This window comes from Phoenix dactylifera, chromosome 1, assembly GCF_009389715.1.
Source record: "Phoenix dactylifera cultivar Barhee BC4 chromosome 1, palm_55x_up_171113_PBpolish2nd_filt_p, whole genome shotgun sequence".
Lineage (NCBI taxonomy): Eukaryota > Viridiplantae > Streptophyta > Magnoliopsida > Arecales > Arecaceae > Phoenix > Phoenix dactylifera.
Window position 1 is genome coordinate 21,349,747 of NC_052392.1, and position 70,929 is coordinate 21,420,675.

The following is a 70,929-nucleotide window of genomic DNA, read 5'->3' on the forward strand; positions in this document are numbered from 1 at the left end:
TTCCAACTGGAAAAACCCTTGTACCAAAACCACTTCTAACATTTGTCCCTAGCATACATGTCCTCAATTATTTCAATAAATTGTTAAATGAATACTCTTCCTTCTTAAAGCTCACCAGATCACTTCTCTTGACACCCAATGATAAGTTCTCTAAATTAATGAAGACCATATGTAGACCTTTTTTCCTTTTTCTATTAACTGTTGCAAAAAAAAAAGATAGCCTCCATAGTTGGTCTTTCAAGCATAAATCCAAATTGGTTACATGACAACATCCTCAATAGATATAATATAACTTATTTACATGCTTTTGTTTATTTGAAGAGCATTTCCATTTATCTATTTTCTGAGAAATATTTCTATGTATAAATCAATAATATGCATATAATTTTGTGCATCTACAATGTATACAAACTACAAACCAAATTGTTATGTATTCAGGCTAGGCCTGTTTTATCAAAAGGGTTTTAGAAATGGAGTCGAGCTCGGTTCACTTTCTAACTGAAGGGTCTCAAGCAAAGTAGTTATTGAGCCACGTTGAGTCGACTTATGTTAGCCAGGAATGTTAATGCTTGGGTTGTTTACAACACAAGCCTCAATGTTAGGGTTCTGCTTGCTTTTTATCCAAATAAGACAAGATGAGCCCATCATCAAGTTAAACTTGACCTGTTCATAAACAGCTTGATTTGTTTCCGATCATTTTATGCATATGTTGAGGTCCATCCAGTGGCTTAAAATAGAGCCTCAGTTTATTTTTCATATTAACCAAGTCCAGTCTAAGTACATGAAACGGATTTGGAATGCTTAGCCGCTTTAACTGATCGAAGTGAGCCAAGGATGTTAAATTAAAATGTCATTACAAAAAGTAAGCAAACTTTCATAAGTCAACTAGTTTAAGCATACCTCTAGCAGATGGTGGCATGTGGTGCCAATACATGAATTTTCTAAGGTGCCAATAGAAGTAATTGTGCAATAGCATGATACACGTAATATGCTGAATATTATGGAATAAGAGACAGTCTTATAGAAATTACTTCACTCTTTATATACATATGCACACCAATATATGCAAAAAGATACATAATTACATAGTTACATGTCATTCATTTAAAGGTCTAGTTATATTTACATCTTGCACTCTCTTTGTTGATGTCATTTTGATGGTCATGCCCAAGTCAGTCACATTCCAGATATAGAACAGGAAAGTCTGGACATCATCTACTATATGAAAATGAGAAATTTTCATTTCAAATAACAAAGAAAAAGCTTTATACTTTATAGTTTATATGAATTTTCATACGTAAATTTTCTTGGTGCAATTAGCAGAGAATGCATGCTTCATACTTATTGGTGATAGCTATTGGAAATCCTTGGAGTTTTTGAGCAGCTTGACAAGATCTTATGCTGACATTTGAGTAAACTAACATGTTTTGGGAACAAACCTCGTGGATATGTTTTGGGTCATAATCAGGAAATATTAAGCTGCCTAAGTAAGGAATTTGGAAGAGAAAATACATTCAGTGAAACTGGTTTTACATGCCACCCATGGAAACAATTTACATATGAACTGCACTGATATCCTAATATCTTGCCTTGCAATTAAGTCAGTTGCAGCTGATGGAGAAACACCTTCTCCTACCCCAACCTGAATAATGCAAAACCAAGAACCTGCTCAGCATTGTTACAGAAATTTTACAATAATATACGAAGTTGTGTGCAACATTATCTATAGTAATTCTGACAGTACAAACAAAGTTCAGAATCAAGAATTAGTTGGCACCTTATGGGTCACCACTGTGCATGACAACAAGCAATTAAGATGATCAAAAGTTAAAAGGCTCGATGGTGATTAATTAGCATAAAATGACTTTTTCTAAATCATTATGTAGACCTTATTATTTTTCAGACACAGTTCCCAACAATCAAATAAACAAGAAAACACATAATTTTTAGATCCTAGTAATTTAAATAAAACAACATGGAATTAAGACTTGGGACTTGAGAAATGTGATTAGTTTCTTTAAAGAAAATATGTTCTTGGAGTAAAATATAAGCCCAAGAAAATATTTAGCAAAAGGAGAACACACTATATGGATGAACATGTAAAACTTATTGTATTATCAAAATCATTCATGTACAAGTTAGTAAAAAGTTCAAGAGTAAAATATCAGAAAGTTAACAGACATGAGACAAGCAATAACGTACCAAAATTCTTGACAAAACCAGCCCTGGCATAAATCCTGCTACAAATGGAACAAGAATTGTGGCTAAGGACCAAGCAAGAACACCAACTTTAAGAACTTTCCTATATTTAGAAGATGTTTCATCAGCATAGGTACATAACATATTAGTAAGTTACATAGAAAATAGTAGAACCAACGTGTGATACAAATCAAGATAAATAAAAAGACATGCCAACAAATTGTAAATGAGAAGAAAGCTGAACAGAGAAGTAGAAGACAAGAGGAGAAAGGTTCGAGATAAGCTATTAAAAATAGCTAGGATAAGACTCATTTATTATTTCCAATATTTATCTTAATTTGATTTTTAGAAAAGGAAGGAGAATACAATTGAATTTGTTTATAATAAAACTGGTAAAATAAGCAGCATTCACAAAAGAAGAGCATATCCACTTTCCCATTTGGGAAAGCTGCAACATACTAAAATTTTTTCTTTCTACTGGGAGTACCTGCTTGTGTACTGATTAGCATAGCAATAGACAGTGAAATTTTGACTTGATTAATGGTGATTGCCCATTATTATCATCTATGAATAGTGAGTATCTTGACCAGTGGCCAACCCTATATTTTACTTATCGTGGCTCAAATGGCTTTGTTGCCTGCAACCAACCTTCCACCAAATAACTTAGCAAGCGATCCCCCAGGCAATTGACTCAACGCATAGCCCCAAAAGAATGAAGATTGAACCAAGCCAGCTGTTGATGAATTCCACCCAAACTGATGTGACATCGGAATGATGGCAATGCTCAGGTTAACCTGGAAAAGAGAGAGAGAGAGAGAGAGAGAGAGAGAGGTTTTTAGTTAATTTGGGTATCCATCTACAAGGATCTTAATTTAATGAAGCACAAAGTGCATACAAGATAAACTGACCAATCTAAAATACAAGAAATGAAACAAAACGAGTACTGGCAATTTCAACTTCTAAAATCTCACATATGAACATTTACAATACGATATGCCTTTTCTCAACTCTTGCGTTACAAATTTTTTTTTTTTCAACAACATCCTAAATTCTAACATCGTATCTGATACATGCCACGTTAATCATATCAAATAAAATTCCATATGGACAAAATATGGCAGCCTTAACTCGCAATAACATCAAGAAACAGATTACAGATTCAAAATCACTACTCAAATGAGGAAACTTTTCGAATCTTTTTCGTCTGTCTCCATGTCAAGTATTCGACATCAAACTGGCACACGACAAACAAACAAAAAATCCTGGATGGGAGGCGATACCTTGTCCATGTTGCAGATGACAAAGGCAAGAGATGTCGTCCCGATGAGCTTATACCGCAGCGGCAAATCCCTCCAAGGCGGCCACTTCCACTCAAACCCTTCATAGCTCCCATCCAATACCACACCCCGTCCTCCTCCTTCCTCCTCGACATCAGTTCCAACTTGCGAGGCCTCATCCCGCTGGACGTCGATGAGAACCCCACCCCTCTTCTCCTCCTCCCCTTTCCTCCGGCCGCCGGAGGAGGAAACCCTGAAACCCGGACGTCGCCGACCGGAGGGGAGAAGGAAGCGGGGGCGACGGGAGAGGGCGCGCTGGGGGTTTAAATAGAGGAGGGGCGGGGGTCGGTGGAGGAGGGGGCAACGGTCGGATCGGAGAGCGAAGTTGGCCGCCATCCGAACAAGATCTTTTTCCGATCCGGTTCTTGATCGATTAGTGATAAATTAACTGCTCTCTCTGCCTTCGCTATTGCTTCTTTCCTCCTCCGGTTTCTTTTTCTCCTTTGTTCTTTTACTTCTCGTGTTTTGAAAGGAGCGGAAAGAGCCACGCGACAAACAGCCGCGGACTACGCGCGCCGTCGAGGTGAGAGTCCCCAGCAGCCACAAAAATCGTTGCAGGTCTCAAATCAGAGTAGGACTCCGAGAATCCTGGTGGACACGTGTCAAGCTGCCAAGTGGGAAGAAAGAACTGCTCCAATTCAAGGAAATGACTGGAAAATGCTCTAGTATGTTCGTTATTAGATGATAAGGATTACATCTTAGCTCATGCTCCGCTTGATTACAAGCTTCAACGAGCTCATTTGATCAACAAACAAAGATGAGCTAGTAAATGAGAGCTAAAATGGTTTTTGACTCGGATGTTTAATTCTTAGATAGAATTATAATTCTTAAAATAATATAAAAATATAATAAATAAATTAAATAAAGCATATAGAAAATCTGCTACTCTTTTACATCGTTAAAGCATTAAAAATACATCTCAACCTCGTAAATTCTGCTATTATAATGGCCCCCACCTCGGGGCTTTGATATCTATGCAATTTATCATCCGTGCTGGACCAAAAGAAAAGTGAATCCTTCTTTCATACGAAGGATGCAACTATGTTCCGCCGAAGGCACTTCCCATAAGAATAAGAGTATGATCTTTCTACATGAAGGAAGAACAATTTTACTTTATCGTTATATATCTATATTAGAATAGGAGAAGACAATAGCGATTGAGCGAAAAATAACAAAAAGGATAAAACTCGTGGCTCCGGTCGCCATTACTTTCGCCCTTATCTATCCATAGTTCCTCCACCGCTGCCGATAGTCTCGACTTTGCCAAGTGTCTAACATGCCCGGCAATTCTTGAGCACCACCCTCTTCCAGTATGGGCCCATAGCGCTGCTATACGCAAAAGGAACGTAAAGGAGGTAAAGCGTTTGATTCAGCAACACTTGATGATGTAGGCCAAATCCTTCCTCTCCCTCCAACCCAAGGTCTCTGCCTTCGCCCACAATGATAGCCACACATTGAAACTCCTCCAAGTGAATGACACCATCTCCATCATGTACCAAGGCACCATCTCCAACATCCTTAGCATGACCTAGCTCCTCAAGCTCTACCTTGCTCCCTAGTTACTGTATTCCTTACCTTGATCCACAACATGGTTATCAAACTTGGCCACCCTAACGTCAACCACTCAGGCTTCATCCTTGTCCCCTACCTCCAACCCTAGGTTTTCCCATCCCCCAACCTCGTTGACCTTGTCCTGTCCCTCTTCCACCTTTTTAGCCTCGACCCCTCCTCTACCAAAATCTTAATAATCCTACTACCCCTAACCCTAGTCTCTTCTCTTCCTATCACCCCTTCTCATCTCCAATAGAAGTTAATAATAATAAAAAAAAATAACCACTTGCTAATGGATTTTTTTAAATTTGAAAAGTCCAAATAAAATTCTTTCTCCTTAGACACTTTTTTATATAAATATTTTTCTTTTTTTCATAGAGTCTTCTTATTTTTCTTTTTCCTCTGATTTTTTCTGCATTTTTTTTTCAATTTTTCATGAATTTTGGGGGTTTGATGGTTCAAATAAAATTATTGCAACACCATTTTTAAAATATATATATATAATCCTCTTTTTTTTTCATGGAATCTTCTTGTTTTTCTTTTCTTTCTCTCTATTTTTTTCTACAAATTTCTTTCCATTTTTTCTTGAATTTTGGGGAGGCCACTAAATTGCTCTCTCTTCTGTGTTTAATAGGTATAGAGATTAGCTTAACTTGGATATCTATCACTTTTGGCTTGAGTAACCCTTAATACAACAAGATAAGGTAGAGTACAACACAAAGGTCGGCTGGTTTTTAGTTAGGAAAGAAATGCACGGTAACCTAGAAACCTCCGGCGTATCAAATGCCATAATATGCCTTAGACCTCTAGATATTTAATGATGCATTAGATAGTTATGTCATGATAAAAGAGGCCATTACCCAGATATGCTTTAACAAAATCGGCATGCACTATTTTAAGAAAATGCGGAACCCTGGCTAAAATCTTGTTCCACAGAAAATCTAGAAAAGCCCACACACACACAGCACAGAGCACGTGCTAAAATCTAGCTGTAGATAACTAGGATTTGTCTCGAGCTGCGAAGACCTATTCCGATAAAACCCAGAGTCGAGAGTACCGAAAGTAGGGAGACGTTCAGTCATCATGCCAGATGGACCGTTGCAATGATTAAAAAAAAGAAGGTTTAGTAAGACCCTGCGCGAACAGACCAAGCCTTTTTTTTTTTTTTTTTTTTTTTTTTTTTTTTTTTTTTTGTGTTTTTGTGCTAAAGGCGGGTACTTCATACAGTACGGATACGGATACGGATACGGATACGGATACGGATACGAATACACCCAAGAAAGTCAAAATACAAGACCTCACGGAGTGCCAGTGGCAGCTCCGCCTCTCCTGACCAGAGGGCATATCCCGAGTGGTGGGCCACATGGCCAGCCACCCAATCGGCTGCCCCATTGGCCTCCCTGAATACATGTTTGGCCAAGGTGGCCCCTCCCTGACTCATCATCACAATATCGCGAATCAAGGAATGGTCTGTGCTCTCACCCCCCAATCCCCTCTGAATCCATCGGACAACAGTGGCCGAGTCCCCCTCCAAAATAATCGAGCTGGCCCGCAGTACTCCCCTCGCATGTCGAAGGCCTGCCCAGGCAGCGTGCAGCTCTGCTCCAGGCACCGATGTATCAAGCAACTGACAGCCACCTGCGGCCACTACCCGGGAGTGCGGGCCTCGTATGACAAAGCCTGCACCGCCTCGCGTGCCGCCATCCAGAACCGACCCATCGAAGTTGACCTTGAGGAAGCTCAGGGGTGGGGGCTCCCAGGTGAAAAACACCAACTGGGAAGCTGCCGAAGCAGGGGGGAACCCCAGGTGTCCCGAGCTGTCAAAGGTCTATCTGTAAGAAAGGCGGGTCTGATCTCCAAGGCCTGTGCTCGAGCGAGCTCTGCCACAAACCTCGGTGACACCCTGCGCTCACCGAGAGTGCGGGCATTCCTTGCCAGCCAGATCTGAAGTGCTGTGCAAGTAGCTCTAATGCCCTCCTCGCGGGTCCGTAAACTGGCTAACCACTGCCGTGTCATCCTGAGAAACTGCAACCGGTCACTCCGGGCCCTCCGCGGGATCCCAGCCCACTGCCATGTCGTCCGCGCCCATGTACACTGGAACAGCACATGATCCGCCGACTCCTCAGCTCCACACGTCCCGCACTCAGCTGGGACCCCCCAACCTCGCCTGCTCAGCTCTGCTCTCGTAGGAAGTCGGTTCCAGAACACCTTCCATAGAAAGAGAGCAACCCTCGGATGAAGTCCGGACCTCCAAATCCAGGTGCAGTCCGGCCCCGGCTCATGCCCTGGCTGAATGGCGCGCGTGATGTCTCCCAACCTGACACTGGCCTGGCTCGAGGTACCCCACACTCTGACATCTGGCCCCCCGCATCCTGGTAACGGGAGGGATCGGATCCTCGCAGCTAGGTGTACCCCAAACAATAGCCTGAGTCTGGCCTCATCCCATACTGTCTCTCCTGGTACAAGGAGATCGCACACCCGTAACCCCTCAACTGCCTCTAAGTCAAACATAGTTGGCCAGCGGCTCAGGGCCAGGGAGTCCACCCATGAGTCGCTGGCCACATCAATACTCCGGCCATCGCCAATCAGGATCCTGGTGTGTGCCAATACTGACGGCAAGTGCCTCCCGATCTCACGCCACATGAAGGAGACTCGGCGGCCCCGCTGTGCCACCCCTGAAGCCCCTCAGCCATATCTGGCTGCCATCACCTGACTCCAAAAGCCGTGTGGCTCTAAGATGAACCGAGCCGCATGCCGAGCAATGAAAGCCTCGCGCCTCTCAATAAGGGACTGCACTCCCAGACCGCCCTCACTGGTGGGGCGGCAGACCTGCTCCCAGGCAACCAGGTGCACTCCATGACCTCCACCGTATGACCCCCACAGGAAATCCCTAAGAAGGCGCTCGATCCTTAACAGGATCGTCTTGGGAACCACTGTGTTGGCCATAAGATAAACCGGTAGAGATCCCAGCACTGCCCTGACCAGTGTCACTCTCCCCATCATGGATAATGAGGACGCCCTCCATCCCTCCAGCCTGCTCTGGACTCGCTGTACCAAGCCGGAGCACTCTGCCACCCGCAGTCTCCGGCCAGTGATAGGCACGCCTAGGTAGGTAAGCGTCCCTTCCTGCTCCGGTATCTGTAGGACCCCTCTGATCTCCTGTCTGACTCCGCTCTCTGTGCTGGGGCTGAAGGAGATAGTAGATTTGGAAAAATTCACTCTCTGGCCGGATGCCGCGCAGTAGGCCGCCACCACCCTGCGAAGGGCCCGAGCCTCTGTAGTCCGTGCCCTGGCCAAAAGAAGACAGTCGTCAGCAAAAAGTAAATGTGTGATAGGGCGAGCCCCCGTGGCTGGGATGTAGGCCTCCAGCTCACGGCTGGCGCACGCTCTCTGCAGAGACCGAGATAAAATGTCAGCACAGGTAATAAACAAGTAAGGGGATAAGGGACATCCCTGCCGTAGCCCAATAGAGGACTCAAAGTAAGGTGACGGCGTGCCGTTGACCAAGATAGAAAACTTTGGCCCCCGAACACACCCCATAACCCAGTCGATCCACTGCCCGGGGAAGCCGTAAGCCTCCAACGCGTGCTGAAGAAAGCTCCACCTGATCCTGTCGTAAGCCCGTTCCATGTCCAGCTTGACTGCCATCAGACTGTGTCGCTTCGATGCGCGTCGGAGATCCCACATCATTTCCTGGGCCAACATAACATTATGAGAAATATTTCTGCCAGCCACAAAGGCCCCCTGCTCCTGGCTAATGATACCAGGCAGGAGGGGCTTCATTCTGCCTACCATAATTCTTGCGACAACCTTATATAGGGTTGTGCACAAGCTAATGGGCCTAAAGTGACAAGGTTCAGCCGCATTTTGGCATTTAGGTATTAGCGTGATGAAGGTGGCCTTCCAGTCCTCAGGCATAGCTGCCTGGGCAAAGAAACACTGGATAGCCTCCACCACCGCCAGTCGGATAATGCCCCAATACTGCCGAAAGAAGAAAGGGGGGAAACCGTCAGGTCCCGGGGCCTTGTCTGCAGCCAAGGCCCATACTGCCTCCTGCACCTCCTATGCCGACACTGGCCGGGTCAGGAGTACGCTCTCAGAATCACCAATACCCACGTCCACCGTCAGAAGAGGGTCCCCATCACTGGCCTCCTCATCCTCCGTCCACCTAGTACGAAAAAAATCGAGTAAGACCTGTCGGATGGCAGGCTCACCCTCCACTCGATGACCAGACCCAGCTCGCAGAGAGTGGATCATGCTCCTCTGTCTCCGGACAACCGTCGACCGATGAAAAAACCTAGTGTTACGATCACCTTCGCTTACCCACTGCACCCGAGATTTCTGTCGCCAGAATATCTCATGCTGCCGTAGTAGCGAATGGTGAGCCGCAAAGAGTCCCCGGAGATCAGCCATATCGTCCTCCGAAAGCACGCCTCCCAAGTCTTCCTTCCTCTGTAGCTCGGCGATCGAAGTCTCAACCCCCTCCAGTCGCCGAAAGATATTGCCCACAACCTCACGATTCCATTGGCGAAGGCGCCGTTTAGTCAGCTCAAGTTTACGTGAGACCCGTTGCATGGCATCGCCGTGCACCGAGACTCGCCACGCGTCGCGGATGATATCCCAGGACTGGGGGTACGACAGCCAAACCTTCTCAAAACGGAAGGGGCTGCGGTGCGTAGAGCCGGATGAGATGGCTAGCAGCAATGGCAATGGTCCGAGGCAATCCGAGGCAAATGGCTGACCCGGCCTGTAGGGAATCGGAGGATCCAATCAGGGGACGCAAGGGCCCTATCTAATCGCTCCCAAACCCTAGCACTGCCCAGCTGATTATTGCACCAAGTAAACTGAGGTCCTGTGAACCCCAAGTCTACCAGGCCGCTCCGCGACACAAAATCCCGGAACTCTCTCCTGTCCACTCGATCCGTAAATGCCGCGCCCCCCCGCTTCTCATCCTCACTCTGGATACAGTTGAAATCACCAATTGCTACCGCCGGAATGCCCTGGGCGGTCAGATTGGTGATCTCCTGCCAGAGGACTCTCCTGGCTCGGTAGTCCGTGCTAGCATACACACCACACAGTACCCATGGAGGGGCGTCGTGTCGTGATATGATCATAATGACTTGTTGGGAGCAGTTGTGGAAGACATCGACTGTCGCCACACCCCGCCTCCATAAGACCAAAATGCCCCCCGACAGCCCCTGGGAGTCGACTGCATAGGTCTCCCAATCCCTCTCCATGCGACGTCTCAAGCGGCTGAGCCCATCGCCAGATAATCGGGTCTCACATAAGAAACAAATCTCCGGACTATGCACCTGTACTAATCGTTTGAAAGTAGACATGAAGGACGGCTTGGCCGCCCCTCTACAGTTCCAGGCAAGTATCATCATGGGTCACAGTCCACATAGTCGGCCTCAGACTCATCCTCCCCCAGAGTCGCAGGGCCATCCTCCGGCCCGGCGCCCCGGCAGTCTCGCCCCTCCTCCTCGCCACCAGCTGCGGATACAACCCCCATGACTGCAGCCCTGACGCGCTGCACGGCAATAGAGTGGTCCGTATCCCCTCCTGATGGTGGGGCCTCAGCCATGCTCCCCTCCGTGTGTGGGATGGGGTGGTCCCCCACCACACACCCACCTGGGGTGGCATCCTCCCGCACTCCCGCAGCCTGGGGGGTGGGCCAAAGCGGAAGACTCCATCCGGGCCACCCCCATGGTCCACGAAAGCGTCCCACGGTCGCGACTCGCTCGGCACACCCACCATGGGGTGGTCCAGGCCGTCAACCTGCGAGAACCCCAGACCCACCGCCAACTCCTGGCGTGGTGGGGTGAACTAGAAGGGCCCTACTGGTGCCACAGGTCCCTCAGCTATGGTCAGCTCGTCCTGGGCCAAGGAAGACAGGTCAGCCAGATCCCCCGCACCCAAGGCTAGCTGGGCAGAGTCCCGTGGGCCCCCACCAGCCAGATTCCGGGTCGCCTGGGCCTCCGTGCCAGCTCCAAGGCCCGAAGGTAGCAGGGCCTGCGTCCCCATAGCAGATTGGGCCCGCGGGCCCTGCTGTTCCAAGGCCTGTGCGGCCCATTCACCGGGAGCAGCCCCCTCAGCGGGCGCGCCCGCGACAACGGGCGTGGACCCGGTGCAGGGTGCGTCCGCGCCAACGGGCGCGGACCCGGCGCAGGGCGCGCCCACAGCCGGCGGCGCGTGCCCTACGCCTGGCGCGCCAACAGGGCGCGACGCGCCAATGGCGCGGTGCGCGCCGATCAAGAGGGCCGGCCCACGGCCGCGGCGCCCAGCCCGCTGGGCCCGTGCGCGCTGGGCCTGCCCCGTAGGTTGGGCGAGCAGGCCTGGGCCCCCATGTGGGCCAAGGCCCGCTAGGGGCCTGGGCCGCTTTTGATTTTGGGCCCGGGCCACGACCGCCCTATTGGGCCCAGGGTCAGCCCGCGGGGGGGCCGGGTCAGCCGAGGCGACCGGGTCGACCCGCTGGCTTGGCCCCAGTTCGGCCAAGTCGGGTCCCGGGTTGCCGGCCTTAGCAAACCAGACGGGCCCTGTAAGGGCGGCCGGAACGGGCCTGTCCCCCCCACTGGCCAGCGGCGACCGGCGGCGCGCGACTTTCGTTGGCTTCTGCCAACCATCGGTGTCCGCCGGTGACGCCGGCGAGGTCGGGTTGACCGCAGGGGGTGGCGACCGAGTCGATGACGGCCCAGGCCCCTTGTCGGGTCCGGTTGTCTCCCCCGATCGCGGCGGAGGGTTCTCCCGTGGAAACCTCCGCCGTGTCGCCACCATCCAAGGGCCGTACACTGGCCCTTGGTCCTCCTCCTCAGTGGCCGGAATCGTCCGGTCTGTCCCGCCCTCAGGGTCCTCCGCTCCCGAGGTCGGGCCACCCGCAGCTCGGCCAGTCACCAGAGAACGGCATGCGGCGGCGTCCGCATGATCGATGCATCCACACCGGGGGCAGATCGCCGGCAGGTTTTCGAAGACAAAGGGCTGCCAGCGCACCCTCGTCATTCCCTGGATCAGCACCCCTGGCAGCAGCGGCGCCGTAGTGTCGAGAGCCACCTTTACACGGGCAAAACCCATGGCTCCCTGTTGCTCTGTTACTTCGTCCACCGCAATCGGCCGGCCCGCCTTAGCCGCGATGTGGAGGATGGTCGAGGTCGACCAATACTCCGGCGGAAGGCGGGGCAGTCGAAGCCAAACTATCGCCGTCTTCACCATGTCGGCGTCCGGCTCAAAATCCGGGACCCATGGGCTCATGGCGAGGAGCTGCCCCGCCACCACCCACGGGCCCTCGCTCAGAGCTCGGTCCCGGTCCAAGCCTTCTTTTTGACAAGCAATCGCTTGAACCTAATAGATGGGCTATAGAGAACTTTCAGCCTAGCGAGCAAGCCAAACAAGCCAAATGTAGCCATAAATCACCAACTATAGAAAGTAGAAACCCTATAATACTTTTGACGGCTGGAGGACGATGGTGAAGAAAAAGCTGAACAGGCTCCTAAGCTTCCCTGAAGCCCTTCGAGTGACGGTAAAAATTTGAACAACGTGGCACACGACCACCAACGGTAGGAAATAGAAAGCAGCTACCGAACTGAAAACTTCTTGCAGCCCTAGTCTCTGTTGCCTTGTCTTGACCCCAAATATACCAAGGATTTGAACTACTCAATACGAATGTAATACCTAATAGAAGATTCATGCCCTTGGCACGGTAGCTATCTTCCTTTAAATACAAAAATAAATGGATTAATCACTTAGAAGCTTGGGCACGCAAGAAACATGACAAGCAAGCCGACCACAAGATTTTATGAGAACTGTCTATAACTCTTTCGGAGATCATCATTGTCGTCATCATCACAATTTATCTAGCACAAGGAAAATTTAACTGCTCATGTCCAGCAAAGTCGGGCACTTTGACATAACACCGCGAAAACTTGAAACTAAGGACCAAAGATAAAAATAAAAAAGGAAGTCGAAGTATAGAAGACCAGGGGGGTGAAGATAGATTAAAAAAAAGGATGAGATCAGGTGATGATGTAGCGGTGCAGAGGGGTGGGACGCATCTTCTAAGTAATGAAGCAACTCTTTTCTTTTCTCCTTTAGAAGATCTTGAAGAGAAGACCTCCATGGGCGGCGAAGAAAGGAGCAAATACAAGTGATTCCACAGCCATGAGCTTGATGAGGATGTTGAGCGATGGCCCTGATGTGTCTTTGAGAGGGTCCCCGATGGTGTCACCAATCACTGCAGCCTTGTGGGCATCTGATCCTTTGGGACCAAGGGTCCTAGCATGCTCCGAAGCTCCAGCCTACAACAAACAGAAACAAAAACACAGGGGGGAGATTTTTTAGGGACTTAGATCTCTCGGTTAATTCACCCCCAATGCTCCAAAGGCCAGGAAACAAGAACAAATATGGAATAATTTACCTCGATATATTTCTTTGCATTGTCCCATGCGCCACCGGTGTTGGATGCGGAGATAGCAATCTGTCACATATTAAAACCAATTCAGGACTGGACAATACCATATTAAAAGTATGAACGACTTCGAATGTAGAGAATCGCTGCTGACCTGAACACCGGAAACAAGAGAGCCTGCAAGGACTCCTGACAGAGTTTCCACACCAAAGAAGGTTCCAACGATCAGAGGGGTGAGCATGACAAGAGCACCAGGAGGAATCATTTCCTTGATGGAAGCATCTGTGGATATCTTGACACAGGTTGCGTAGTCTGGTTTAGCACTTCCCTCCATGAGCCCAGGAATGGTGTTGAACTGCCTGCGGACTTCCTCAACCATCTTGAGAGCTGCACTGCCAACACTCTTCATGGTCATGGCTGAGAACCAGTAAGGAAGCATTGCACCAACAAGCAACCCAATGAAGACTTTAGGGGTGAGAACATCAACGGTTGAAATCTCTGCTCGGCTCACAAAGGCACCAAAAAGTGCCAGAGACACCAAGGCAGCTGAACCAATAGCAAATCCCTAAAAAAAAAAAAAAGACAAGGGATGCATTGAAATGCACAACCAAGACGAGTTATGATGAAGAGAATTACTTTATATCACAAGAAGCAATTATAGTACCTTTCCAATGGCAGCAGTAGTGTTTCCCGCAGCATCTAGAGCATCAGTTCTCTCACGAATTCTGTGGCTCATTCCAGCCATCTCAGCAATACCTCCAGCATTGTCACTGATGGGCCCATATGCATCAATGGCAAGCCCAGTAGCAATGGTGCTGAGCATACCTAGGGCAGCGACAGCAATACCATACATGGAGGCAAAACTAAAACTAACAAATATGCTGACAGCAATCGCAAAAATTGGAATGATGACAGATTTGTATCCCAAAGCAAGCCCGAAGATAACATTAGTGGCAGCTCCAGTTCTACATGAATCAGCAACATCTTGCACAGGGCTGCACAGGGGGAAGTAGAATTAAAATAAAGATAACCAAACTAGAACATGAGGTAACAGAAAGTATTTGGCCATCATTATTTTATTTTTTTTTTGAAAAAGGGAAACTAATTAGCGGACCTGTATGCATTGCTTGTATAATATTCAGTAACAAACCCTATGACCAGGCCAGCCCACAAACCAATTGCCACACAGAAGAACAGCTCCCTGCCAAATTCCAACGCAACAAAATAAGGTACTGATGAAGAAACAACATAACCTTACTAGGCAAACAAGAAATAAAGTTACATGCAGCTTACCAGTTCTTTACTGTCTTCTGTGCACCGAAATTGAAGATTGTAAAGGTTGATGGGAGGGCTATCCAACTAACGATCCCAATTCCCAGAGTCATAAGAGCGGTGGAGATTATGAGCTGCCCCTTAAGTGCAGGCTCGATCTCCTTCACTGCCTTTATCTCAAAGAAGTCAGTTGCAAAGAGAGTAGTAACCAAACAAACAATGATACCCATGGCGCTAATGAGCAGGGGGAATAGAATGGCAGTCAGTTCATGGTTAATTCCGAAGGAAGAGATTGAGGCAACCACAAGGGCAGCACAGGAAGACTCAGCATATGAGCCAAACAGATCTGAGCCCATACCAGCAATATCCCCAACATTATCACCAACATTGTCAGCAATCACCTATAAATCATGTCAAAAATACATCAAAATCTACAGGAAGAATAGAAAATATCTGCAGTTAAACAAAAGCTAGAATATGTTGGTAATATAAACAAAAATTCTGGTAACTATAGATGTCGGTGATAACAAGGAATTAAAATGATATGGCATCAAAAAAAGAGAGAGAAAAGAATCTTATCATCCTAAAACAACGTAAGAGATCAGCTGCAGAATCTAAATCAGGAAAAGATAATTTAGGGCCAGGGATGAAAAATGAGTGCACCAAAACTAAGTGTTTTCCTGAACAACAGAGGTTCTTACAGCTGGGTTTCTAGGGTCATCCTCAGGGATGTTCCTCTCGACCTTTCCGACAAGGTCAGCACCAACATCAGCAGCTTTTGTATAAATGCCTCCACCAACTCTCCCAAAAAGGGCCATGGAAGAACCACCAAGGCCATAACCAGTAATTGCCTCAAAAAGGCCTTCCCAGTCTTCTCCATAATACAACTTGAAGAGGTTAATTGCAATGAAGAGTACCAGAAGCCCATTCGCAGCAAGCAAAAACCCCATGACTGCACCAGACCGGAATGCAGTAATGAATGCCTTTCCAACACCCTTCCTGGCCTCCAAAGTAGTCCTGGCATTTGCATATGTTGCAATCTTCATCCCAAGAAAACCAGAAACCAGAGAGGTGATTGCACCAAGCAAGAAAGACACTGTGCTAAAAATGGCATTAGCAAGGGCAGGCTTGCAAGTCTTATCCTTGCTATAGGTGCAGGGCTGACTCTTTGTGCTGAAGCCCTCCACAGAGCCAAGGAAGAGGAAGATCAGAATTGCAAAAGCCACCATGAAAACTCCAACATACTGATATTCAGTGAAAAGGAAAGATGTAGCTCCTGTTAACATGCATAAAAAGGCTGAATGTCAGATCCCACATATGACATGCCACACTATGAAAACTTTTTTTTTTACTTAACACCATCAACAAAATAAAAAAAAAATTAAAGAAAAGGAAAATAAAGTAAGCACCAAAACAATTTCATGAATCTAGACAGAGTTCACATCTCATTTCACAACAACCTATAATAAGGTTGCTAGGTAGGTAAACAAAATCAACACAAGTTATTTATATAGTCATTTTATAGTAGTATCAACAATAATATCCATAGAACAACCACTATTGATTAATACGAGTTATAGGCAGACATAGTTTCCATCTGCATAAACAAGAATTTGAACTAATTTGAGTTTTCACTCTATGCAATCAGAGCCAAAGCAAACAACGATTTGACTAGCTGGTGAACCATGATTAATAGATTAAAAATTGGGGTAAAAATAATAAAACCAGGCAGTTATAACCTTCAAAAACAAATTAGTTTCCCCCTCTGTTTCACAATACTGGCAGTAGAAGACCTACCTTACAAAGCAGCCAGTAAATCCAATAAAAAAATCTAATCAGCAATATATACAAAATTAGATAAATGCTAAAGGAAACATTCATAAAAAGAACCCTATAATGAAATATAAACCTGGTTTTGTTCCCTGCAGAACAGCTCAGGTCAGCACAAAGGGTGAAGAGGAGGACAGGGGTATGGGGTCTTTTCTGTTCACAGGATAATGGATCTAGATATAATTACTCCACAGATCTGCATTTTTTTTCACATGCCATGCACATGCTTCTATTCACAATTTCATTAAAAGAATGTTTTATCTTAACAGCTCACATATTCTTTCACAAATTATGAGCCGTTGATGGATACAGATAGAAAACAAAGATCAGTCTGCCTAACATGAATATCAAAGCAATTATGTGCTTGTGCAAGGTCATTGGACATAGATCACTTTTCTTCCACAGCCACCCAAGAAAGTTGAGTTTTTATCAGAAACACACTGCATTACCACATGTAACAATAAGACATTGGGTAAATATACAATTTTTGGGGATGATTAATTTCACAATGTACTTTCATTCATGTTACTAGCAAGATCTGATTGGCAGCACGTAAGATCCAGTAGTCGATACCGAAGAATCATTAGATAAGAAGGTCATGCAAGTGGAATATACAGATGAGAATCAATCTAGGATCTCATTTAACAAAGTTCTATGAGGCTCCTCTCATGACGTTCTAATAAAGGACACTTTTTTATTTTAGCAAAGAGCTACCCTAATAACCATATAAAAAAGAATAATTGAGCATTTTTATATGGATAACTAACACTAGATATGAGAACACAAATATTGGAACCACTGTTGAATTAACATCATAGCACGTCATTTCTATGAGAAACAAGAATAGTTGGGATAGGAATGCTGCAAGAGTTAAAAAAGAATTACATAGCGAAGTCAGGACAAATCTCGTATGAAAAACAGTTCTGAGGACCGCAATCAACAACTGCTTATCTCCTTAACAAAGTGTCCAACATAAACCAGAAATATAAGAGATCGAAAAAAATAAAACGAGAAAAGAGTATAACCGAAGAGCAACACTAGCATAATACCAACATAAATATCCTAGAAATATCAGCAAAAAATGGCTTGAAAAAGTATAAACGAAGATAAAAGAAAATTTTGATATAAGATCTGGCTAATGTCTGAAGCACAAATTTAAGCTATAGAACGCAGATGCAAAAGAATTGTTTATCTGAAAGTAGGAAGAAGAAAACTATAACATAGAGATGACGGAAAGCAAACTAAATGAAAAAAATCATCTCTTGCGGTCAAAAAAATAGTAAGAAAAGATCTGGAATAACTACACTCAGAAAAACAGAAATCCTATAGGGGGAAAGCGTTTTTTTCTGTCAAAAATAAGATAAAAACTTTTTAAAAAAAGTTATATCAGTTAAAAGCTTCGGAAAGGAAAAGAAGGCTCGTAAAATTAACGAGTAGATCGAATCAAGACCTGGAAAAAAGGAAGAAAAAAAAAAACCTTTTTCCTCCAACTATCGGGGAGATCTGAACGAAAGCAAGAAGCTTCACCGAACCTTGATTTTGAGCATAAAAAGCTCAGACCGTAAAACCACCAGATCTGAAAGAAAGAAAGAAAGAAAGAAACATCGAGACGCAACAGATCCAACCAAATAGTTCTCACCCTCCGAAATGGCGGTCTGGATGTCGGCGCACTTGACGACGACGTTGTGGTCGTTGAGGCCTTCCTCCTCCTCGATAAGGTAATCGGAGTAACCGTTCTTGTTGCCGCTTGCCGGCGGCTGCTGCTCCGGCGAGAGCTTCACCTTGGAGACAAAAGTCCACTGGACCAGGGCGAAGACGATCCCGACGACGGCGGCTACCGGGATCAGAATCACCGTCAGGAGATCTGAGAGGATCGCCGCCCCCATTGCCGTATCTGGCCGGAATGAATCGCCCGACGAGACGAGCAGCGCAACTCCTACTCCCCAAGAAACGCGGAACCGAACGCCGAGGGTTTCGAGAGCTCTCTCTCTCTCTCTCTCTCTCTCTCTCTCTCTCTACCGCCTCTCCAGGACCAGCTCCGGTTCTTTATATAGAGACGAGCGCGCCGAAGAGAGAGAGGAGTTTGGTTTAAAAAAAGTAGGGGCTAAAATGAACACTTAAAAATAAACGGATTTTTTGAACAAAATTTTTCCATTTCCGGGGCATTACGGGAATGGTGGTTCGTATTGTTGACTGCATTTCTGATGTCGCTGCAGAACGGTTTTCTTTATCCGCTGAGCGCCACCACGCTGGCGCTGCAAGTGGGCATCCCGACAGGAGTTTCTGCGAGAGCACGTTTGGTAAAATGATCTGGAGGAGCACGCGGCGAGTTTTTAAACGAAGTCGCCGCGTCGACCGGCTCCCGGATTGTGATTAATGTACGGCTTCATCGGATCGAGCTTTGGGACGAAATTAACAATAAGGGGGCATAAAAGATTGGAATAGACTCCATCGGTTTAACGGTCCTGATTGATGATCTAGTGTTCGAAATGGACGGTACCGATACGGCCCATTGCAAGATATGACACGCTTGCTTAACCCTAAGGAGCTTAAGAGACGCTTTCATGAGATATAGAAATAGAAGTCAAAATAACATTAATCGTGAAACTGAATTAGAAATTAGCCGGTTTGGATCGTATAGAACTATGCGGATTTGGATATCTATTTATAAATCTAATTTAGATATTTAGCTATTTCTATATTTAGTTCGGATCAGATTTGAATAGTAATAATAATATTTAATCGAATATGGATTTACATATGCCTTGTAAATTTTGCTGGATCCAGATCAGTATTTAAATTTATCCCACGATATCCATTTTTTTATCGGGTTTGGATCAAATTAGGATATGTACTTATAAATCTTACCAAATATTCAATAAAAAAACTCGAAATAAACCCTTATATAAACTTTGTCGGTTATCTGGTAAAAGAATCCAAATAAAACCCTTGTCCAATCTAGATATATGCTTATAAAATATATCGAATCCAGGTATCTACTTTAAAAGTTTGTCGAATCTAGATATCTACGAATAAAGTTCGTCGAGTTTTAATCCAAATGACTCGAATTCATATTTATATGATCGATCTTGTTATACATCCAATTAAAATCTCTAAATAAACCCCTTATATAAACCCTTACAATAGAAAAAGTTACGTTTCCTTACTTAAGTGTGTACTTACAAATTTTGCCACATCCAGATGCAGATGATCAAAAAAATATTTATATAAAATATGTTCACATCACTACATAGTCTTATGATGTATATTTTCGTACTTTATATTCTATTCATTATTTTTTTGAAATAAATATTTTAATAAAAATAAATTTAAATATATTTTATTTTATTATATGATATTTTCATAACTTTCTTGCCGAGGAGTACGAGGATGATGACGATCGTGAATTCTTCAAAAGATTGTTGGAGCAAAAGAACTGGCAGATCGATCAGCTTGTTTCTTGTTGAAAAATATTTAAAAGTACTAACCGCTTCTTTTTACTCCGAATTTATATATATTTTTTCTCACAAGCTCCCTAATATTATTCATAATTGGTTTTATTTATATTGCAGTTACGGAGCAATGGTGGTATTTGATGTTGAAATTTTATTAATATTTTTATATTATATATTTATATTTTAAATATTGTTAATGCAAACTCGGGCGAATTAGTGTCTTGGAACTTTAAGTAGGTCAATCTTTATCCATATTTAATAATTAATTATATCTTAAGCCCTTAATTACTCGTGCATTGAATGATCTAAATGGTGGATTCTATTTCAATCATTGTATAATTGATAATAGGTTTCATTATTGAATTTGCTAAGAGCCTAGTTTATATCCGGATAATATTCAATTTATCTCTATTTTTTGAATTTAAAAAAATATAGGTATACCTAATATCCAATTTATATCCATGTCTATTTAGAATAATTATAAATATATTTAATATATGATTTGTACCATATCTATTTAAAAAATAAAAATGGATACTTATCTTCATAAATCCATCATTAAACAATATATATACAAATATAAATATATTAATATCTCCATCATAAATAAAATATTATATTAACAGAAGAGGAATGCGATGAGAATCCAACTCAGAATGGCACCACTTATCCTGTTTAATTTGGCTTAAATCATGGCAAATTATTGTGAATCAGGTTGAATTATTCTTTCAATAAAATAAAAATATTCAGATCCAAATTTTCAATTTATTTAATAAATATGTTAAATTTGATTGAAAGATTTTTTTACCTAGTTGATCGACTTGCCACCTCTAGTTGCAGATAAAATAAAAGAGAGAAATTTATAAAATGAAAAAAAAGAGAGAGAGAAAGGGAAACGGGATTCCCCTTTTCTTATAAAATCTAGGACTTCTAGAAAAGTGGGGTGGGTGACGTAGAAAGGGACGACCGTTTCATGAAATGGCGTGCTGCCGACTCTTTCACCTTTTGATCTTTTGCCGGATAATACTGTATTCTTACTTCATAATTAATAATTATTTTTTTGTGATGACAGGTGGGGTCCGTTACGGTCACCGGAAAGAAGGCGCCGAATGTCTGACTGGCCACTGGGAGAGAGCCACGTAAACCACAGCATGGACCAGGCTATACGAAGAGCCAGCTTTTGTATGTTTCTTTGTCCTCGGGGCCTTTGGTGTGCCGGGTCCAAATTAGGAAACGGCCGCGTGCGTCCACAGCTGGCCCTAGTGGTACGCGGCCGAGAATCGACGATGCATGCGCGGCGGCGACCACACCGCGAGTGAGCGGAATCAGATGCCCTTCTGGACTTTTGCCGGTCCCATTGGGGGGGATGCGGCTAAGCGGCTTAGCTGCTTCGTTGCAACGGAAGGTGGCAGAGAATAACATTTATTTTCTTCCGTACAAAATATATATTTAGAGAGGTTAATGGTGACTCTTTATGAATTGTAAAAAAAAAAAATTTGCCTCGGACATTCGATGGTATATTATTTTCTGATTTTATTGGATGTATCCATATTCGTATTATATGATATATCTATTTTAACAAAAAAATAAAAAAAATAATATTTTATTTGAGGTAAATTATTTTGAAAAATAAATATTATTTTCTATATATATTATTCATTGGTTTAAATTAAGACTATATTTGGCAGAGCAGTTGATGGTATAGTTTTCAATAATAAAAAAGAATTTTTTGAAATAGAGTTTTTATAAATAATTATTCACATATAGCTTACTGATTTTTTTTTATTAAACGCTACTATACTATCCAAAAATATTTTTAGAGAATAGAAAGTGCTTTCGACCTAAGTAAAAATAGCGATAAGCACTTTGTAGATTATATAATTTCTAGGCTTTATGAGCTGAACATGAACATTATCACTGATGCTATATACCCATTAATATGTGTTTAAATAAGTAGACCTTGATCTAGCAGAATTATATCTTCTGGTGGAAATGTGTGGATCGAATATAGCATGCCATATGATGATCATTCAAAGTAGCAAACTTGAACATTGCACCACTGATGATATTGTAGTATTTATCATATAATAGTGTGTTGAATAATAATCTGCACTTCATGAGCTTCACTTCTCATCTACTCCATAATCCAAGATCTTAAATTGTTAGTTTCCATTGATCCAGGAACATGATATTGTGCATGAGGGGCGCTATGTTCTCTACCACAGACTGGATCTTCACAGAATCATAGATCTTGCAATTCTACATCACAGCAGAGCGCCCTGGAAGCATGTCTTTGTCTTGCTGGTTCCTTGGCCAGATCCAATTGAGAAAGATGTGGCTTCAGATATATCCAATGGATTTTATGTCTTTAAATTCAACAATGAAGCATATGCATAACTATATATCACACTTTTGGAGGGACCTTGCATGACCAGGTACCTAATCCAATCAAAGGAGGTGGCAGGATGACTTCAGGTGTGGTTGGATTAGGTCCATTCGACCGCAAAGCAACGCACACAAATTTGAAGAAAAAAAAGAAAAGCATACAATATACGTGTGCTTACTCATATTGCTTCATGATTGGACTGATCTGCTAGCTCAATAGTGGACTCGATCCAACTAAAAATTACATCTTTGAAGGTGGCTGAAAAGGCCATTCACTATATTAGATCCAACATGCAACCTAAGATGATTGTGGTTGCAGCATCAATTAACAATAATTTAAGTATCATAGTTTATTATTGAATCTTACTGTCGAGCATTTTTTGTACACACTTTGTCCTTAGCTTTGGATGCACGTATCAAAAGCTAAGAACACACGTTTGTAATTTGGTTATTGATGGCCCAATTCTAGCCACCGGCCATTTATTTATTAAAAAATAAAGCTGGGGGGAAGCGCGCGTGATATGTTTCCCAAAAATATAGCCGAGACTGGAATATTAGAATATTCGCATCTTCGTGATTCTGGCTGAGAGATGGAAGTCATGGCGCCGACATGTACCGCGCGAGAAGGGGACCCATTGGTTGGAGCGCCCCCGCAATAATCTTGGTCTGACACCCCTGTTACGTTATTGGGATAGGCAACATAGAACAATATGGGCTATTATTTTTTATTATTTGCTATTGCAATGCACTGTTGTAACATAAATAAAAATCATTAATTTTTCTTGTACCTTCTTCTAATAAAAGTTTAAAAAATAACACTATTATTTGATTGTCATTGTCTATTATTTAATATCATGAAACCATTATAATGGGTCTTATTTTTGTTGATTATTTCAATGTAAAAAATAATGATTGTCTTTTGTGATAAATAGTGGCTGTTCTAATTATTAAACATAATGATTTTGGTAGGGTTCGTCGCAATTAATCATGTATTATTCAGTTTTTTTGTTCGAAGTTGGGAAAAGAAACTGAAATCACTATATTCTCGTAGTAGGTCTTCTTTTTGTGGGTTTAGGTCATTAATCACCATCACATTTTTGGATTATGGATGTTATTATGATTTTTATATTTTTCATACATTTTAATCTTATAGTTATCTAACTAAAACCAATTAAACTTTATTGCTTCGGTATCACTTTAAAGAATCTCTGGCCAGGGACCATGCATCCAGGTTGATTGCAGCAGGAGGACAGAATTCTCAGGGCATGACTGCCATTGGGACTGAGTTTCAGGCAACTTAGGAGAGTATCACCTTCGTGAGGCAGGTGCTTGGTATAGACAAGGTGTATCTTGAAGGGGACTCTTCTATCGTGATTAATTGGATTCGAAGAGCGCACCGATATGGGCGCAGACACACCTTGTTGCATGACATCCGTCGACTGGTGGAAGACTTGGATTCCTTTCAAGTAGTTCATATCTTCAAAGAGGCCAATAGGACAACTGACTGAATCGCTTTTTTTGTTGGTCGACATTTTGGTGCAGTCCTGTAGACTACTGATGTAGCTACCCCTTCATGTTTACACTATTTTCTCTTTCACACTAGAGCTGTTTGTGCTATCATTGTATAAAAAAAAAAAAAAAAAAACTCTGATCATCTATTTACTTCAATCATATACCAATGAATAACACTAATAAATAAAATAATTATTTATACTATAAATACTACTGAAAGCTAATAGTAACTATTATTAGATATTTATATGTATGACAAATTTAAGAATCCCTGATTCTATGTTATATATTATAAAAAATAATTTTGATAGAAATTACTTTACTTCATCTAATAATAGTTGATATATTTAGATTGTTTAAATGTATAAAACTTGGGTGTTTTGCCTATTCCTCACGCATACCGGGAGAACACCGGGCAGGACAGAAAGATGCGCTTGGGATGGTGTGAAATTTAATACTTATCCTGCCAATGCATCACTTCCAAGTATGCAGGGCTGGTCCCGTTTGGGGCGTTTCTGAGATACTGCTCAGCGCTAGGGTTTCTTCTTAAGGATTGGGAGGCATCACTAATTCCGATGCAGGAATCGCGTGTGCTGCACGTGACTTTGTTGCAGTTCGCAAGTGATAACAAAGTGAAATCTTGGAAAATAGATCTACTTATTTTCCATTTTTTTCAGAAAAATTTACACAAATAATTTATTTTTGGGCTCGAACACAGGCCAAACTTGAACTTTTGTATCAAGTTTTACTTGATCTCCACACTCCCTTTGATATAACATGCTAAGCTTAGAATTCCTTTTCTTTTTTTTTAAATTTTTTGCATGAACATCCTTCTAAATATCAAATTTTGCATGAATATCTTTTCAAAATTAATATTTGCATATATACCTTCGTAAAACACTTGTTTTGTTATTCTACTTTTTTTTTTATTTTTATTTTTGTATATGTACCCATACTATTTAACAACGTTAAAAAATTAACGATTTCAAATTAAAATGACTAAAATACCTTTAATGGGTAGATATGTAAATAGATTGCGATATATGATAGCAGAAAAAGAAGACAGAAACAATACGTAATTTTAAAATTTTATTTTATTTTTATTTCATATAAATATGATTTTTCTTACTATCGTTAGAACAACCGTTATATTAAAGACATTTGTACAGTAATAGAGTTTTACGAGGAAATACATGTAAATATCAATTTTGGAAGGGTATTCATGCAAACTCCGATATTTAGAAGGGTATTCGTGCAAAAAAACCATTTTTTTAAATCTTCTATAGCGTAATTGCCCATAGTTATGCTGATATTTTATTTTAAACAAGAGTAAAAGAGGACATTTGAAGATTATCTATATAGTAAATTAATTAAAGATCATGTATATGTCAGAGCTGAATTTTCTTAGCATTTAATTGTGTTGCCCAGAGATGGTCACCCAAGAGGGGGGTGAATTGGGTGTTTTAAAACTTTTTGTCCAATTAAAAATAAAACACACAAATGTATGAGCTAAGGTAAAAATAGAGGTATGAAAACAGACAATCGCAAACACAAGGTTTTATAGTGGTTCGGAGCTTCCACTGCTCCTACATCCACTCCCCAAAGCACCTTTGGGAATTTCCACTATAATCCAAGATTACAGTCCGGTAGTTTTGCGAGTGCACTACCCAACTCGTTGTTTTACACCGGGCTAACAACGAACCCTACAACCCCCAATTTCACCTAGGCTTGGGACGCCTTTTCCTTGTTCCAAGTCCCTTGACTGGAACAAGCACAATAACCAAAGGTTTTACAAAAGATTTGAAAGCTCTAAATAAGCAGATAAAACAGTGAGAAATAACAAAACCCGGAAGAACCCTTTTAGCCGTTGGAAGCGTGGGAAATGGTGGTTCTTCCAATGTGGATCGCGTTGTCTTGAATGTGAGCTTTGAATGCCGATCGGGAGAGAGTAGTTGAGCTCGAAATCAGTTGGGAAGCTTGAAAGCACTTGATTTCTTCACTGGAATGCACTAACTCCCTTGAACCTCTTTCTCTTACTTCTCTCTTGAATGATCTTGTGTTGGGTTGGTGAGAAGTTGTTGGAAGGCACTTAAGAGCTCCCTTTTATAGCCCAAAAAGCAAATATAGCCGTTAGACACAAAAAAGAAACGTTTGAAATTCAAACAAACCTGCAAAAAGGTGTCAGTCGCGTCCCAGGCGCTCCGGAGACGTCTCCGCTTCAACGCGAGACGTCTCGGCTGTAAGATTTTTCTTTTGATGTTGTTTGGGGTCGACTCGGCGCTTTACGGGGACGACTCTGATGATGAACCGTTTGAATGCTTGTTTTTCTGTTTTTCTGAGAGGGTCGCATCGCCACTTTACGGGGACGTCTCGGGATGTTTGCACTTTTTGCATGGGGACGACTCCGCTGCCTCGGGGACGACTCCGCTGTTTTATCTTCGAAAAACAAGTCCTCTGGAATTCTCTGAGAGAGTCGACTCCGCTTTTTCAGGGGACGTCTCCGCTGCCTTATCATCGAAAAAGACATCCTCTGGAATACCCTGAGAGAGTCGACTCCGCTACCTCGGGGACGACTCCAGAAGTCTGCTTTTTACTCGCGGGGACGACTCCGCGTCCTGTGGAGACGACTCGCGCGCATCCCTTGAAATCGGCCTTTCTGCCGCCTCTGAGAGAGTCGACTCCGCCTCTGAGAGAGTCGACTCCGACCCTGCGAGACGCCTCGCCAGGTGCCGGGGACGTCTCCAGACGTGCCAGTTCTTCCTGTTTGTGCCAGAGACGTCTCTGAGACAACCCGGAGACGTCTCGGCTGTCCCTGATCTATTTTCTTCAACTAAAAAATTCTTCAATAAATCCTTAAAAATTATGGGAACTTGCCTAGACATTCTTAACAATATTATTAATTAATCACCTGAAATTTTCAAATAAATTGTTAAGATAAATGGAATTATACTCTAGTGTTTTGTATTCATCAAAATCCATTAGGGGGTCAACAAATTGTTTGATTTCGACAAATGTATTTATTCTAGATTGGTTTAATAAAAATGTATTCGGTGAACTCCACAAGGAGGAAAGTAAACACTAAAATAAGACATTGTGCAACACGAGTGGAATTTTTTTTATAATTATTTTGGGGGAGGGGGGATGGAAAGTTCATGTCACATGCTGGTGTGTGTTAGTTTGCATAGCCCTTTCATGTGGTTCTACAGCAAGTAATATTAGATTGATGTGGAGAGGTATCCTACTTAATAGGCCTAAAAATATTATTTCACTAGCATTTAGCTCACTTTTAAAACATTCCATAAGATATTCCAACTTCCAAGGCATATCCTTCCACAGCTCAGCATTGCCTAGCAGAGTTGGTGGGAATTGTGGGGAGCAAATAGATCCCTCAGCATGTGAATAGCTGCTTTAATAATAAGATCTTGAGGGTGACTATGTTATTAATGTCAAAGTTAATGGTCAAACCATGTAATGCACAAACTCTCTCTCTCTCTCTCTCTCTCTCTCTCTCTCTCTCTCTCTCTCTCTCTCTCTCTGTGTGTGTGTTTAGATGGGCGTCTTCTAGTACATGAGTACGAACACATCCAATAAAATTTAAAAACAAATATCGCAGAGAGCCGTGGACAGCTCTTCTCCTGCATCCATAGAGTACTGCCTGAGTGACCAGCTACGTAAGAAGCCACCCAACAAAGGAAGTGATTGGTTTTTTTCCCTATATAGCTCCTAAGAACTTCAAATTTGTAATATCTCCTTTGTCTTTCGCTTTCCAAATGACCTCTCATGGAATCCAAATGTTGGCAAAAGGCTACTGCTCTTGGTTAACAGACACTACTTTCTTGTCCCATCTTGCAAGCTCGAGCCAAAGATCGTTCATTGGGTGTTTTATGGAGACAAAATTATTCGAACAATTATACAAAAATGCATCTTTTCTTACATATGCGCACATCTTTATCAGTTTCCTTTGTGCATTCTCTTCACATTTTTGAGTGAATCACTACAAGTATATCTTTCTATTAATTTTATATGAAGGACGAGGAAAACCACCAAAAAAAAACATGGTACTTATTAAAGAAGAAACTTTGGAAAACACCACTCTGGAAAATAAAAGAAAACGGCCGTAGAATCTTGTATAGAAAATTTTCATATGAAAATTTCTCCAGCTGCTTCTAAAAGTTGCTCCTCGTTTTGCAACCATGATGTAGTCAATCTACATGTTGTAAATTAGTTTCCAAGAACCAAGTTGTACCATAAGAATTTATACAGACATATGTTTAGTCCCAAATCGACTATGCACTTAATAGATTTTGAGTATTATGCACAATTAAAAAATCTAAATAATATATTTCGGCTAGATATTTTGGATGAAATTCTAGGCTATTACAAATGGTATAAAAGTAGACTTGACTTATGACTCATGTAGAGTAGGGAACAATACAACATAGATTTATTTGGATTGACTACAGGCTGATTATGGTGTTTTTTTGGATCTATAGTACTTGTGATTAAATTTGAATGGATTTGAACTCTTAGTCTGACAAGGATGCCGGTGCTTAAAATGGGAAGTATATATGAGGATCCATAAGGATGTGTATTTAGTCCCACATCATCTATGCATTAGATAGATCTTGGATATTTATATAGAATTAAGAAATCAAAATAATACTTTTCAATCAATCTTTTTGGGTGAGGTTCTAGGTTATTACATATACTACAAATCTAAAGCTTTGTGAGAGGTATACGAAAAAACTGAGACTAGATGCTTTATACTTGAAGGATGTGACCCACCTGCAAAGGAGACAATAGCGTTGTTACAACTCAGATGGAGATCACACCACGGTTGCAGGCCATGGTCCCAACGTTTGCTTTGTAAATGATTTGATCTGTTGTTGGGATGGTTGTGCAGCATAATTTGTTAAATTATTTGTAGAAGAAGAGAAAAACAAAAGAAAAAGAACTTTATATCTCTATTCTATCATATTTAGTACATCTCAGGGGTAATATATACTCGTGTCCAGATTCTATAAAAAAAAATAATATTATGCTAATATAAGATCATGATAATAAGAAAAAATAATACTCGCTAATACAAGTTGTTATGTAATCCCTAAAATCACTCTAACAAGATCATGCTAACAAAGAAACTTAATACTGATCGATACAGGATCACGCTAACAAAAAAAAAAAAAATACTGACTAATGCAGGATCATGCTAACAAAAAAAAATAATATGGGCTTATATAAGTTGTTACGTGATTCCTAAAATTACGCCAACATCTCTCCTCAAACTCAAGATGGTACCATAAGTGTCAACTAGAGTTTGGAAACAAGATCACGAATGTATCTAGAAACTGACGTGCTAGATCAAGAGCTGAAGTAGCAGCTCAGAAACTGACGTGATAGACTAGGAGCGAATATAGTAACTTAGAGGCTGACGTGGTGGTAAATCAAGACCTGATGTAGCAGAACACAAGCTATTATAGCAGTTCAAAAGTTGATGTAGCAAATTAAGAGTTGACATAATAACTTAGAAGTCGATATGGTAGACTGATGTGTCAAGTTGATATGACAATGTAGAATTTGATATTGTATTACAAAAGCTGATATAGCAACTTAGAAACTGATGTGATAGAGCAAGAAGCTTACGCAACAAATTGATGTATTTGATAATGCCGATGTAACTAACTAAAGCGGCAGACTAATGTGTTTACTAATACAACTGACTAACATAACAGACTGGCAGGCCTGACTGACATGTCGATGATGTAGCAGCGAGAAAATACATAAATTAAAGATGATAGTTGTAGCAAGGATAGAGCTCAAAGAGAAGGCAACCGAAGGTCGACGATCTTCGTAGATGGAGATACTATGGAAGAGGAGCAAGAGACCTTGAACTGGATGATGAAGAAGCTAGAGGCAGCAAATAAAATCAGAGATGGAGAGAAAGGGGCCGAGCGGCGATGAAGAGAGATAACCAAAGATTTGAATTTGAGGAGAAAAGCGGTGGAGAGGAACTGCGGATCCATTAGAAAACAAAAGATCTTCGGATATTAATCTACCAAAAATAGATAATATGCAAATCTACTAATGAGATCTTAAAATGTTGATTCACTAGAAAATAGAGAATCTTCGGATGTTAATTAACTTGGAAATAGAGATCAATAGATCGACAATAGGGATCTTCAAAGCCTCTAGGCATGGCAACGATGGTCACAGTAAAGGCGGAAGAGATGGTGCAGCAGATTAGGTGATTGGTGGCTTTGATACCATATTAAAATATTTAGAGAAGAATAGAAAAGCAAAAGAAAAGGAGTTTTATATCTCCGTTTCATCATATTCGGTAGATCTCAGAGGTTATATATACTCGTATATAGACTTCATACGAGAAAAATAATATAAGCTGATATAAGATCATGTTAATAAAGAAAAATAATACTCATCGATCCAAGTTGTTATGTGATCTCTAAAATCACTCTAACAAGATTATACTAGCAAAGAAAAATAATACTGACCGATACATAATCACGCTAACAAAGAAAAACAATAGTGACCAGGATCACGCTAACAAAGAAAAATTTCCTCCTTTGTGGCACAACATTTCCGCAAGGTCCTTTAGACACATCAGGAGAGGTCTCCCCTCTCCTGATTCTGCTGGCTGTACTCGAGCTAGAGTAGCATAAGCAGCCATTGTAACAAAAAAAAAAAATATGAGTTGATATAGGTTGTTATGTGATTCCTAAAATTATGCTAATATTATTTTTCTTATTTTTATAATAATAGTGGGATAGCAGACTAAGGCATGGGTGTAGGGGCTTGGCAAAATTTTAGATCTGGCAGCACAATAATTTGAGTGTTTTCCGTTGGATTGGTAGGCTAGCTTATATTTTTCAAGGATGTGGGATGGCTTCACATCTTCCACCGCCTGTTCACGTTCAGGTCCCTGCAAATTTCCTCCTTTCGTGGGTCCATCATCAGATAGCCATGAGCCCACGGGTTCCTGCGGTTGGGCTCGACGCTCGGTTCCAACCGCAATCATGCAAGCCCCGACCAAGTGGGCCAAGTGATTTTTTAAGACAGCGGCGGGCGCGACGTTGTAACGGTTTTTGAGCTGGATTTGGCTGGGTACCTCTTCTAACATTTTCAAGCAAGTTGGACATTATTTATGTATCATGACAGCTATGATGAAATTGCGATGTATTAACTTCCATTTTTACCATTGAAGCTGTTGCGGCTGGCATCCAGCCTGGCCTGACCTCGACGCGGAGAGATCGGTGGGTTGCCTGTTTAGGCCGGCAAGATCGGCCCTCCTGCTAATCTCCGAGTTGAGATAGAAGGGTTGAGTGATGGTGGTTGCGTTCGGATGGGAGCTCACGCATTGGATCCAACTTAAAATAATAAAAATATAAAAGTCTATTTGTTAGAGAGTGTCTGGCAAGAGATCCTCCAATGTCTAAATTAGGCGCTGATCTTAGAGAGCAGTGGAGGTTTGGTAGAGTAGCAATGTAGTAATCGAGTCGAAAGAACTTACCTAAGGGTCCCTTAGGGTGTGCTTTATATAGGCGAGGGTCAACACCTATTGCCGAGTAAATAGGACATGTGCGGTAGTTGTTTTAGTATTGTATGCGCATCTTGCCCGAGTATTACATCTGTGCATCTCACTAGTGCGGATGGCTCGTGTGTCCCGCACGTAAGGAAATTGCATACGATCATAGATTGGGCTGTTGCCGGCGAGAGAAAAGTTTGAAATTTTAATGACTTTATGCGCGCTTTTACTAACGGCCATGTGGGCGAGCTCTCGTTGGTCAATTTGTTACAGTAATTGTGATGAGTTTCAAATAGGACTGAAAATGGGTCAAGCCACACCTCTACTTGAAGCCCGGCCCGAATTATTTTTGGGCTTCGGGCCAGGCTTAGGTTCGAAAATATTTAGAAAACCCCAGCTTGAGCTCGGCTCGAACATAATTGGGCAAGCCCAAATTACCTGTTTGGGCCAAAAATTGAGGTGGCCTGAACCCTAAAAAAAACAGCCTTTGAATGACATCTAAAATAAATTAGTTATAATTCAATATTCAGCTGTTAAATTAAGGGCTAATATAAAACAAGTGAAATAGCAAGCCAATCAAGCATAACATGAAGCCCACTAGCCCAGCGAACCCATTGGAGACTTGGAGTATCGAACATGCCTATTTTCGAATGAGCCTAAATGATTAAATCGGGTTAGGTTCAGGCCTAAATTCAAGCTTGGGTTGGGCCAATGATATGCCCGAGCCCGGCCCAAAAAATAAATGGGTTCTATAATTAAATCTAAATCCGACCCGAAATTTTTCAGGCCTAGCCAGTAGCTCGACCCAAAATCGGCTCGGTCCAATGGGCTTTGGATTGGCCCGAGCCTATTTGCGGCCCCAATTCCAAGGCGTATGATAAGTCACTAATAAATTATAGTGTAATTTGATATTAATATTTGTTATAAACATATCTACTTTTGTTGTTATTGTAGTGCACCATAATGATTAATTATAACCATTCTAAAATAATTATTGAAAATTTGTTTTTCGGATTTTTTTATCAAATTAATGGTATTTTTTGTGTCACAACAGAAAAAAAATGGTTTTAAGTTTTACATTCCATATATACTTAAAACAAGCAAGTTTAGGTGACTACCTATCAAAGCATTTGTAGCTAGACAAAGTTTATTCCTAGAGAGAGAGATTTTGGAAGGCAGCCATATCAATGGTGTCAATGCACCATATTCAAGCGCTACAACTTTCTGGGCTTCAAGCTTGAGGTTTAAGGACACCAAAACTTTTAGGAAATGTTCTTTCATAAAATGGATGTTCAGTCACATATAAAAAATCTGGGTATTGAAGCTGCACATGAAGGGTTTGGGTTGTGCCATTTGTGCAAAAGAATGGCCGATATTCTTTCGCGACATCAGATCACATTTTGCACAGTTCTCAAAGCATTCCTTTTTTTTTTCTATCTATCTGCGTGTTTTAAAGCAACCATTGCGCAATTCAACGATTGGCGTTGCAAAATAAGACAGATTCATTCTTCCGCACTAAAGATATAACCCGAATCTGCACTTAAATAGGCAACCGCCTCCGGATTTCATTGGTTACGCTTGTAAATGGTTCTTATGAATGCCCACAGCACCTTGCACATTGGTGCAAGATGATTAATTTGAAGCTCCATTAGTTTGCAGAGTGTTGTGGTTTGAAATATGCCAATGGAGGGTTGTGGAACAAGCAGCTAAATTGGTCAGTCTACAAAGGTGTAATCCAAACTTGGCCTAAGTGTACAATCCATCTCAACACTTTAGCTGCACTCTTCAAGTTATCTACTGCATTTTATTTTGGCTAAACAAAGACCATCTCAGTTCATTCATTCAAAAGCTACAGTACAACTACTTGCTATCATGATTTGGTATTCACCCGGTCACCCCCCTTTTTTTTTTTTTTTTTAACTTCATTTGAAGCCTACACATTCTGAAGTTGTTTTGATCCATAATCTCATTGATCAAATAGTTAGAGACCGTTAAAAGCACCATTTGTCCCAAGAGCTTAAACTTACTTTTTTGCACTTTTTCTCACATGTGGGCCAAACTTTCTTTTAATGGTAAGCCTAACATGTGAACTTTTTAATAATGGGGTTGAAAAGTACGGAGATAGGATTCGAACTTAGGCCCTCTGCTCTAATACCATGTTGAAATCACAACTTATCCCAAAAACTTAATTTTAAACTAATAGAATGAGATAGATTTATTTATATATTTTATATTTTCTTACAGTGACAACAAAATGGACTGAAGGGTCTGAAACTTGGATCCCCGGGCTGAAGGGTAGTAATGTTTTCGCATCATTATCCATGTTCATGATCCCTATGACCTGGCCCAGCTCACCACCCAGTGCACATCACTAGATATAAGATTGGTTTGTTCATCCAAATTCATTTTATCCATTGCAAGGGCAAGCAAACCCCCCCATATCTCCCTTGAAAGTAACGAATGAAAAGCTTCAATTCTATTTTTTTTGTTTTTTTTTTTAAATAGAATGTAATAAGGGCACTGCACACGTCCAAAGTGGAAAACAAACAGAACCTATTTTCCCAGCCTTGTTTCCAAAGCTTCCCAAGCATGGAAATCAGGCTGTTTAGAAACCACTTAATCACAAGCTCTATAATGATCATCTCTCATGCAATAATGGTTATGATCACCCCATCCAACAACAATGGAGTTTGATAAAGTGAACAAATAGAGCATGAAGCTCTTGTAGAAATGATACTTATTATTATGCACTTGTATGCACTTGTGAGGTTGGCTAAGGTTGAATCTGTATCATGATATAGAAGTATTGATGGTGTATATATATTCACTTAATCTAAAACCCAAGTCATGCTGACCCATCGTCACCTTTAAATGGAAGAGGTGATAAAACAATGCACGCAAGACACAGAGAGGGAGAGAGAGAAAACCAAGTCATATAAACCAGACACAAGAAACAATTGTCCACTGCTTTTTATTTCTATTTCATGTGTAATTTGTTAGCCTAGATGCACAAATATAATTGATAAATTAATAATTAAATATTTTTAATATTTAAAAATAATAAAATAAAAAAAAGTTTTTTGCATAGATAGCCTTCTTGTGCCAGAAGAAGAAGAAGAAGACAGGAGCTCCACGCAGCTGTGCTCTGATTCAGAATCTCTTGGGCCCAGAAGAGAGAGAGAGAGAGAGAGAGAGAGGACTGCTGGTTTGAGTTGGAAAGAAGGTGGCTTGTCTAAGGACCAGAAATGATGCTAAGTAGGTGGCTTTAACGGCACTGAGTTGGTGGAAATGGAAACAGAAAAAGAGAAACAAAATCAGGATAAAGGCTGCACAAAGCCACCTAAAATCCAGCAAAAGCTCAGAGAAATGAGTTTGCCAGCCAATGAGGAAAGGCCCTAGGGGGAGTAGGGTTCAAGTGTGGAAGGATAGCAACAAGCATGGGTTCACAGAATCCAAAGGAACCTCGGCCCGTCAGGATTCTCTCTCGATCTATTACACTGTTGATCCCTCTGGTGTCTTGGTAGCTGGCTTTTTCTTTTTTTTCCTTCTGTTTTTTGGTTTTTGTTTCTTTTAACTTTTGAAGGGAGAAAGTGAGGGAACACTCGACTAAATATGGGTCACATGCCAGTTTTCTGCAATGGAACTGGATTTTGGAAGAAGGTCTGGGATTTTTTGTCCTCCTCAGAGTGAGAGGGAAGCAGGGAGACACCAAGTTCCGTCCAATCAGTTATTTCGATAAAAAATAGTGTGATATGAAATTTGGCTTGTAGACGGACTTAGTTAGTAGGTCGATCTCCTGACACCCCATAATTATGATATAATTAATTAAATTCATCTAAATTTTTATCCAAAAACATGAGAAAATTTCTATTTACTTGTATATCCTTATAAAAATTTTTATTTACGCGTTTACCCATTAAAAATATTTTAATTATTTTAATTTAAAATTGTTAATTTTTTAACGGCGTTAGATGGTATGGGTATATATGCAAAAATAAGAATAAAAAAGAATAGAATAGCAAAATAAATATTTTATGAGGGTATACATGCAAATATCAATTTTGGAAGGGTATTCACGCAAAATCCTATATTTAGAAAGGTATCCATGCAAAAAATCCAATAAAAAAAATGAAAGAAGATGGCCTGTGGATCGCCGATGCGTTGTTCCAGAAAAATTTATGCCCCCCACGCACAGTCCGTTGGCACAGATCTTCTAAAAATACAATGATCTAGTACAGAACCAAGTCTTCTCCGTCAGTGCCCCTCTAGGGAAGAAATAAGAGCACGTTCATGCTTGCAGATAGCTTAAAAGAAACTCAGAAAAATAATTAAAATTATATTTAAGGAGAAGAGAATTTTTTTTTCTCCTCAATGATTCCTAGAGCCCTTTTTATATAGGCTTTTGGAATAGAAAAAAGAGAAAATTTTCATTGTGTTTATAATGATCCCTAGAGCCCTTTATATAGACTCACGCACGTCAAAAAAGCAGACTCTCCTCCTGCGGATTGATGACGCGTCTTCTTGTATTCTTTTGATTCTGCGGCTTGTTGCATCTTGGCCGCCCATACTTTCTTCTTTCTTCGGGGGACTTTTCCATGCTTGCTCTTGCGCGTGGATGCATGGCATTTGTCTTAGCCTGCTTCCTTTGGAGATCTTTCCATGTTTGCTCCCTTGTTTGTGCGCAGATGCTTGCCACTTGGCCGTTGACCAAGTCAAATGTTTGGTTGGCCGCACCTTACTTCATTTGGCATGTCATTTTCAAATTTTAAAATATTTAATTTAATACGGCATAATTCACTATAAATTACTATTTCATGTCACTTATGCCAAACAATATATTGGCTAAGCTAGCTATAATCCACTTTTGTTGTTCACCACTAATCTCTATACTTAGTGTTAATACAAAGTAAACTGTAATTCGTACAATTAAATTGTCCTCAATATGCTGTGTGCTTCATCTTTTTGACAATTAGCTGCCTCTAACAAAGCAAGCTCTTTGATCTTCTTTGCATTAACGTCTCCCTTTTCTGTAGGCAAAAGCTCAAATGTAGGAAGAGCAACACTTATTTATTAAAATGGCATCAGTGGTTAGTTATCACTCTTCCCCAATTCCCTCCCATTCTCTCGGAAAGATCTCTTTTGCCCATACGTACAGCCTCACAAAGATCCTTATCTTTCTTTCTCCTCTTCGGAATTCACCATCAATCCCCACGGACGGCAGCGCCTGAGAGAAGGCGAAGTAGAGAAGATGGCGGAAGAGAAGGAAAAGGAGGAGGTCTACGTCGGATCCATCGACCAGGGAACGAGCAGCACCCGCTTCGTAATCTACGATCGAGAGGCCAAGCCCATTGCTTCTCACCAAGTGGAATTCACCCAGTTCTACCCCGAGGCCGGGCATGCACCGCTCCTTCTCGTTTCTCGTTTCTGTTTTGATCTTGAAGATCCGTTCTTTTTCTCGTTAAAAATTGAATCTTTAGGCGGATGGAGCTTCTCTGCTTTGCTCTTCAAAAAAATCCGTTCTTTTTTGACCTTTCTCGTTAAGAATTGGATCCTTGGGTGCTTTTTTTCTTTCTTTTTTAATAGGTGGGTTGAGCAGGATCCGATGGAGATCTTGGAGAGCGTGAAGGTGTGCACGGCGAAGGCCGTCGACAAGGCCACGGCGGACGGGTACAACGTGGACAGGGGCTTGAAGGCTATTGGTATTGCGAACCAGAGAGAGACCACTGTGGTTTGGAGCAAGTCATCGGGTCTTCCCTTCCACCATGCCATCGTCTGGATGGACGTCCGGACCAGCTCCATCTGCAGGTTTCTTTGTGAATCTTCTCTAATCCCATTTTTTTTTAAGCTGTCGATGATTGATGTCAGTTTCTCGTCCTTGATTTCCTTTTTTTTGATCTAATGAGCAATTCCTATTGGCTATTGAGTGAATACTTGATTGATGGACGAGAATGGAGAAAAAGAGTTTTTTTAGTGTGGATTTTTTTTTTTCAAAAAGATAAGTGCTTTGCAAGGAGAAAAGAATTTTAAAACTATATATATATAAACAGGACTTTGTCTTGAAAATTACTTGAAGTCGACGTAAAATTGCGGTTTGTTTTATAGCTTCAACGAAGAAAACCGGTGATATGAATCCAAGAAAGTGGAGAGGAAAATTTCTTATTTTTCATTTTTTCTACAATTGCTATAGATAAAGAGAACCATGTTTTCTTGAATTCTTTGACGGAGGAAAAGAGTCTACATACAAAAAGACCCATGCCTCCGATGCTTTAACTACGCAAACCCATGATATATGAGATTGGTTGAAGGAGAATGGAGTGGAGCAAGGTCAAAAAAGAATGTTGCTGGTTCTCTATATAATCAAAACCCATGTCTCGGATTCTTTTGTTGATGCAGGAGATTGGAGAGCGAGCTTCCCGGTGGGAAAAACCATTTCCTTGATGCATGCGGTTTGCCCATCAGCACCTACTTCAGTGCCATCAAGCTCCTGTGGCTGATGGAAACAGTCGAAGCCGTGAAGCTGGCCGTTCAAGCCGGGGATGCGCTGTTCGGCACCATCGATGCATGGTTGATCTGGAACCTCACCGGAGGCTGCGGCGGCGACGTCGGCGCCGTCGACCAGGAGCAGCACAGGGTCTATGGCTTGCATGTCACCGATTGCTCCAACGCATCCAGGACGATGCTCATGAACCTCAAGACTTTGGACTGGGACAAGCCCACGCTGGAGACCTTAGGCATCCCCATTGAGATGATGCCCAAGATCGTCACCAACTCGGAGATCATCGGCGTGGTTGCCCATGGATGGCCCCTCTCTGGGGTGCCCATCGCCGGATGCCTCGGCGATCAGCATGCTGCGATGCTAGGTCAGTTGTGTCAGCATGGTGAAGGCAAGAGCACCTATGGGACTGGTGCATTCATTCTTATCAATACCGGAAAGGATATCGTCAGATCGCACCATGGATTGCTCAGCACGGTTGCATACAAGCTCGGCCCGGGTGCGCCGACGAACTACGCATTGGAAGGGTCCATCGCCATTGCAGGCGCCGCCATCCAGTGGCTGAGAGATGGCCTTGGGATCATTCAGAATGCAGCAGAGGTCGAAGAGTTGGCAGAGCTCGTCGAGAACTCCGGCGGAGTGTACTTTGTGCCGGCGTTCATTGGGCTGTTTGCACCGTGGTGGCGCGATGATGCAAGGGGGGTGTGCATAGGGATGACCAGGTTCAGCAACAAGGGGCACATTGCTCGGGCCGTGCTAGAAAGCATTTGCTTTCAAGTGAATGATGTGCTCGAATCTATGTACAAGGATGTTGTGGAGCATGGTGGAGTAGAAAGCAAAGATGGGTCATTCTTGCTTCGGGTTGATGGTGGTGCTAGTGCCAATAATCTTCTTATGCAGACCCAGGTAATTTAAGATTTTCCTTCTAGTGTTTGCTCAGATGTGTGTCGAAATGCCTGTCTATACCATGGTTGTTGAGACTAAGGAATAGAGAAGTCTTTGACAGATAGGATTTATTCAATCACATAGTCAAATGCCTGCCCATCACTGTTTTGTTATAAGCCTTTCACTCTCCCAGCCTGTGCCAACATGCCTAAACTTTTGTTCTAAAACAAAAAAGACTATAGTTTGGGTTCGGCGCTCTTGTGGCATTCTATTTGATTGTAACGAAAGGCCTACTAAATTGGGATTTTTCTATTGGGGTGGGTCATTTAATTTTGATACCACCAGAGAAGGAGAAATTTATGCTACATCTTGCAACTGTGACCATAACTTCCACATTTTCCATTTTTGGTGGAGATAGTCTTGTGGTTCAATGATACGGATCAAACAGCCACTTTGGTTCTCCAAAATGGACCCAATAGTTCAAATTGTCTCATCCTTTTCATGTGTTTCCGAACTCTGCCTTTCCATGTTATAGGGATCTATTCACTTGTTACCTCAAATTGTTGATAAAAGTTATGCTGTTATAGCCATTTTTCCTTATACACAGTAGAAAATTTTCATTTAACAAAATATATCACGAAAAATGTCATCGAGTCACATCACCATCGGAAAGGGTGAAAGATCACTGATCATCAGAATCTAAAAATTTATGCATCATTGCTTTAGGATTCCTAGTGACTCTTATCTGCTGGGTACATGAGCTAGCAAACTAAATATTTACACAAACAGGAAATGAGTTTGTCTTTTTTTTTTTTTTTGCATATTCTGTTTTTGAGAGAAATTCTTATGCATATTTTATGTTATGGACTTTTAGAGACATTTTCCTGCACATGTATCCCCAAAATTTACCCTGAAATATTTCTTCTGATCTTTTTTTTGGGAGGAAATATTTATGCTATTCTTAAGAGCAGGAGTCTTCTTCTTTTCCATCCCAAGGAAAAGGTTAAAGAGGCCGGCACAACTATATTCTTGGTGATTTGACAGAATCTAGTAATTTTATTTTTCTTTCTTTTGCTGCTTCTGTCCTTCAGTAAATTCCTACATGATATTGCATATCAAGATCCAGCACTATATGTTCAGTTATAATTGATTGTTTTCCTTCTTTTTTGCATTAACTAAGTTCCTTATCACATATGAGTACATGAACTTTTTCAGCACTTAGTTTAGGACAATTAACTTCTTGAAATTTCCTAATCAAGCCCTCCTTTTGTATGTTAATCAGAATACCTAGTTTAGGATAATTAACTTCTTGAAATTTCCTAATCATGCACTTTTGTATGTCAGTCAGGTTAACATCATCCGAAACTGTGCCATGTAACATAATGTAGGCCATAAATGCTCGTTCTTTGCATCCATGGTCTAAATTTCTGACCTGACTTCTTAGCTTTGTTCAGAGTAATTCATCTCCTTCTTTGTATTTTCTCTTGAAGGCAAAGCATACTTCTTCATTCACTTGTCATGAGGTCAAAAAAAAAGCATCGAAAGTTTTTTTTTTCTTTTCCTTTTGATATAATGAGAGGGAAAACCAACGATTTCTTAAACACTGAAAGTTGATAGGAATAATAATTTGTGCTGCTTGCAGGCTGATCTTTTGGGTAGTGCAGTTGTGAGGCCTGGGAACATAGAAACAACAGCTCTTGGTGCAGCATATGCAGCTGGACTTGCTGTTGGGATTTGGTCAGAAGAACAGATATTTGCATTTGGTGACAATGCAAAGGCTACCATTTTCCAACCCCAATTGGATGAGTCCAAGAGGCAGAAGAGGTCTGATTCCTGGTGCAAGGCTGTCTCTAGAACTTTTGATTTGGCTGACCTTGGCCACTGATGTCCACATATTTTCGCGGTTAGCCTCCTAATCGGCCTCCTTTATAGAAGGAACATTAACCCTTAAATAAGGTTCTCACTGGAGATTTTGCCAAATGAAACAAGTATTTTATGTTTCTTGACAAGGACAAAACTCTTGTGAACGGAACATACCTCTTGTCTTTCAAAGCCTTAATGGGAATGAAATTGAATTCGTTTTTCAAAGCCTCAGTTAGCAATAATTTCAAAATTTTTGAATTCAGAGATTGAGAAAATTAATTTTTTCTGGGATCAGGGAACATCCTATGCTCCTGAATGAACTCATTCCCGGACAGGTCAGTGTTGAGCTCCTACCATCCTGCTAGATCTGTTTCATTCCAACCTCATTAAGTCACTATTAACATGTTGTCCATTAATTAAGTGGCTATTATGGCACCGATATGCCTTGTATTGGCACTGATCGACAAATTTGTAATATTTGATTAAGATTTCCTTAAGACAAATTTTCGCATGTTCTCCATGTCATAATCATGCAGAGGTAAATCTAAGCAGGCAATTAGTGCAGCTTTGGCATTTAGTTTTCAGTTCAAGCCTGTGGGATGTGTCATTTTAGAATTAAGAAGATAAGAATGACAATTGTTACAGCAGCATAACCTCGTATCTTATAATCTTAGTTTAATAACAAGGTGTTTGTTTTAATGCACTCCTCAATTCCATCTGAACATTAACAAACAACACATATAAAACGAAGAGTAAGGATGGCTGAAAATTCTTCATTCTTTTCATTACTGGCTGCATCTTTGTTCTGACGAATCCTTGACCCATCAGCAGCAGCTGTGGGGTAGACTCCAATCTCCGTCACTAATTTGTCTCAGGTGGTGTTTCTGTTCGTCCACTCTGTTCTCTAGTTTCATCTCCTTCTTGTGTGTTGTTTCAATATCTGTACTTCTGTGACCTTCTACTATCTTTAATAAAAAAGGGTAGCACCCTGCTACCTCCTCTTCCTTTCAGAAAAAATAATAAGGATTTTTGTGTTGTCCGAAAAGAATAAAATAAAGGTTACTGAGATGTTGGTTTGAGCTGCAGATAACCACAGAACCATTTTATAATGGTTTTAGGTTTACAGCCAATATGTTTGATAAAATAGAGGTTCCACAAAAAACCATCATAACAGCCATTATGTCATCACACAAGCCAAAAAAGGAAAAAATAATGGTTCAACATAAGAAAATGTAAAAATAATGGCTGGTGACAGCAACCAAGGACAATGACCAGTGCTTAAAGTCACCATCCCAGCTCAACAAGCATGATCAGAATTGGAGATCTTGAAAACACTTCCCCTGGCTCAACAGATCCCCATTTGGCTGGTTGGTCTCAACAACCTACTCTGACCAACACACCATAATTCCTTACATAGCAAAGAGGTCTTAACCTGCAAATCCTGGTCTATCCATATGCAGGCCACTGGCTAATTAGCATTTTAGATTCTAGTATCAATACTTTATTTCCTTCCTCATCATCAAACTCAAAAGAAGAAGAATCCAAAAAAAAAAGATTCTTTCTCGGTTGCATGAGATCAAAGGATTGCCAATGATAAGTCAAAACTATCTGCAGCACTTAGCCGAATAACAACAAGATTTGATGAAGCAATCACTTTTACTTTTATAGAATTACTTTAATGGAAATGATCCTAGCCACTGACATTAATTATGGTACACAAGAACAAAAATAAGCATTAAAGCTTCCATGTTGATGGAAACATTTGTTTCCCAAGCTGTACCACTTCTTCCTAAGCATTCACGTAGCAAAATCACCAACACAGTCTTGTTCGAGTCATATAGAATTCGGCAATTTAGTTGCTCCTTCCAGGCAACAAGCTGGAGAGGGAAGGAACACCTTGCGCCCTCATTTCCTCCTGGGCTCTTCTTATTTCTTCTGGATCTGTAAACACACGAGCAAATTCACATACCAATCAACAACAGAAAGGAAATCAGACCATGCGTTACAAGCCAATGCATCATTGGTTGGGATTAGGAAATCGTAATGCAGCAGATTGTACTAGTAGCATATTACCCATATTTTCCGTTAATTTCGGCATGAGGAACACCACTAACACCATAAAACCCATCATCAAACCCATAGGACTTTTCAATAGAGACATCAGCGAAAATGGTTCCCTTATCTGCAAATTGATGACAAAAATGATAAAAACAGCAAGACATTAGAAGAAATTAATAAAAGATGAGAGTAGCATAGCCTTGAACTGTCTTTCCCACCTCGTAATACTGCTCTTCTCTTAAAGGCTCCAAAACTAGCTCATGCAGAACCCTCCTATTCTCTGTCAGTGCTGCCTGGATCTCACCAGGATTTCTGGCACTAATATCAATACGAACCTGAGCATAAAAAAATAATGGGAAACCAGCCCTTGATTTTCATCAATTCAGATGCAGCAACAAAAAGAGAAGAGCATTACCGGTGAAAAGAAATAGCCCATTGCAGATACTTCAATGAGATGAGTCCCAGCTGGCACATTGTGGCTTAAGTATACAGGTCAAAGAATTACAAAGCCTCGGCAAGACCAGAGAAAGACCATTCCAAACAAATGATAGATGTATTCTTATAAATATTTTTCCAGATCAAGCCAATAATTTTCTTTAAACATAGTAATCAAAAGCATATTGCAAATGATATTGCTCTGTGACATTGCATTTGTATTGGAGTAACGCAAGCAATTTCATATTTGCTTACATGTTCAGTCTCTTTTAACATTTGAACATACTAACTTTCTATGAAAAATCATATAAGAAACCCTTAACTATCAGCATTTTGCAAGCACATATGTTTCTGGTCTAGAATTATGTTCTGCTATTTAAATGCTGCCTTTTGCACGACCAAAAGTTCTCAAAAGTGGCAATAGTATGTGACCAGCTGGGGTATCACATACACCATATGCAGTATGTGAGTGCATATGCAGAAGCATATGTGCATGGCATTCTAGATATATCAAAAACTAAATAAGTTTCATATAAGTATAAACAAATTAAGTGGATAATCAAAAGTAATTAAGTAAACATATAGAGATAATTAAAAAAAAACATTTTCACACTAAGTCCAGAACATATTTCAAAGTAGCATAACATGATAACTTGAAAAAAGAATATGTGTATGTATGTATATATATATATATAATATTCACTATACTCAAATTTCAAGCAAGCTACCGCAATGAACACGTATACCAATACCCAAATGAGGAGTTTGTGCATATGCAACCATGTGTGCTGACATACTCATTCTAGTATATGTTTTTGCAAACTATATATATTTGGGTTAACGACCTAATGAACACCATGATTTGATGTAAGACAAGTTCCTCTAGTTTCACTAAACATTTTAGTCTTGGCATCTATTTGTTTTATACCCAAGTTCATTTGCCTTTTTTAATTGTCTTGATTACCTTTTACCACTAATTTCCTTCACATCACTTCTGATTAGGGCATGGTCATGAATCAAACCTATTACTTCACACTAATTTCCATTTATCATTTAAGTGCCAAGAAATAACAAGCAAGCAATGCATATTTTATTACAAAAGCTTTCAACTTCATGCAATATGAAAAAAAAGTACTAAATGAAATAAATAATCACAAATGAAGATTGAAATTATAGAAATGAGCAAATACTTTATGGATCTTATTTTATGAAATTAAAAGCATTAAAAGATAGCAAAAATAGGATACAATGAAAAATAGCCATCTTCTCTAAGAAAAGTGACCCTCTGACCACCATTAAGTATCACTTCTGCGTTCGAATTTTTCAAAGGAGGAATAAAGCCTATGGATGTCTTACCTGAACCTGTCAAAAAAGGCTACCAATAAAAACCATAGGAATAACTTCCAGGAAAAAATCTTAATATAAAATTAATATTCAAACTAGACCAAAAATGCAAATCAATTAACATGAGCTGATATGTTTTAGGAGTCAATAAACAATTATATTGGCCATCCCAAATGACACAAGACAAGACAAATATCTATAAAATATTTATCTGATATATTGTCGAATCTAACTCAATCTATATTGGTGATTATTCAGTATAGGGTTGTTTCATGGTTAACATCAACAGCCAAATTCAGTAATGAAACAACACAAAACATGGTCGATTGAAGGACATAGGAAAAAAAAATTATCCGGTTTAAGCAAGTTACTGGAATAAGGTTTTGACATGTAGAAGTCTGCATTATCTGATTATGGTTACTAATTAGGTCAGGACCAAACATATTATGAATCATAGTAAATTATAACATGATCCTTTGATATGTGTATGGAATGCCAACTAAGAAACCTCATTCATAGTATGCATAGTTCGTTCAACAGCAAAAAATGAACCAATTATGGGTTATTACAAGTTACTGCAAGTAAACTGGTACTCCTTACATAGTATGTTTCAGATACTTATCTTGACTTTACCATATAGGCTTTGCATGCATTATTCCCATAAAGAAGTCCTAGACCCAGGGAACTATATCGCACCTCCTCGAAGACTGGTTACATCTCCCAACGTGTGGCACTCCGGCGCCTTCCAGAGTCAGCCTCCCTGCAACTCCCCACGTCCGGTTGAGGTTGACTTCCATTTCTTGATTTCCTAAGGTGGTTGATTGATGATCTGTTCACAGGTCCGCGTAAAAAAGGTGTTTTACATGCTGATTTCATCTCATTTATGGTCTTGAGGTAAAAATAAAATTTCTGTAAAGATCGATTCAGTATTTTACGCTCAGTTCTTCCAGATTCTGTGAATTCAGAAATTTACAGCGTCATTATCATCATTTAGACAGCTCTAAATCGAGAAGGCTTCAATGAAGGACTAAGCATATTTCTATAACCAGGTACCGAATTCCTCTGTTTATACAAGTCCAATTGAATTAAGCAATCTTAGCTTGCATCAGTATGGCTTGCCTTCGCCTTCTCATGGTTTTCTCCTTAACCAAACATTGATATGCTACAATAGTAGTACGGGCTTACTTTATACTTCATGTTGGGCATTCATGTACTTTGATCACCTAATTCCTTTGGCAGAACCCTCTTCTCGCACAACTCCAAAAGATCCCCTCTGTCACTCACAGTCACAGCAAGTACCTATGAGGATCTGCATGGGAATGTGTTTAGTCTCACATCGGCTATGCACTAGGTAGATCGTGGGTATTTATACAGAGCCAGAAAATCCAAATAACATATTTTAACTAGCCTTTTGGGGTGAGGCCCTTGGTCATGACAAATGGGGTCAGAGCGGACTCGGCCTATAGTCTATTTAGACTAGGAGAATTTATGGTACTTATGATTGAATTTGAATGGATTTGGAGTTTTGGACTCTTAGTTGGGTGAGAACGCCGGGACTTAAACAGAGAAAGTATATGAGGACTTGAGTGGGCGTGTATCTCATCTCACATCAGCTATGCAATGGATAGATTCTAAGTACTTATAATGGGCTAAGGAATACAAAAAATACCTTTTCACTAGCCTTTTCAGGTGAGGTCCTAGATTGTTATAGTACCTATAATCATCTTGGCCTAAGCTCCATCAGCCACTGAGATGCAACTGCTAAACTACCTCTTGGGTACTAGTCCGCATCCTTATCTTGTGTCCACCTTATAGTTCTAACTTATACAAAACCCATCTTTTCAGTCTTGGCCCTCTTTATACCACATACTGTCCAACACAACTATCTGAAAAGACCTCCATTAGACCTCATAGGCATATGCACCAAACTAATGATAGTTCCAAATCATCCCTAAAAACCATCATATATTTTTAATTTCATATAAAATCAATTTAATTAAGTCTTTCATTTTTTGTAATAGAGTCTTTCTTGGTCTTCGATTTTATAACAGTGCTGTCATTTGTCTCTTAATATGTCCACAAAACAAAGACGAAAACATCCAAATATAGAACATGCATCCAAGCAATATTAAGAAAGAGATGGCTTCAAAGTGTTGGAAGAAGCAAGCAAAAAGTTCTAGGATAAACTGAAGGATTTATTAAGCCCAAGAATGAAAAGGATATAATGCAAGAATCATCAAACTGATGTGCAAAGTCTAAAAGCACAAGATAATTTGCATGAAACTCAGTTACACAATCAATATGGTAGCGCAATGCAATACACTATCCTCAAAAACTTTCAGACAACTGTACAATTCATAACCTGGAATATTCCAGGCAATAAATTGCATTCCTGCTACAAAATGGGGTAACAGTTGTGAAAAATATAAATAAACAGTCAATTTAGGTTTCTAAGGTTAGAACAAAAAACTACGACATACTTTCGAGCTGAAGAGAAATTACGTTTATGAACCTTACAACGAATGGCCATCAAGGAACATATTTCTTGAACCTAAACAGTTGCGAATCTGCTGATCTCAAACTCTCTTTTTTATTAAAGCAAAAAAAAAAAAAACCTCCCCATTACAGCTTCCTAGTTTACTAAGTTAAAAAGAGAAAAAAAAAGTTTAATGACCAAGAAGAAGACCATGACCCATCAAAACTTACAAGCGGCGTCTGATACAGCTGATAGCACACAAAGCAGCTTACAAACTAGCTTCCCACGTACAGATCTACGATGAGAATGCGTCCATAAAGAATCAAGTCGGACAAGCTATCGCAAGACCCATCAACAAAGAATTAGGGAACGACGACCATATCCTACTCTCCTACATAAACTCGAGTCAAGATTCAAACTTTTCACCCCAACTTTATGTTTAATAATCGACAATATACCAAGGGATGGAATTTGCATATCCCCAACGAACATTACCCATTATCCGAAGTCAAGCAAGCAGCAAGCACGAATATTTCAGAGACGACAATTTGCAAGCGTCATCGATCTCCACTCAATTTTCTCATCAAACTACGACCTTGTAACACGTTTAATTTCCATGGTGATTTGATATTATGCATCAATCCGTGTCTTTTAGGTCTCGTCTCATCAAGAAATGACCAAACGCAATTAATAAGGAAAACACATGAAACAAATTGGGGAATGTCACCTTCCAACTTCACGCGACCAGCAATCGTGTACCCATCACCAAGGCTGTGAAAATTACAAAATAAAACTCCATAAAGGGTCCTTGTTAAAGAAGAACAGAAGAGAGGCTATATTAGGGTTCTCAAGGAACGAAGAGAGGAAAGAGAGATAGAGATAGAAAAGAGCACCTGGCGGGACCTGCGAGGACGGACGGAAGGAGGCATGAGAGAAGAAGAAGAGACGCGATGGCCTCCGCGGATCGCCGCATCGTTCACCGTTGAAGCCGGCTTTCGGAACTTTGCGTTCTTGGAGAGAGTCGGCGAGACTTGGAGCCGGTTCCGATACGAGATCATCTTATACTCCTCACGTGCGATGCACGTGAATGTTCCAATGACGAGAATGGAGTAATGGACAGCTGTTTGATATCCCTCTTTTTTTTTTCTGCTAAAGACTGTTTGATATCCCTTCACTCGGCACCCAACGACATGGCTGTTATCGAGCCACCTTACGAACTCTCCCCCGGGAAGTATCTTACGTATTAAGTAGGGTACTCATAAGAGAAGGAAAAAAATAGGGGTGATAACGATCCGATTGAACGCCAATAGGATAAAAAATTTATCAACTTAAATTTGATTTATTTATCAAATAGGTTAAAATTTTAAATCTAAATCTAACTTATTTATTAAACAATTAATCCGGCCTAATTCGCATAACCCATTTATTAAATAGGTTAAATGGATTAGATGGATTTTAACATGTTAAATAGATTTAAACAGGTTAAGCGAGTCAGATTAAATATGTTAGAAACATGTTAAGTAGGTTTCAAACATATTAAAAAGATTTTAAAAGTTATTTTTGGAGGGGTTCATCTTTCATGCTATCTTTGGATGCCCGAGGGCCGCCTAGATATGGGGATGTGCTTGGAGCCCCCATGATCTACAGCTGGGGTGGTCATCGACTGCGGATTTCTTGCTCTTTTTGGAGACTTCAGTAAGGAGGCCGGGTCTGGAGGGACTCGGGATCAAAGCTGCCTGACTAGTCTACTACTGTTGGCTAAATAGGAATGCCTGAGTCTTCGACAACAGTAGAGTTTATTTGAGGTTGGTTGCGGACAGGGTCTTTCATCGTGCGGAGGAGATCTCCTGCACTGTCATGTCGTCGCCCCTTGGGACGGCTGGAGAAATCTGAGGTTTCTCTCTTGCTTCTGTAGCTCCAGGACCGTACAGGTCTCCTGGGAGCTCCCATTTCCGAGCTTTCTCGAGGTAAATTTTGACGGCAGTATCAGAGAGTAAGGGTGTACCGGAGGCGCTGGTTTCATTATCAAGGACTACGAGGCTCGACTGATTGCGGCGGGAGGCTGACGGATCTTTGACACGTCGGTGGTCTACGCAGAGCTCAGGGCTGCATGGGAGGGAGTCACCTATGCGAGGCGGGTGTTGGGTGTGGACCACATTCTGCTTGAGGAAAACTCGGCCACGGTGATAGAGTGGATATGGGGCCGGGGTCTCGATAAGAGTTCGAGTCTGCTGCTTTGTGATGGTCATAGACTTTTAGGCGATGATGGTCTCTCGTAGGCCACTCATGTCTATAGGGAGGCAAACTGTGTGGCCAATTGGGTGGTCTTATTTGTGGCCCACCACTCGGGAGGGTTCATCTGGGGTGAAGGTGCATTAATGCCCCAATCTCTTTGTCATTTTTTCTTTTTTTGATTTTGTTGGTTGTACCCACGTCTGGTGCATGTAAATTGTCGTTGCACAAAAAAAAAAAGAAGATTAAACGGGTCGAGTCATAACTTGATCTAATTGTTAAACATATCAAAATGGGTTAAATGGGCCAAAGGTTCAAACGTGAACCTAATCCATTTAATAAACAGATTTAGACATGTTGACTCATTTACGATCCAAATCCGTTTATGTTAAATCCAAACTCATTTAAAATGGATCGTACGCAAGACAGGTTGACAGATCGAATCATAAATTATCACCCCAAGCTAAAAAGCCTAAAACAATTAGCCAACCTATACCGTGTGAGACTTGGATCCAAGCTCGGTCTGTCTACTCTTGGTCTAAAAATTATCAAAACCCAGGCTAGATGCCCACTTGGACTAATCTCACGGCGACCCAAAACTCTATCCAAATAAATGCCTAATTGAAAAATGCTTACAAGAAAAATTTATTGAGCCCACAACCATTGATCTGATAACCCCACAATTGACTGAGCCATCGTGTTTGACTACGAATCTGTGAGTTGCATTTACCCTCTCTCACCACCTGGCAAGAAAATTGTTCATTTGCACCATACGGAGGCTACATAGGATTACTCATTTCAAGTTGGCTAGTTTAGTTACTTTAGATTTATCTTCTTTCAAAGGAGTAAAGTAAAGTAACGCAAGCTATCTTCAGATAAACAAATTTATGTCTCTCCCGAGCTTATTTGTTAAGATTTGTCCTTTTCCTTTATTTATTTTATATAGAGCGAAAGTGCAACTAATTCTTCTTTTACTGTTTCCAATGAAGAGAGCTTGATGGATGGCCATGGTGGCAAGTGGATGACAGCAAAAATTAACTCGACCGGATGCAGATAATTTTGCCCGACCGTGCCCCCACCTCGCGGCCAACCACAGCCTTTGTCCTCGATCCACTGCCTAAACGAACAGTTCTCGCTCCGAGAATCATCACCAAGCTTCTCTTGCAGATGAACACAGTTTTCATGACTTCGAGTACCAGCATGCACGGAAATACTGCAAACAACAGGGACAAACAGCGACAGAGCACGTACAAGCTTCATAAATTTTGATGATACGTATCAGGAAAATATCAAACAAATATGTCACAAAATGATGCCAAAGAGTCATAATCAACTACTCATTTATGATCAAGTGTCCTATTGTTGATAGGAACACCTCAAAAATTTAGGTTCCCTTAAATCTTGCAAGGGAGTTTAGAATATACTTCCACAAAGATCAGAGATCTATTACATTTGTCACGCTGTATCAATCAGGGACGACTCATTGGTTAAAAAGAATTAGTCAGCTTGAGCCAATAACTAAATGTACCTATTTCAGTTGTATAAAATGGCAAACTATCCCCATAGCCAAATCAGCACTTCCAAGATTTAACAACCATGGCCCTCTCTTGTAACTCTTGTCCCAGCTGGAGCCTTTTTACGACCACCTTTCCATGGGTAATTCAAGAGTCAACCCACATCCTGGCTTGCCTTGTAGTAGAGGATTTTCTGTACGTAGAACAGCATATATGCCTGTGAAGCTCTCACGATACTTTCACTGACATGAGTCACCCATGCATCGTCACATTTATACCACTGATTATTGAGCCTCAGATAAGTTATGTAATGGCCAGCTTCTAAATTACCGCTGTGGGTCAGCACTGCAAATAGTTCAAGATCTGAAGCCAACTCAGTAGCTTCATCTGAATCATTCCCATCAAAAGCAAATATGCGGTTGCCATATCTAGCCGTCAAGATGGAAGATGAGAGGTACGGGGCCATGTCTAGGGAGAGTGGGAACTGTAGATAGCGGTCGACCTTTCTCGACATGTTCCTAATTAAAGAGTGCTCAAATCTCTTAATGTGAAAGCAAGCGACCAATGGAATCTTTCTAATGGACATCTGCTTCACGGATTCTTGCCTCGCTTGACAGTTTTCACAGAAGAATTTCTGATCAGCTCCTAATTTTTCTGGCCTCGTAAAGTGCTCCAAACATCCCCTGAGGGTAGAAATTCCATAGCATTGGCTTGTTAACATCGATTCTATCTTACTCTTGCATGCTTGAAGTTTCGAGGTAGCTATCTTCATAGGATCCTGGCTAGAATCCAAGTCCAGAGAGATGTCCACACAAGGGTCGTAAGTGGTAGATGTAAACCCACAGATAGTACAAGTGACATCAGATCTTAAGATACCAGAGAACACTTTATGAGCAATGCAGCAGTCCCCATTGCCTGCTGCATAAACATAGATACACATTAGAACCAAGAAATCTTAAGCAGGCAAGTTCAATTACCATGTATTGATATAAGCACCTTCCATGCAATAATAACCAGGCGGTTCAAGGATGGCGAGAATGGTAGACTATGTGAATCTTCTAATTAAGAAGTTCAGGATGAATCTATCAAATGAAGTTAACAGAAATAAAATTCATGGTCCGAACAGTATATACCCGCTTCAATAATCATTGGCTGAAGTCTGACGACTTACTAAAACATCCATGTGTCAGGAAAACTCATTAATTCTAGGAGTTGTGCAAGATATAATGATAGTTTCTGAGCAAATGCAACTCCATAGAACATGTGAATGGGTGGATCCATACGTCACATTACTGTTTCATGCAATTCCTTTGTAGCATCAATGTGAATCGTGTATTTTGCAGAAATGTAATGGGCATGCAAACGATGGAACAGGAGTTTGTGTGGATGTCTTGTATTGCTGGTGATCTCGACATTCATAACCAAATTTCCTACCTCAAAAGATTAGGACGACTTTTATACATTCTTATATAGGCTCATAAAAACTCCCTCTAGTATGCTCATGTCCAAATCCAATCTTCTTGCTTCTTTTGACTGTCTGGTCCTTCTTACCATATGCTGTGCTTGTAAACGATTTCAGAAGACATAATGAAAGGAAGGCATACAAATAATGGTCCACAATTTTCAGTTTTACTTACAACTACATAGAGTACATAAAAAAGAAAATGCTTAAGTAAATATCAAGAACCAGAAAGTCAAAGATAGATCTAAGGGATTTTTTTTTTCCCCTCTCCCTTTACATTTAAATGTAAAAGGTTGTCTAGAATCTTAAAGGATTACATATTTGCAAGTCCAGGCCTATACAGAAGGTAATCTTGGTATTGGTTTGGCTTTATAGTTTCTCCTCAGTCATTTTATTCCTATCAAGGCAAAATCCTGCATCAGTCCCTCATTAGAAAATATTAAATTAAAATTCAATTCGTAGATTAACTTTGTTTTATAGTAGCCTAATAACTTGTCAATATTGGCAAATTATAGATGGTAATATCTTCATGGCCTAAGCATGTTGATATTGCTAGGGCTATATGTATAAGTACGAGAGAGAGAGAGAGAGAGCAACATAGGGCAGAAGAAGATAAATGCTAACAGTCTAGTGTACCTCAGACAAAAACTAATTGTAGTGTTAGAATGGATGCTATTATAACCACGCAAACTAATCATTCCACAATTTTTAAGATGACTAGTCTTTTATGACGCATGGAATTCAACATGCATGTGTATAGGTAATTAAAATAAAATCTCAGTTGTGAACTTTAGATTCAACTACAATTAGTTATTTAGAGTCTTAGACTTTTAAATGTGATTTGAGGTACCAAGTACATGACACCAGCTCGTTAAAAACTGAAGTTGGCATACTGGATTTCTTACATATATTTAACGGTAGGACCATGAGTGTTGACTAATTAACATGGAAGCCAGGCATTCAGATCAACATGGTAAAAGCCTAGATGTCATGCTAGAAAAGCCACAGTTCTATGCTTTCCCAGTTGTTAAATAATGCCTTACTCATTAACGAGGATGCATGCAAATTATATCCTGTACAGAAACGGAAGAACTACAGATACTAATTAAGTTCTGCATTCTACTTATACATTTTTCTTCTTTGTTCAGTTGTTCCTGTAATAATTAAGTTTTCAAATATCAAGGGCCTAGCTTACACTATGAAGTATATAAACTAACACATATTAAGCAAAACATCTAAGCTTCATAAACCAAGATTGTCGAGTGGACGACTTTGTCAACATGAGCATTGAGGGCAGAATTTAAGTCCACTTATTAAATAGTTTAGCATAAGCCAAGAGTAGCAGAAAGGCCGAGGGATGGGTGAATAAGTTTTGAAGCTTATTACCATTACTGCAAGGCTTGCATTGATCTTGCTCCTTTTCATGGATCCCATCAAGAATGGAAATGAAAAACTCATGTGCATCCTGCTGTTCATAACTAGCAAGATTTGATGCATGTTGCCACCAACTGTGAAAGACAAGCAACCATGAAAAAAGTGAATCTAATCAGAACTTTGAAAAGTGATGTGTGACCAAAATGGCATCATGATTTGCTGATTTGAAATGTCAATTAGTGTTATGAAGCATCCATGTGTCCAGAAAGCAGATACAACAAAAAGACCACGTTTTCAAGTTTCTGTAGAACTGCCAATAAGCAGTCTGCCATACATATTTATATCCTCTGATAAATATATATAATAGGTTATGATACAAGTCAATCACTAAGTGGAGACACTCCAGTCCGTCGGATATGCCAAATGCTATGTGTTAAATTTACTATTGCAGGCGTAGACTAATTGTAATTAAGCAAGTCAAAAAAAGAGGTCATATTATTATATAGAATTTTTTACTTGTTAAAGGCGTGGTATTTGTGCATCTGCTCATGATGTGAATCGTGTGCACAGTGTAGAAGCTCAAGGGAGTCCGGCTTTTGCTATACAGTAGTAGAGTTTAACAAAAAAAAAAAAAAAATGAAACGAGAGTAAGGTGTAGCACTTAATTCTAGGAAGGCCAAGAATACATCACAAAATATAACTTGACTGCAGCAAAATCATCAATGTAGATATCTTGTGGATGAAAAATATGAACCATTAAGCATTAATTGTAGGTTAAAAGATCTTCTCGAAGAACAATAACAGCAGGAATAGATAATTTGAGATAGGAATCCTTGGAGCGGCAATCCAGCTCCACCAAGAATAAGCCAAAAAAACGACTGTGTGCATGTAATTTTAGTACAAGCTCCACCATAAACACCCTTTTTCTGCCCTTTCCAAGCATGGTTAACCTTCTTTTACGGGCTTTATGTTCATCTGATGGCGGGAAGTAACGTAATCACCAATCCAGCAACAGTTAAACAAGATTTATCTTCCTCCCTCCAACAATTTAAAAAAAAAAAATAAAAGTCATGTTGCAGCCTCAAAATCAAATAAGCAAAAGGAAGAAGAAAGAAGAAGAGAACAAGACCTATGAAGAAACTTGGCAGGGCTGAGAGGCTTCCGATCGCCGGAGAAAACGGCCGAGTACATTGCGTCCAGATCACAGGCCAGGCACGGCGGCGAACCGCCGGCCGGATTTTTCTGCTCGGCCACATTGCTCTTCTCTTTGCTCCCACCCTTCTTTTTGTCCTTCTGCTGGCAAACGTAGCGGCTGTGCCGATCGCTCAAGAAGTAGTTCCTCAGCAGCGGCGTGTGGAGCAGCGCCTGGAGCACCGAGTTCATGAAGCAGGTGTTGCCGAGGTTGTTAAGACCCCTCAGTCCCCACGGCAAAGAAGAGGGCGAGGAGACGGAGGAGGAGGGGGAGGAGGTGGAGGTGGTGGTGGTGGTGGAGTTAGCGGTAGTGGTGGTGGTGGAGGAGGCGTTGCCTTCTTGGACGATCAACGGGCTCGACCTCTGCCCGATCACCGCCCGCTCATTCGGATCCGGTGCCCACGACCGATATTCCACCCTCCGCCGCTTCGCCCGCTTCTCCGGCGGGCGTGGCGGAAGGCGGGAGGACGATAGGGAGGTGAGGGCGATCACGACGGCGGCGTCGAAATCGGGGTCGTAGACCTGATCCCGGCAGGCGGCGCAGAAGAGCTCGGCACGGTCGACGTCGAGGACAATCTCGTGGCCGGGGACAAGGGTGGCGTGGTCGGGAGCGTGGGCGCGGCAAGAGACGGCGGCGCAGGAGAGGCAAGCGTAGAGGCGGGGGCCGTGGCGGGCGGCGGCCGGGGGGCAGGAGGCACAGCGGGGTACCTCGCCGGGGTCGCGGCGGACCTCGGCGCGGCCGGAGGGGCGGGGGCAGAGGCAGCCGTGGAGGCACCGGAGGGGCGTCCCGCCTCCGGAGCGGTAGGCCGCGAGGTGGGGGCACGGCGGCGGGAGACGGAGGGGGCGAACGGCGGAGAAGGAGGAGGACATGGGAGGCGGATCTGGCCCTCGTGTCGGTGGGGCGAGGGTGAGATAAGCCTCATCGGTCGGCTCGGAGTCGGAACTCAGTGAGTCATCGTAACGCGGATCCCGTCAAAACAAGGTTCCTTCGAACAAAATACTAAAATTTATGTATATAGAAAAGAAAAAAAAATAATTCTTTAAAAAAACAACACACTACTACAGAGAGGATTAATGGGGAGGGACAGGCATTTTTTTAAATAAAAATAAATGATTTAATAATTGTAACTTGGAGCGAGTGAGGGAGGGGCGGGGGCTGAGTCGACTCGGAGAGGGTAGGGACGGTAGAGGGGCAGGTTGTGGTCGCTGGACTGATAGGCAGAGACGGGAATTTGCTCTCCTGTGCCCTGCCGGGCGTCAACAAGCAAGTACAGCAAAAGGGCTTCGTGCCATCCCCGGAGGGGAGGATTGGCTGTTTGGCCCGAGCAGCGAGGATACGGTGAAAGTTGGATTCACTGCATCGCACGTATGAACTTTTGGTTGCGGACTTGGGCTGGCTGGAATACTGGATTAACGTTTGAATCCGAGTCTAGGCAGACCTGCATCTTGAGATCAGCTCGACTGGGGAGTATGGGTCCAGACTTGAGTCCTTAGGAGACATTTCACAAAGATCAAATTCAGGACCAAGCTCAAGAAAAGCCCACAACAAACATTAAATATATAGTTCGGATCCTATCAAATTTGGATAATGACATGATCCAAATCAAGCTAACATCCACATGGTCACTGCAACAATATTCAATTTTGTTATATAATGATGGTTTTAAACCTTATTCAAAACTTATTCGCATAAATATTTATGATATTCATATTTAATATTAGTCTTTTTTCAAAAATATTTTTTCCCTTTGATAAAAGGAATAATTTCCATAACACCAAAACATTTTATATGTAGATAAAAAGTTCCATCAGTTCAAAATTTTTTGTTTAAAATATTTAAAAACATCAATAACATCAAAATACTCCTATATTTGTATAAAATTTTTCGATAAGTTCTTTTAAAAGATAGATAATTTGTGATCCTTTTTTTATACTGCAATTGAAGAGTAATTGTGGTATTTAATGTAGATTTTTAATAAATTTTTTATTTTATATATTTATCTAAATAAATTTTAATTTTAAATAAATTTATACAAATCTCATTGGATCAATGACTCAGACTTTCGGCCAAATCAGTCTACTTGTGAGTATAACAACTACATCTTAGACCATTGTCTGGTTATCGTGCATTGTTTGTGATCTTGTGGTGAATTTTGTTCCCAATTTTTATAATTATGTTATTTATATTAGTTTTCATTATTGAATTTTATTCAAACTCTAATTTATATCTAAATATGACTTACATCTATATCCAAATAGAAAAATATGTAAATTTAACTAATATCCAATATATATATATATATATATATATATATATATATATATATATATATTCATACTTGCAAAGTTGCTATTTGCATATACACCCTTGTCAAACATTTGTTTTGCATGTATACCCTTCCTTTTTTTTCTTTCTTTTTTATATATATCCATACCATCTAATGCCTTTAAAAAATAATAGTTTAAAATTAAAATAACTAAAATACTCTTATAGGTAAATACGTAAAAAGAAAATTTTTTAAGGGTATGCACACAAATAGCAACTTTATAAGGATAGTTATGCAATTCACATATTTTGAAGGGTGTAAGCTCAAAAAAAATATTAAAAAACTGATCAAAATTTGGTGGAGACTTGCCAAGTTTTTTATGATTTAGTTAGATTGACAAGTCAAAAAGAAAGTTCAAGTCATATTGTTAATTTTTTTTTAACATCTTAAGTTGGTCAATTTGGAATAACAGATGATTATTTTGATAATTCTATTCTTTATTTGATTTTAATATAATTATCATATTTAGTCAATGACATCAATGTATTCTTCATTATTTTTAAAAGATTAAAGTGTATTGAATTTAATCTAACTATAGATGTTTAGATCATCAGAATATTTTGTAGTGTTTTATATATATTGAGTTATTATTTATTTGTTAAGACGAGAATTTTATAAAGGCATCATGATTTATTCTATAAGAATTGATGTTAACATAAGTTTATGCGGCATAATAGTATTGATTTTTTTTTGTCACCTTCTTCAATTAAGAAAAACTGAATTATCTTTATTGGCTATTTAAGCATGTGTTCCAAATTGAATATAATTCAATCATAATTTTTAGGAGAATAAAAGCTCTATTATTTGAATAAATGGAGAACCATATTAAACAATAGGTCTATTTATTATCTAAGTAAAGAGCTTTATTAATAATATTATTTAATAAACACATCCATATGCAATATATATTAGAGGTGAAAGTGTTGGAAATTGTATCCTAAATGTCAATCATCAGCATGTTGATGAATGAATTTTGTAAATGAATTGACAAATCAATAAAGTATTTTTTGGCATTATTCATCATTTTATATCTTCAAATGAACTCTTATATGAAGAAGTCCTTAGGACTTATTAATGATAAAGGAGGATTTATCTTCGAGTCCTTAAACTAGTTTGCGACCAAATGATATATTGTTACAAGGACGACCGCATTATCGAGGTTAGGTCGTTGAGTGACATATACTTGGTTGTCCTCTTAATTAAGGAGTGTGGAGACACTGGTATGCCACATAGGTGAAATGTAGGAGTACATTTCACTGAACGTGACCAATTCTGGAATGCTCTACTGTTAAGAGATGTTCCGAGTGGATATGGGTATAAGTTTGGCCCTCTGACCTAAGACCGCAACCTTTGACTAGCAAACAACTCATTGTACTTTGGTACCAGACTACCTGGATTTCTAATTCAGTGACGGAAAGTCACTAGGTGCAGTCAAGTACTTGCGTAGTCAGTTGTGAGTCGAGATGGAATTGACTTCTCTTGGAAATAGGAGATAATGTTTTGTGATTAATTTAGCAAAACCTTGGCCAGGATAATTCCAGTGAGGAGTCACGGGATATCTAAAGTTAATCACATAATGGATGTACTAATTATAGGGTTGACAGTGAGCTCTAAGTCATCCTGGCATTAGGAGTCAAAGGGATTGAATTATATAGTAACCATAGTCCAGGGTTCCAGAATATTTGCTTCGCATATATTCGGCCTATCCGGACGTCGGATACCGTTGCTAGATGGTCACATCGATTAGTGTAGAAAGTCGTTCCTATATTACCGGCTTAGGTTCGAACCTATGAGGTCACACGCATAGAAGATTTTTGATTGATCAAGAAGGCTGATGAATGATTAAGAATCATTCGGGGATAATTTGGTCAATTCGATTGGCAAATTACTTTATAAAATAATTAAAGTAATTATCAAAGGATTAATTAGTAATTAGATTGCTAATGAACTCAATTGGATTGAGTAATTAGACTAAGGATGAGCCAAATTGAATTAGATTTAATTCTGGGCTCAATCAGGATTTTTAACCTGATTGGATTAGGTCTGAATCAAGAGGACTTAGGATTAAATTAGATTGAATTTGTGCTTAATTAGGGATTGACCTAATTGGATTGGGTTCAACCCAAGGTAATTGGACAATCCTAATTGTTAGGATTTAATTAAATTAAATGGATTTGATCTATAACTGTTCGGATCTTGAAATCCACATGTCATATATCCATACATGGCGCCATAAATTAATTTTTAATATGATTAAAAATTAATTTAATTTATTTAATGGTGCCATGGGACATGTGGCAACATCAAGGACCTCCTTCATCATCAGATGGGGTCACATGGAGAGATAAATTCATGAAAAGAATTGGATAAGATCAAATTCTCTCACTTCATTGCATATGTCATCCTTATCTTTATCTCACCTAATTAAGCTTGAATTTCGAATTTAATCACCATAAAATCACCACGTGACCCTCTAATCTGATTGGGGGCATGGAAATTTCAAAATTGATAGAGGGAAGGGGCAACATAATGAATGGTTTAGATTAGATCAAGCTTCATAATGTAATGGCGCATGAACTTGAATTTTGAATTCAAAATTCAAAACCCCACAAAATCCTCCCCAAATATGGGATGGTTGGCATGAAGTTAGAGGGGATAGCAACATTAAAAGGACCTCCATCAGCTGGTGGTCGAATTCAAGAAAAAAAGAGAGAAAAAGAAGAAAAAAAGAAGAAAGAAAAGAGAGGAACCCTAGTTCATGCATGAAAAAATTCTGCATTCAATCTAGCCGACTTCTTCCTTAGAGCTGATAAGAGTCTTTAGATCAGATCTAGCCGACTTCTTCCTCTTCTAAGTCCATCACGCCATTAGGTTTAGGGGTCCTTGATAAGAGTCTTTAGATCAGATCTAAGTCCTCTTCAATCCCTTTAAACCTTTCCTCCAAGTTCTTTCAAGAAGGCAGATCAAAAGTTGATAGCGTTGGAAAGATCAAATTTCAGTCTCAAGAAATTCTGCGCAAGCTAGCACTTCTGCAGGATTGGATCTCTCCAGAAACTTCGCGTGTACTTCTCGTAGAAGCCATTTGTGTGCGTGGCTGCGAAGTCAAGGATCAGATCCACTACTTTCATCCATCATAAAATGTATTAATCTAGCATTAATCATTTATTATGGTGTCAAGATCTACGTCCGATTTTCCGAGGTTTTACCTTTTTTTGGGGCTCCTTACGGAGATATCTTCAAAATCCGTTCGATGGATATTCGGAGATTAATTGGAATAGAGTTCTTAAGTTTCAGATCTGATAGTTAATCATGCATGAAAGTTTTAGCATAATTGTTTAAACGATTCCGGCATAATCCTATGTGTTCTTAAGGTGCTGATTTCTAGATTTGATTTTATAAGCATGCATGAATTAAATTGTTTGATTCGATTTTTTCGCTGTATTTTGAAACTTAAAAGAACTACGTATCGCTTGATCCCCCTTATGAAGGGGTACGTAGGCAACTCGATCAGGTTCAGCCATGGTTTTCAAAAAAAAAAAAATTCAGCATGCTTAACGCCGAAGAACCTAGGAATCACTTTCAAAAAGTGGATCAGATAATATTTGTCCGGATCCATTTTCTATCCGAATGACCGAATCTATCTGGATATGGATAGAAATTTGAGCATTCGACTAATATTCGTATCTATATTCAAATTTGTCAAAGAAAAATAGATATAGATATGGATAGACAACTATCCAATCTCCGATTATATTTATAACCTTATTTAATTTTATATGGCACTCATAAAAATTTAAGAAAAGTAGATGATCGTATTAACATGCTATTAACTTGATTTACCATTTACTTAATAATATCTTTAATTTTGTGGTCATATAATTCAATTATTCGATTTATATTTATATTGGTATCCATACTTTCGGCATCCGTTTAAAATAAATATGAATATAAATTTTTGCATCCGACTAACATCCGTATCCATATCTATATTTATCAAGTAAAATAAATATCGATATAGATATACTAGTATCCGATCTGTATCTAATCCGATTTTAATTTTAACATATATATATATATATATATATATATATATATATAGAGAGAGAGAGAGAGAGAGAGAGAGAGAATTAGATTAGACTAATGGGCATCTAGTATTGGTTTTTAATAGTGTTGGATTAAGAGCACAAAAATGGAGCTTGGAGCCAAGTCCAAAGAGGTACAGGTGGCCGAACTGTTTTAACTTTTCCTTGGTTAAAAACCATAAGAAACCCTCCGGGTTTCTTATCCCTCGTCCCTTATAACACTCCTACTTTTTCCTTAGGGGGCATTTGGTATGGAATGATTATCCCATAATCAAGAATGATGCGGGTGAAGGTGATGAGATCACCGTATTTGGTTGTACCACGGTGGTCATACGTGGCGGTGATCCTAAATCACCTCTACTTCTCAAATCACGGCCTAACTCGGTGATGGAATACCCATCCTTGAGGTCGAAAATCCAAGATCACTCCAGGGCAGTGATCTTGAGTTGAAAATTAAAGACAAAAATACCCCTCAATTTAGTAAAAATTTTGATATATCAATATACATTCAATATATTATATCAATGTTATATATATATATATAATATTATGATGATATTATATATTATATTAATGATATATATTATATTATAATATATTACTAATCATATTTGTTGTGGTTCAAATCTGGCCCGAGGGTGACCACGCCGGTGAAGCCGAGGGAGCCGCCGGTGCTGGAAAGAGGAAGATGGGAGCTGCCTCCTGCGCGACGGCTGCGAACCTGCACAAAGCCTCACCAGTGTTTCCGGTGAGGGCTCTCCGACGATCAAATTAGAGTGGGCAGATTTTGTTCAGTCAAAAAAGGTCCCTTAGGAATTACCTGACCGAGCTATTTATAGCATCGGTGGAGTGGCCCGGGTGACGGAGGTACTGTCAGTCCCCTTCATAAGGGGATATGGCTCTGAGCCAGATGGCGTGCAGCCTAAGTTAGCAGGTGGCGTGCGGTGCAGCCCGTTCTTAAGAACGGTAAGGCGTTGACAGTCACAGCAAAGCATGGCCGGAGTAGTCAAGGTGCCGTCTGACTGCTGTTGGCCGGTGTCACGACCCCCGCCCCGTTCCCGGCGGGCCGCCGCGACGGTCCTAGGGTGCGGGTAGGCATAAGGCCACCAGCCACCGCGTAGAACCCTACTACCTATCAATCATCAATAGATCTTGAAAAAAATTGGCATGATACATGCACAAAATGATCACTTTTCCTATAGTGACCTGTCAGGATTATCTCAATACATACAACACACTACCTGTCAGAGCAGCAATCACATAATCTGTTACATAATAAACCTGGACAATATATAGCAATACATTATCACAGGCACACAACTGATCTGCACACATATATATATATACCTGCTTCCCAATCCATCCATGGTCAAACCCATATCCACAATAGGATCTATGACTGTAACTATGCACTATATACAATAGAAGGTTTATAATACACCAAAAGGTATAAACCTCTATCTACATTATACTATACTATACTATACTATACTATACTATGGAGCGGCACAGCTAGCAGGCAATCTCTAACCCTGCTCTTCTCTATACAATACCTGCCCTGCAATCAAAAACACCAAACTGGGGAGTGAGTATATAAATACTCAGTGAGTGGAGTAGAGAGTACTATGCACATGAGACAAGATATAATCATAGCTCGAGGTGAAATCTTAAGATCAATAACAAGATGAACATGAACTCAACATAAAGAATATGGAGTAAATCATCAATATCACCACAATTACAATCAACTCATCTGAAGCATATATGGAATAATCGAGTAAACATATATACTACTCATGAATATATTCAACAGATCATAATGCTGGAATATACAAATCATGTGTCAATATGCTGAATCATCAACAAGACAGCTATTGGGAGGTGGGTTTTACGCCCCAGGCGAACCAGCAACAACTCCCTACTGTCACATGCATATGCAGGATAAGACATCATACCAATAATATAAGTGCTAGATAGCTATCGGGAGGTGGGTTTTACGCCCCAGGCGAACCAGCAGCAACTCCCCACTATCACATGCATATGCAGAATAAGATACCATACTGATAATATAAATGCAAGCCAGTATCCAGAACAGAAATCCATCTCACATCTATATACTAAACGGCACCTCGCGGGAATTCTACATCCGCGGAAAGCCATACTGCACCTCGCGGGGTCTTACTATGCCCGGCGGCAAGCAGAATATAAGTCGTAGGACTGGCCAATCCTACGCCTAGGGCCGTTTCCCCCCTAGGAAGGGACTGGGCTCCGCCCACCCAGAAGGCTACTATGTGCACAAAGGCCGATGTTCAACCCCATCGACTATAGGTGTCCTGCAGATACTGTCAAGCCATGCATGAATGCCATAATGCACCCTCGCAATACTCTATTAAAAGGAGCATAATTAAGACTACCACTCACTCGACTCCGACCCAATCATAAACTAACATCAGGTTTGGGAGTGAGGGGTCAAGGGTGTGCAATGCAACTCAATATACCACTGAAATGGGCTCTACAAATCTTTGAAATAGAGGAAATGAAATCAATTTACAAAAGAAGTCATTTCACAATTCAGATCCAATTTAATTACTCATAGAGGAGTATAATCAAGGCTACCACTCACAAGTCTTTGAAATGGAGGAAATGAAATCAATTTACAAAAGAAATCATTTCACAATTCAGATCCAATTTAACTACTCATAAAAGAGTATAATCAAGGCTACCACTCACAAGTCTTTGAAATAGAGAAAATGAAATCAATTTACAAAAGAAGTCATTTCACAATTCAGATCCAATTTAATTACTCATAAAGGAGTATAATCAAGGCTACCACTTACAAGTCTTTGAAATAGAGGAAATGAAATCAATTTACAAAAGAAGTCATTTCACAATTCAGAATCAATTTGATTACTCATCAACCCCTCGTAATTCCTCTCAATGTTCCCTCAAATGCATGTACAGAATAATCAAGCATGGAGAATCAAGATTATAGAGGAATCTACTACAATATCAATCAATATGCACAAGTGGAATCAATTTACACTTGGCGGTATTCATGAAAATGAATTAAGGATGCTCATGGTGTAAAGTACATGACTCCCACTCACCTGCCAATCCGGCACGGCCTCGATACGCCTCTAGAATTTTACAGTAGGCAGCAGGGGACTTTCTTCCTCTTGTTCCCTAGCTTCTTGCCCAACTGTGACATGCATTTACAATATATTTAGTTTTGTATCAAGGGCTATAATCTACGTGCCAATTATAATATAGGAAACTTTAATTGATTCAACTCCCCCGTTCCCTAAATCTTTTCTTTTCTTTCTCTTTTTCTTTTTCTATTAATTAACTCATCATTTATGTGTATTAGGGACTCCCTTGCACGAGTACAAGGTCCCTTTTAGCTTGATCTAGGCTTAATACCCTATTATAGCATGCAATCCCCTATTTTCCACTCGGATGAACAGTAACCCGGACTGACAGCCGGTTACTTCATCCCGGGTTTGATCCACTTTCCAGACTCCAAATTTGATGAAATTTTTACCTAACATTCTACACTCATAGCGAATTCCAAAAAGGTAACATGCATTACTATCGGAGGCCGTTTGACCCCCTAAATAATTTGCCAAAGTTGGGACTTTGACACGATTTTTCCGTAGTGCCGGAAAAATTTGTCGAAATCCGATTCTTCCCCTTTTAACACCCTTTACAACTATCATCTACCCTTTCTATAGCATAAATTCTTTAGAATACTAGGTAGGGATGGGTATTTACCTTTTTCTTCTTGTGAAACTTGGATCCTTGCGTAGAAGGGAAGGAGATCTACACTTTTCCCTTCAGCAGGCAGCGCAACCGGAACTTCCTTGCACCTCGAATCCCCTCCCTCTTTCTTCTTCTTCTTCTTCTTTTTCTTCTTTTCTCTTTTTCCCTCTCTCTGTTTCCACGCCTGAGACCTCCTCTCCCTCTCTGTCTCAATTTCCTCTTCTCAGCTAACCCACCGCCAGACAACCCCCATTTAAGTCAAATCAAACTCTGAAAATTTCCATTTTGCCCTTGCCACTTCAACGGATCTACAGTTATGCCATTAACTTTTGATTCCTTCCCATTTTATCCCTTATATCAATTTTAAAGGACTATTCTATCCCTTTTTATATAAAAAAAAAAAATTTGGGATTATTACAGCCGGTTATGGAGGCATGACGAAATAGTGTGGTGGAGTACGGCTGCGTAGGTGGGCGTGGGTCCGTACACTGGTATGCTCGCTGACAAGGCCGAACTTGTTAAGTAGTCGCGTCATGCGTTTGACGAGATCGGCCTGGTGGATACTGGAAGTAGCTCGATTTCGTGGGTTCCGGGGTGTGCTCAGAGGTACGCTCTGAGCCCGAAGATCGGAGCGTATCGCTGGGGGTTTGGCGTCCCAAACTTGGTTGGGACGGGTCGGTGTTTTGTCTGGAGGCATCCCGAACTTGGTCGGCGAATGTCCAGAGTTGGTGAAGCTTTCGGCGAAGTTCCGAGGACGAGCTGGCCCTGGGCCGAGGTGAAGATTCATCCAATTGCTGTTGGTGTTTACTGGGCCGAAACTGGGCGGCCTTTTAGCTGTGAGCTCCTCTATCAATATTATTATCATATTATTATTGAAGAATAATTTTAATATATAGTAGAAATATATTATTATATTTTATATTTATATAATTAAATATTTAATATATTACTCCTATTTACCTTATTTTTCTAATCAAAATAATTATTAGTATTAAAAAATCTATCATAAGTGTTGCTGGTGGTCCAAACCGAGAACGATTGGCACAGCGGTGTGAACGGGGTTCCGTTTGAGTTGCCTTGGTTGGTGTTGATTGCGCTCCACCTTCCACCGGGAAACCTGCAAGCAAGCCTTGCACCACCACTGGGGCAGTGGGGGCCCTCCGACGATCAAGTCAGAGGAGATTGGAGGAGAAGGAGAGATAATAGTAGCAAGTAAGAGAATGCTCTGGAAGTTCTCGCTTACCCCCCCTCCTCCCCCCAGCCGCATATATACCAGGCTGGGGGGTCTTTCAGGGGGGGTTCGTCATCGTGGGGCACGATGGAGCTGCCACTGACACGGCCGTTACAGGGCGTCGTGGGGCAGCGCTGGGTACGGCCATGACAGGGCGTAGTGGAGCTCCGCCTTGTACGGCTGTTACAGGGGATCGTGGAGCAGCGCCAGATACAACCGTTGCAGGAAGTAGTGGAGCAGGAGGCTGCGGCGTGCCTCTGGGGAATAGCCTGTCGTTGTCGAGAGATGTCCGACTCGGGGTCGGGCTGCGGAGACGAAGATGTCCGACTCGGGGTCGGATTGCTGGATCAAGGGGCAGCCGACTCGGGGTCGGGCTGCGGAGCCGAAGATGTCCGACTCGGGGTCGGATTGCTGGATCAAGGGGCTGCCGTAGTCTCCCTGGGCGCGCGTGCCGGTCACGTGGGGCATGGTGGCTAAGTTCCCCCGTAACAGTAGCCCCCCACTTCCGAGCCCGGAACCAGAAGGGGAACGGGTGAAGGGAGTGATGCTTCGAGATTGCCGCCATCCCTCAGAGAGGCGCGCGCGCTTCGAGCTCCCCGCCTTCTTTATGGCGTATGGCGGTTGTTGCTGACCTGGCAGTCTGAGGATTTCGGCGGACATCCTTCCTTAATGGCGTCGATTCGCCTTTGGGGCGCGAGCGACCCTTCGGCAGCCAGGCGTCCTCTGGCGTCACCGAGGCGTCACCCACCTTTCCGCCTATTTAACCGGGGGCCCTCCTCCGTCCGCCTTTCTCTTTACAGACATCTTCGAGTTTCTCCTTTGCGCTGCCGTCATTGCCGTCGGACTGTTCGCTTGCTCCTCCTTTGACGTTCTCGGAGCCGTTCTTCCTTCTCTTCCGGTGAGTTGCCCCATTCTTCAATTTAAGGCTCTCCATACTTTCTCCTTTTGTATTAGTGTACTCCAGTCGTTCCGGTCCTTTCCCCCTTCTTGACCCCGTCCTGACCGTAGATTCACTGGCCATTAGGGATGGGCGAAGTGAGAGCAGACCGCATTAAGTCGGAGCTGGTCGCCGAAGACCTAGATAGGTTCGTGGCTCGATACCACCTTCCCGAGGCCTGCAATGTTACGCTCCCGGGGCCTGAGGAGAGGATGTCCCATCCTCCTCCAGGGAAGGTTGCCATCAATGAGGGCATTCTTCAGGCCGGGTTCCGCTTTCCCCCCTCGGACTTAGTTGTGCAGGTGCTTCGGGGTTTAATAGTGGCGCCGACGCAACTGGTGCCGAACTCATGGCGCGCCCTGACGGCCTTCCAGGTTCTCTGCCGCATGCACGAGGTTCCCGCCACCCTGAATGTCTTTTGGGAATGCTACGGCCTGAACGGCCACCCCCAGGACAGAGGGTGGTGGTGCTTTGCGGCGCGGCGAGGGTGCGGCCTCGTCAAGGAGGCTCCTTCCTCCATTCACGGCTGGAAGGAGCGTTTCTTTTTCATTGATGTAGATCCCTCTTGGGGAATCAGGGCCACCTGGGAGACGCCGATGAAGTCCCCGATCGGCCTATCGAGGTTGTCGAGGGAGGAATCCGATGGCGTCGCCGTCTTGAAGGGGTTGGTTGCCGAGGGCCGGCTCCCCCCGGTGTCTCGCCTTATTTCTGAGGACACCTTGGTGAACGTCGGCCTGAGCTCGGTCCCCGCTGACCGTGAGCCCGCCACCACTTCTTTTTTAGCTTTTTTCTCCTCTTTTGTTTCTTCTTTCCATCAGCTTCTCAGTCTCCGACCATCTCGTCCTTTTTGCAGAAATCGACGACGTCATGCGGTCGGACAAGGCGATGGCTGTTGGTAGGACGTCCCTACTGGAAGCGGTCCGGAGGAAGAAACGGACTCCTCCGAGCGGGGTCCCACCGGCGAAGAAGTCCCGCCAGCAGGCGACTCCGACGCCGACAGACGGGTCCGGACCCACCGATCAGGGGGACGCCGCGGGCTCGGACCGACAGTTGGCGCTGTATCAGCCCTCCAGTGATGAGACTATCGTTATTCCGGAGGTGTCATCCGAGCGTGCCCGAGACGGCCGGGTTGGACGCGATCGGTCCCCAACCCGGCCTTCGACTCGGTCGGCTTCGGATGACACGAGAAGGAGGGGCGCGCCGAGGCCCCGGCCAAGCGGGACCCTGTCGATTCCTGGAGCGGCCCCCGCCCCGAGCACGGTCAGCATGACTCTTCCCCAAGCGATGGGTAAGGGTAAGGCTGTAGAACCACCGTCCAGCTCCGGGGCGAAGTCGGGGTCGGCCTTCACTTTCGCCGGCGCCCGAAACAATAATTTATAATAAAAAATATTAAAAATATTTTTTATTAATTTATAATTAATATTACTATAATTAATAAGTATAATGAAAATATTAATTTTATAATGAAAATAACATATTTTTATAATATTAATAATTTATAGAAGTAATAAATATATTTTTATAGAATATATTAATAATTAATATATTGATAAATATATTACTATTTTATTATAATATATTTTATATGATTAATAAATATATGATAAAAACTACTAAAAATAGAATATGTGACAAAATTATGGAGCTATTATAGGAATTAGCATATTGATTTACATTTTTGATTCAAGAGAAATAAAAATATATAAAAAATCCATTTAAGATATATCAGAGATATTTGTGGTATTATATGGTCGGATCTTGGATCCCCGTATCATGCCAAACAAGTTACTCATGAATACTCGAAAATTCTTAATCACTGGACCATGGCCTACCAAATATATTGACCTTAGATCACTGAGGATCAAATCATCCCAGTATTTGGATTACCGGAGATCTTAGGCCACCGTGGTAATTCTGTTGGGGTTACCAAACGCCCCTTAGGAGAAGGGTGAAATTTCACGTGCATCGCACGTGAGAAGTGTTAAACGATCCTGTATCGGAACCGGCTCCAAGTCGAGGACGCTCTCCGAGAAGACACAGTTCCGAAAAACCGGCTTCCACAGTGAACGATGAGGAGATCCGCGGAGCCCATCTCTTCTTCTTCTCTCGTGCCTCCTTCCGTCCGCCCTCGCAGGTGCCCCCAGGTCCTCTTTTCTCTCTCTCTATCGCCCTTCCTTCTCTTCGTTCCATGAGAACCCTTATTTAGCCTCTCTTCTATCCTTAACAAGGACTCTTTATGGAGTTCCCTGGTGACAGGGTGCACGATTGCAGGTCGCGTCGCGTCCCCAATTTGTTTCATACGTTTTCCTTATTAATTGCTTTCCGTCAATTCTTGATGAGATCGAGACCCAAGCTGCATATATTGATGCATAACATTAAATTACTGAAAAAGACAGACCCTTGTCCATAAACTTGCTGTTGTTTTGCTAAATCCACAATTCCTCATACACCTATTCTTGTTAAGGGCTATATTCTGCTGTCATTGCATGCTTTTCTATGTTCTTTTACATTATCCACCTGCAGTAGCCAAAATCTCTCTCTCTCTCTCTTTTTCCCTGGGCCTTTCAACATAGATTCGAGCAACTCAGATCTTCATTGGCCCTGTCTACAACATATCAATTTCAATATCCCTGTCCCTAACTCTATTCTTCCTAATTTCACCGCATGATCCAACTTTCAATGTTTTTCCTTGGATCCTTTTAGTTTCTTAACATTCAAATTATTCAATATTACATGATTTATTGTTGCTGTATAATTTTTCATTAAGTCACCTAGGAATGTGCCCATTTTGTTTCAAACCTGAAGCACCTCTTTGCTTCATCTGTCCAGGTCTATTCTTAGATATGTCTTTATCTATGAGTTAATACTCCATTCTTTATTTTGCATATCCAAACAGCATTTTCTATGAAATCATTCTTCTATATGTAAATTGTTGGTGATGAACAAACTTACGTATGTTATACCTGTCAACTTCCACCAACCCATACCCATAAAACATGTACAGCTTTCAAGAGCTTATATCATAAAGGCAAAATCAGTACTGTAGCCATGCTAATGCTTCTTTTAAGATTGCTTAGGATATTAGTACTTACTTAGTCAGATTACTATGCTAGTTAATATTGCTAAAGAAAGGATGGAAAGATGAAGCGAATTGTAGAGAGGTAACCTTTTTATGGAAGAATTTGGATAGAAAACTTAATCAAGAGGGCGATGATGCGAATTCTAGAGAGGTAACCTTTTTATGGAAGAATTTGGATAGAAAATTTAATCAAGAGGGTGCCTATCACAACCCGAGCCCATCACTTGGGTCAGCCACATGATACGTCCGCATGCTTAGAGTGGTGCCCTGAAGATCATGCAAGGTCTGCAAGATGAACAAAATTCCAAAATAGCAGAAATTTAAATCAAATCTGTAATAGTTATAATAATCCAACTAAATAAATCCACCATTATCAAATAGTCAAACTTGTTTAACTACAAGGTTTCAATTGTTAATCTGGTATCGGAAATATCAGAAATAAACTAACGACTCCGTCACTCGACCTCCATGCCCAACCTATCCAAGACTAAGCATGTTGTGGCTCTGACAAAAATGCTACAAAGAGGCATGAACTTCACAACCCAGCAAGAATCTCCGCACAATCCACACCAATATGAATAATGTAAATTAATGATAAATATTAACAAATAAATAGTATCAGAGTGAAAACAAAAATCATAATATCTCATACCAAATATCCAGTATAGGCCAAACAAAACGACATAAATTTACACCATCTATTATCAA

At 41.1% G+C, this 70,929-nt stretch overlaps 5 protein-coding genes across 13 annotated transcripts in view; 1 reads left to right on the forward strand and 4 right to left on the reverse strand.

Moving 5' to 3' along the window:
* The window catches only part of LOC103711470 (probable anion transporter 6, chloroplastic), a 20,176-nt gene extending 16,117 nt beyond the window's left edge, over nt 1–4,059 (reverse strand). For 5 of the 6 annotated variants that reach the window (XR_604769.3, XR_604767.4, XR_604770.3 and 2 more), the window contains exons 1-4: nt 3,480–4,058; nt 2,848–2,993; nt 2,203–2,302; nt 1,590–1,642 (exon numbers count right to left, since the gene is read on the reverse strand). Coding sequence is in view for 1 of the 6 variants with exons in the window: in XM_008797609.4 (XP_008795831.1) it covers nt 1,590–1,642; nt 2,203–2,302; nt 2,848–2,993; nt 3,480–3,872 (692 nt within the window). In the remaining 5 variants the exon portion in view is untranslated. Of the gene's footprint in view, nt 1–1,589; nt 1,643–2,202; nt 2,303–2,847; nt 2,994–3,479 lie in introns of all 6 variants that reach the window. The other variant, XR_003386527.2, reaches the window with a different exon arrangement.
* Nucleotides 4,060–12,849: 8,790 nt separating this feature from the next.
* On the reverse strand, nt 12,850–18,610 carry LOC103711472 (pyrophosphate-energized vacuolar membrane proton pump-like). Its single transcript, XM_008797610.3, has 8 exons — nt 18,227–18,610; nt 15,459–16,033; nt 14,779–15,158; nt 14,600–14,686; nt 14,150–14,480; nt 13,640–14,050; nt 13,495–13,554; nt 12,850–13,375 (listed from the first exon to the last, which is right to left on the reverse strand). The coding sequence occupies exons 1-8, from the start codon at nt 18,471–18,473 to the stop codon at nt 13,169–13,171; spliced, it is 2,298 nt and encodes a 765-aa protein (XP_008795832.1). The 5' UTR covers nt 18,474–18,610; the 3' UTR covers nt 12,850–13,168.
* Nucleotides 18,611–36,410: 17,800 nt separating this feature from the next.
* On the forward strand, nt 36,411–41,268 carry LOC103711473 (glycerol kinase-like). 2 transcript variants are annotated; one of them, XM_008797611.4, is made up of 4 exons: nt 36,416–36,873; nt 37,063–37,284; nt 37,873–38,878; nt 40,500–41,265. In XM_008797611.4, exons 1-4 carry the CDS (start codon nt 36,728–36,730, stop codon nt 40,740–40,742), a joined length of 1,617 nt encoding a protein of 538 aa, XP_008795833.1. In that variant the 5' UTR covers nt 36,416–36,727; the 3' UTR covers nt 40,743–41,265. The 2 variants fall into 2 exon arrangements, with proteins under 2 accessions (XP_038985479.1, XP_008795833.1); XM_039129551.1 differs by having other exon boundaries at nt 36,411–37,284; nt 40,500–41,268.
* A 997-nt stretch (nt 41,269–42,265) lies between these two features.
* LOC103711474 (ER membrane protein complex subunit 7 homolog) lies at nt 42,266–48,076 on the reverse strand. 2 transcript variants are annotated; one of them, XM_008797614.4, is made up of 7 exons: nt 47,927–48,076; nt 47,761–47,804; nt 44,461–44,569; nt 43,194–43,257; nt 42,997–43,113; nt 42,794–42,902; nt 42,266–42,661 (listed from the first exon to the last, which is right to left on the reverse strand). In XM_008797614.4, exons 1-7 carry the CDS (start codon nt 48,004–48,006, stop codon nt 42,573–42,575), a joined length of 612 nt encoding a protein of 203 aa, XP_008795836.1. In that variant the 5' UTR covers nt 48,007–48,076; the 3' UTR covers nt 42,266–42,572. The 2 variants fall into 2 exon arrangements, with proteins under 2 accessions (XP_008795836.1, XP_008795835.1); XM_008797613.3 differs by having other exon boundaries at nt 44,461–44,575.
* A 2,499-nt stretch (nt 48,077–50,575) lies between these two features.
* On the reverse strand, nt 50,576–56,251 carry LOC103711475 (ubiquitin C-terminal hydrolase 22-like). 2 transcript variants are annotated; one of them, XM_039129562.1, is made up of 3 exons: nt 54,745–56,251; nt 53,628–53,749; nt 50,576–51,694 (listed from the first exon to the last, which is right to left on the reverse strand). In XM_039129562.1, exons 1-3 carry the CDS (start codon nt 55,674–55,676, stop codon nt 50,934–50,936), a joined length of 1,815 nt encoding a protein of 604 aa, XP_038985490.1. In that variant the 5' UTR covers nt 55,677–56,251; the 3' UTR covers nt 50,576–50,933. The 2 variants fall into 2 exon arrangements, with proteins under 2 accessions (XP_038985490.1, XP_038985484.1); XM_039129556.1 differs by having other exon boundaries at nt 50,576–51,697; nt 54,745–56,247.
* Between the last annotated feature and the right edge of the window lie 14,678 nt (nt 56,252–70,929).

What these genes read in the sequence shown, in the direction of transcription:
- LOC103711474 (XM_008797613.3), bottom strand. Translation starts at nt 48,006, where the DNA reads ATGCGGCGATCCGCGGAGGCCATCGCGTCTCTTCTTCTTCTCTCATGC. An exon ending in GTCCTCGCAGGTCCCGCCAG is followed by an intron (nt 47,805 to 47,926) that starts GTGCTCTTTTCT and finishes TAATTTTCACAG; the next exon opens with CCTTGGTGATGGGTACACGA. An exon ending in GAAATTAACGGAAAATATGG is followed by an intron (nt 42,662 to 42,793) that starts GTAATATGCTAC and finishes GTGTGTTTACAG; the next exon opens with ATCCAGAAGAAATAAGAAGA.
- LOC103711475 (XM_039129556.1), bottom strand. Translation starts at nt 55,676, where the DNA reads ATGTCCTCCTCCTTCTCCGCCGTTCGCCCCCTCCGTCTCCCGCCGCCG. An exon ending in CCTGCCAAGTTTCTTCATAG is followed by an intron (nt 53,750 to 54,744) that starts GTCTTGTTCTCT and finishes TGTCTTTCACAG; the next exon opens with TTGGTGGCAACATGCATCAA. An exon ending in ATGCAAGCCTTGCAGTAATG is followed by an intron (nt 51,698 to 53,627) that starts GTAATAAGCTTC and finishes ATGTTTATGCAG; the next exon opens with CAGGCAATGGGGACTGCTGC.
- LOC103711472 (XM_008797610.3), bottom strand. Translation starts at nt 18,473, where the DNA reads ATGGGGGCGGCGATCCTCTCAGATCTCCTGACGGTGATTCTGATCCCG. An exon ending in ATGACCCTAGAAACCCAGCT is followed by an intron (nt 15,159 to 15,458) that starts GTAAGAACCTCT and finishes CATGATTTATAG; the next exon opens with GTGATTGCTGACAATGTTGG. An exon ending in ATGCAAAGAAATATATCGAG is followed by an intron (nt 13,376 to 13,494) that starts GTAAATTATTCC and finishes TGTTTGTTGTAG; the next exon opens with GCTGGAGCTTCGGAGCATGC.
- LOC103711473 (XM_039129551.1), top strand. Translation starts at nt 36,728, where the DNA reads ATGGCGGAAGAGAAGGAAAAGGAGGAGGTCTACGTCGGATCCATCGAC. An exon ending in CGGACCAGCTCCATCTGCAG is followed by an intron (nt 37,285 to 37,872) that starts GTTTCTTTGTGA and finishes TTGTTGATGCAG; the next exon opens with GAGATTGGAGAGCGAGCTTC. An exon ending in ATCTTCTTATGCAGACCCAG is followed by an intron (nt 38,879 to 40,499) that starts GTAATTTAAGAT and finishes TGCTGCTTGCAG; the next exon opens with GCTGATCTTTTGGGTAGTGC.